The sequence below is a fragment of the Anser brachyrhynchus genome, assembly GCF_964034855.1.
Source record: "Anser brachyrhynchus genome assembly, contig: SCAFFOLD_152, whole genome shotgun sequence".
Taxonomy (NCBI): Eukaryota; Metazoa; Chordata; class Aves; order Anseriformes; family Anatidae; genus Anser; species Anser brachyrhynchus.
Window position 1 is genome coordinate 220,029 of NW_027664018.1, and position 70,268 is coordinate 290,296.

Below are 70,268 nucleotides of genomic sequence, written 5' to 3' on the forward strand. Positions count from 1 at the left end.
GCTCTGCGTTGCCTTTCCTGGCCATGCTTTTTCAGGCCACGCTTTCCTTTGTCTTGCTTCGCTTTGTATTCCTGGCGCCTCTTGGTTTTACTTTCTCTGCTCTGCTTTTCCTACCCCTGCTGTGCTTTGCCTCGCCTCAAACTGCTTTCGTTACTTTGCTCTACCTTTCCTGGCCCTGCTGGGACTTTCCTTGTACAAGTTTGCACTGCTTTGCTTTGCCTTGCACTGCTTTGCCTCCACTGGCCATGTTTTCTTTTGCTTTTTCAGGCCACGCTTTCCTTTGTCTTGCTTCGCTTCGCTTTGTATTCCTGGCACCTCTAGGCTTTACTTTCTCTGCTCTGCTTTGCCTTGCCTCCAACTGCTTTCTTTACTTTGCTCTACGTTTCCTGGCACTGCTGGGACTTTCCTTGTACCAGTTTGCACTGCTTTGCTTTGCCTTGCTCTGCTTTCCTCTTCATTTCTCTGCTCTCCTGTGCTGCGCTAGGCTTCCTTTGCAGACTGTCCCGACGATTTTGCCGATGAGGCTATCGGTATATTTCGGAACGCATAAACCCTCAGACACACAGCTGGGCCTCCCCACAGCCCGGACACTGTCCCCTCGCAACTCGAGGGTGGGGGCAGCAGGCCCGGCCACCCGACATGGTCAGTTCTGTGGCCCCAGCTGTGTGGCCTGCCGCTAGGCGGGCCCCACTGCTATTCGTCTGGGGACGGCGTTGGGTGAGGTTTTCAACGACGGTAAGTAACTACATGATTCCCACAACTACATTGGATGGAAGCCAACAATAAATAAATAAATAAAGAAAGAAAGAAAGATAAAACCAGGTAAAGCAAGACATGGTTCTTGCCCGCTGTCACGGCGGACTATGAGGTGTCAGGGAGGCCGGGGAGCGGGCGAGCAGGGTACAGCCACCGTCCGAGTCTGGCCGCCAGCTCTACCCGGCATGAGGGCCTTGCGGTCTTTGCCCTGCAGACACTGGGAACCGGCAGGAGGGCTGGCCGCCAGCTCCTTACATTTGCTTCGCTTCTCTTTGTTTTGCCTTGCTCTGCTTTGCTTTGCTCTGCTCTGCTCTTCCGGGCACACTTTTGCTTTTCCTTCTCTACTTTCCTCTGCTGTTCCTGCCCCTGCTTTGCTTTGCTTTGCTTTGCCTCAGATTGCTTTGCTTTGCTTTGTTTGCTTTGTCTTTCCTGGCAATGCTTTGCTTTTCCTCGTGCTACTTCACTTAGCTTTGCTTTGCTTTGCCTTGCTCTGCTTTGCCTCCACTGGCCATGTTTTCTTTTGTTTTTCAGGCCACGCTTTCCTTTGTTTTGCTTTGCTTTGTATTCCTGCCACGGCTTTGCTTTACCTTCTCTGCTCTGCTTTGCTTTTCCTACCCCTGCTGTGCTTTGCCTCGCCTCAAACTGCTTTCTTTACTTTGCTCTACGTTTCCTGGCACTGCTGAGACTTTCCTTGTACCAGTTTGCACTGCTTTGCTTTGCCTTGCTCTGGGTTGCCTTTCCGGGCCATGCTTTTTCAGGCCACGCTTTCCTTTGTTTTGCTTCGCTTTGTATTCCTGCCACGGCTTTGCTTTACCTTCTCTGCTCTGCTTTGCTTTTCCTACGCCTGCTGTGCTTTGCCTTGCCTCCTCTAACTGCTTTCTTTCTTTTGCTCTACATTTCCTGGTACTGCTTTGCTTTTCCTTGTGCTACTTTCCTTTGCTTTGCTCTGCCTTGCACTGCTTTGCCTTTCCTGGACACGCTTTACTTTGCTTTTCCTGGCCCTGCTTTGCTTGGTCTTTTTTTTGCATTTTTTTTGTTTGTTTTTTTTTTTAATATAGTTACACATTCATTGCATTGCTTTGTTTTATTTTTGGACCTCTTTGCTTTGGTTTTCCTGGCCGCGCTTTGCTTTGCCTGGCCCTGCTTGTCATTTCTTTTCCTTATGCCGCATTCTTTTCCCTAGCAGGGCTTTGCTTTGCCTTGCTCGGCTTTGCCTCCACTGGCCATGTTTTCTTTTGCTTTTCAGGCCACGCTTTCCTTTGTTTTGCTTGGCTTTGTATTCCTGCCACGGCTTTGCTTTACCTTCTCTGCTCCGCTTTGCTTTTCCTACCCCTGCTCTGCTTTGCCTTGCCTCCAACTGCTTTCTTTACTTTGCTCTACGTTTCCTGGCACTGCTGGGACTTTCCTTGTACAAGTTTGCACTGCTTTGCTTTGCCTTGCTCTGCGTTGCCTTTCCTGGCCATGCGTTTTCAGGCCACGCTTTCCTTTGTCTTGCTTCGCTTCGTATTCCTGGCACCTCTTGGTTTTACTTTCCCTGCTCTGCTCTGCTTTTCCTACCCCTGCTCTGCTTTGCCTTGCCTCAAACTGCTTTCGTTACTTTGCTCTACGTTTCCTGGCCCTGCTGGGACTTTCCTTGTACAAGTTTGCACTGCTTTGCTTTGCCTTGCACTGCTTTGCCTCCACTGGCCATGTTTTCTTTTGCTTTTTCAGGCCACGCTTTCCTTTGTCTTGCTTCACTTCGCTTTGTATTCCTGGCACCTCTAGGTTTTACTTTCTCTGTTCTGCTTTGCCTTGCCTCAAACTGTTTTCTTTACTTTGCTCTACGTTTCCTGGCCCTGCTGGGACTTTCCTTGTACGAGTTTGCACTGCTTTGCTTTGCCTTGCTCTGCGTTGCCTTTCCTGGCCATGCTTTTTCAGGCCACGCTTTCCTTTGTCTTGCTTCGCTTTGTATTCCTGGCGCCTCTTGGTTTTACTTTCTCTGCTCTGCTTTTCCTACCCCTGCTGTGCTTTGCCTCGCCTCCAACTGCTTTCGTTACTTTGCTCTACCTTTCCTGGCCCTGCTGGGACTTTGCTTGTACAAGTTTGCACTGCTTTGCTTTGCCTTGCACTGCTTTGCCTCCACTGGCCATGTTTTCTTTTGCTTTTTCAGGCCACGCTTTCCTTTGTCTTGCTTCGCTTCGCTTTGTATTCCTGGCACCTCTAGGCTTTACTTTCTCTGCTCTGCTTTGCCTTGCCTCCAACTGCTTTCTTTACTTTGCTCTACGTTTCCTGGCACTGCTGGGACTTTCCTTGTACCAGTTTGCACTGCTTTGCTTTGCCTTGCTCTGCTTTCCTCTTCATTTCTCTGCTCTCCTGTGCTGCGCTAGGCTTCCTTTGCAGACCGTCCCGACGATTTTGCCGATGAGGCTATCGGTATATTTCGGAACGCATAAACCCTCAGACACACAGCTGGGCCTCCCCGCAGCCCGGACACTGTCCCCTCGCAACTCGAGGGTGGGGGCAGCAGGCCCGGCCACCCGACATGGTCAGTTCTGTGGCCGCAGCCGTGTGGCCTGCCGCTAGGCGGTCCCCACTGCTATTCGTCTGGGGACGGCGTTGGGTGAGGTTTTCAACGACGGTAAGTAACTACATGATTCCCACAACTACATTGGATGGAAGCCAACTATAAATAAATAAATAAATAAATAAATAAATAGATAAATAAAGATAAAACCAGGTAAAGCAAGACATGGTTCTTCCCCGCTGTCACGGCGGACTATGAGGTGTCAGGGAGGCCGGGGAGCGGGCGAGCAGGGTACAGCCACCGTCCGAGTCTGGCCGCCAGCTCTACCCGGCATGAGGGCCTTGCGGTCTTTGCCCCGCAGACACTGGGAACCGGCAGGAGGGCTGGCCGCCAGCTCCTTACATTTGCTTCGCTTCTCTTTCTTTTTCCTTGCTCTGCTTTGCTTTGCTCTGCTCTGCTCTTCCGGGCACACTTTTGGTTTTCCTTCTCTACTTTCCTCTGCTGTTCCTGCCCCTGCTGTGCTTTGCCTCAGATTGCTTTGCTTTGCTTTGTTTGCTTTGTCTTTCCTGGCAATGCTTTGCTTTTCCTCGTGCTACTTCGCTTTGCTTTGCTTTGCTTTGCCTTACTCTGCTTTGCCTCCACTGGCCATGTTTTCTTTTGCTTTTTCAGGCCATGCTTTCCTTTGTCTTGCTTCGCTTCGCTTTGTATTCCTGGCACCTCTAGGTTTTACTTTCTCTGCTCTGCTTTGCCTTGCCTCCAACTGCTTTCGTTACTTTGCTCTACCTTTCCTGGCCCTGCTGGGACTTTCCTTGTACGAGTTTGCACTGCTTTGCTTTGTCTTGCTCTGCTTTGCCTTTCCTGGCCGTGCTTTTTCCGGCCACGCTTTCCTTTGTTTTGCTTTGCTTTTTATTCCAGGCACCTCTTGGTTTTACTTTCTCTGCTCTGCTCTGTTTTTCCTACCCCTGCTGTGCTTTGCCTTGCCTCCTCTAACTGCTTTCTGTCTTTTGCTCTACATTTCCTGGCCCTGCTTTGCTTTTCCTTGTGCTACTTTCCTTTGCTTTGCTCTGCCTTGCACCGCTTTGCCTTTCCTGGACACGCTTTTCTTTGCTTTTCCTGGCCCTGCTTTGCTTGGTCTTTTTTTTGCATTTTTTTGTTTTGTTTGTTTTTTTGTTTGTTTTATATTAATATAGATACATATTCATTGCATTGCTTTGTTTTATTTTTGGACCTTTTTGCTTTGGTCTTCCTGGCCGCGCTTTGCTTTTCCTGGCCATGCTTTTTCAGGCCATGCTTTCCTTTGTCTTGCTTCGCTTCGCTTTGTATTCCTGGCACCTCTTGGTTTTACTTTCTCTGCTCTGCTTTGCCTCGCCTCAAACTGCTTTCGTTACTTTGCTCTACGTTTCCTGGCCCTGCTGGGACTTTCCTTGTACGAGTTTGCACTGCTTTGCTTTGCCTTGCTCTGCGTTGCCTTTCCGGGCCATGCTTTTTCAGGCCACGCTTTCCTTTGTTTTGCTTTGCTTTGTATTCCTGGCACTGCTTTGCTTTTCCTTCTCTACGTTGCTTTCTTTTCCTACCCCCGCTGTGCTTTGCCTTGCCTCCTCAAACTGCTTTCTTTCTTTTGGTCTACATTTCCTGGCACTGCTTTGCTTTTCCTTGTGCTACTTTCCTTTGCTTTGCTCTGCCTTGCACTGCTTTGCCTTTCCTGGACACGCTTTACTTTGCTTTTCCTGGCCCTGCTTTGCTTGTTGGTTTTTTTTGCCTTTTATTTTATTTTATTTTATTTTATTTTATTTTTTTTACTTTAGATACATATTCATTGCATTGCTTTGTTTTATTTTTGGACCTTTTGGCTTTGGTTTTCCTCGCCGCGCTTTGCTTTTCCTGGCCATGCTTTTTCAGGCCATGCTTTCCTTTGTTTTCCTTTGCTTCGTATACTTGCCACGGCTTTGCTTTACCTTCTCTGCTCTGCTTTGCTTTTCCTACCCCTGCTGTGCTTTGTCTTGCCTCCTCAAACTGCTTTCTTTACTTTGCTCTATGTTTCCTGGCACTGCTGGGACTTTCCTTGTACAAGTTTGCACTGCTTCGCTTTGCCTTGCTCTGCGTTGCCTTTCCTGGCCATGCTTTTTCAGGCCACGCTTTCCTTTGTCTTGCTTCGCTTTGTATTCCTGGCACCTCTTGGTTTTACTTTCTCTGCTCTGCTTGTCCTACCCCTGCTGTGCTTTGCCTTGCCTCAAACTGCTTTCTTTACTTTGCTCTACGTTTCCTGGCCCTGCTGGGACTTTCCTTGTACAAGTTTGAACTGCTTTGCTTTGCCTTGCACTGCTTTGCCTCCACTGGCCATGTTTTCTTTTGCTTTTTCAGACCACGCATTCCTTTGTCTTGCTTCACTTCGCTTTGTATTCCTGGCACCTCTAGGCTTTACTTTCTCTGCTCTGCTTTGCCTTGCCTCCAACTGCTTTCTTTACTTTGCTCTACGTTTCCTGGCACTGCTGGGACTTTCCTTGTACGAGTTTGCACTGCTTTGCTTTGCCTTCCTCTGCGTTGCCTTTCCTGGCCATGCTTTTTCAGGCCATGCTTTCCTTTGTTTTGCTTCGCTTTGTATTCCTGCCACGGCTTTGCTTTACCTTCTCTGCTCTGCTTTGCTTTTCCTACGCCTGCTGTGCTTTGCCTCGCCTCAATTTCTTTCTTTCCTTTGCTCTACCTTTCCTGGCCCTGCTTTGTTTTTCCTTGTGCTACTTTCCTTTGCTTTGCTCTGCCTTGCACTGCTTTGCCTTTCCTGGACACGCTTTACTTTGCTTTTCCTGGCCCTGCTTTGCTTGGTCTTTTTTTTGCGTTTTTTTTTTTTGTTTGTTTGTTTGTTTGTTTTATTTTAATATAGATACATATTCATTGCATTGCTTTGTTTTATTTTTGGACCTTTTTGCTTTGGTCTTCCTGGCCGCGCTTTGCTTTTCCTGGCCATGCTTTTTCAGGCCATGCTTTCCTTTGTCTTGCTTCGCTTCGCTTTGTATTCCTGGCACCTCTTGGTTTTACTTTCTCTGCTCTGCTTTGCCTTGCCTCCAACTGCTTTCGTTACTTTGCTCTACGTTTCCTGGCACTGCTGGGACTTTCCTTGTACGAGTTTGCACTGCTTTGCTTTGCCTTGCTCTGCGTTGCCTTTCCTGGCCATGCTTTTTCAGGCCATGCTTTCCTTTGTTTTGCTTCGCTTTGTATTCCTGCCACGGCTTTGCTTTACCTTCTCTGCTCTGCTTTGCTTTTCCTACCCCTGCTGTGCTTTGCCTCGCCTCAAACTGCTTTCGTTACTTTGCTCTACCTTTCCTGGCACTGCTGGGACTTTCCTTGTTCGAGTTTGCACTGCTTTGCTTTGCCTTGCTCTGCGTTGCCTTTCCTGGCCGTGCTTTTTCAGGCCATGCTTTCCTTTGTTTTCCTTTGCTTCGTATGCCTGGCACCTCTTGGTTTTACTTTCTCTGCTCTGCTTTGCTTTTCCTACCCCTGCTGTGCTTTGCCTCGCCTCAAACTGCTTTCGTTACTTTGCTCTACGTTTCCTGGCACTGCTGGGGCTTTCCTTGTGCCAGTTTGCACTGCTTTCCTTTGCCTTGCTCTGCGTTGCCTTTCCTGGCCATGCTTTTTCAGGCCATGCTTTCCTTTGTTTTCCTTTGCTTCATATTCCTGCCACGGCTTTCCTTTACCTTCTCTGCTCTGCTTTGCTTTTCCTACCCCTGCTGTGCTTTGCCTTGCCTCAAACTGCTTTCGTTACTTTGCTCTACGTTTCCTGGCACTGCTGGGACTTTCCTTGTACCAGTTTACACTGCTTTGCTTTGCCTTGCTCTGCTTTGCCTTTCCTGGCCATGCTTTTTCAGGCCATGCTTTCCTTTGTTTTCCTTTGCTTCGTATTCCTGGCGCCTCTTGGTTTTACCTTCTATGCTCTGCTTTGCTTTTCCTACCCCTGCTGTGTTTTGCCTTGCCTCCTCAAACCGCTTTCGTTACTTTGCTCTACCTTTCCTGGCACTGCTGGGACTTTCCTTGTACAAGTTTGCACTGCTTTGCTTTGCCTTGCTCGGCTTTCCTCTTCATTGCTCTGTTCTCCTGTGCTGCGCTAGGCTTCCTTTGCAGACTCTCCCGACGATTTTGCCGATGAGGCGATCGGTATATTTAGGACCGCATAAACCCTCAGGCACACAGCTGGGCCTCCCCGCAGCCCGGACACTGTCCCCTCGCAACTCGAGGGTGGGGGCAGCAGGCCTGGCCACCCGACATGGTCAGTTCTGTGGCCCCAGCCGTGTGGCCTGCCGCTAGGCGGTCCCCACAGCTACCCTTCCGGGGACGGTGTTGGGTGAGGTTTTCAACGACGATAAGTACAGTGGAAGAAAGGCAACAATAAATCAATCAATCAATCAATAAATAAGTAAATATAAACCAGGTAAAGCAAGACATGGTTCTTGCCCACTGCCACGGCGGACTATGAGGTGTCAAGGAGGCCGGGGAGCGGGCGAGCAGGGTACAGCCACCGTCCGAGTCTGGCCGCCAGCTCTACCCGGCATGAGGGCCCTGCGGTCTTTGCCCCGCAGACACTGGGAACCGGCAGGAGGGCTGGCCGCCAGCTCCTTACATTTGCTTCGCTTCTCTTTCTTTTTCCTTGCTCTGCTTTGCTTTGCTCTGCTCTTCAGGGCACAGTTTTGCTTTTCCTTCTCTGCTTTCCTCTGCTGTTCCTGCCCCTGCTTTGCTTTGCTTTGCCTCAGATTGCTTTGCTTTGCTTTGTTTGCTTTGTCTTTCCTGGCAATGCTTTGCTTTTCCTCGTGCTACTTTGCTTTGCTTTGCTTTGCCTTGCTCTGCTTTGCCTCCACTGGCCATGTGTTCTTTTGCTTTTTCAGGCCACACTTTCTTTTGTCGTGCTTTGCTTTACCTTCCTATTCCTGGCACCTCTTGGTTTTACTGTCTCTGCTCTGCTTTGCCTTGCCTCAAACTGCTTTCTTTACTTTGCTATACGTTTCCTGGCACTGCTGGGACTTTCCTTGTACAAGTTTGCACTGCTTCGCTTTGCACTGCTTCGCTTTGCCTTGCTCTGCGTTGCCTTTCCTGACCATGCTTTTTCAGGCCGTGCTTTCCTTTGGTTTGCTTTGCTTTGTATTCCTGCCATGGCTTTGCTTTACTTTCTCTGCTCTGCTTTTCTTTGCTCTGCCTTGCACTGCTTTGCCTTTCCTGGACATGCTTTACTTTGCTTTTCCTGGCCCTGCTTTCCTTGGGTTTTTTTGTCCTTTTTTTTTTTTTTTTTTTTATAGGTACATATTCATTGCATTGCTTTGTTTTATTTTTGGACCTTTTTTCTTTGCTTTTCTGTCCGCGCTTTGCTTTTTGAATATCCCACGCAGGTGACTGGGTGCTCTGGGGAGATCTTTGGCTGCCTCAGCAAATTGCTTGTGCAGCACGGGGAGGTGCTTTTGCGTACCAAGGATGTGATGGGTGTACCAGAGTGATGCTTGGGGATCCTGGGTATCTACCTCTCCTACCCCAGGGACAAGTTAGGGTACTCCACAGAGGTCTCTGCATGCTTCACAGAGGTGCTTTTTGAACGACCGAGATGCTGAAAGAACTTGCTTGGGAGCTCTGGACGGATGTCAAAATACCTTGGGATGTGCTTGGGTTCCCTGGGGAGATGTTTCAATAATGCTGCAGTGGGGTGCCTGAGTGCTGTGGGGAGATGCGTGGGTTCTCCGGGAAGATGCTTGCGTTCTCGGGGGGTTATGCTTGTGTGCCTCAGGGAAATAGCCGTGTTCCTGGGGAAATGCTTTGCTGCTGCTGGGGAATCGTAGAATCATAGAATAGCCCGAGTTGGAAGGGACCCATAAGGATGATCAAGTCCAACCCCGGCACCGCACAGGTCTACCCAAAATGCTTGGGTCCTTAAAAGGGTCATGTTTGGATGCCCTACAATGATGCTTGGGTGCTCCAGAGAGATGCCTGGCTGAGCCAGGCAGAACCTTGTGAGCTCAGGGTGATGTTGGGATCTCCTGGAAGGTGCTGGAATGCTCTTGGATGATGCCTCACAGGTAGAATGTAGTGATTAGGTGTCCTGGGGAGATGCTTGTCTACTCCAACACAAGGCTTGTGTGCCCTGGGGAAAATCTCGGTGATTTCAAGAGGTGCTTATGTTCCTTGGCGAGAGGTTTGGGTGTCGTGGAGAGTGCTCCAGGAAGATGCTTGTATTCCCAAGGGAGACTGGTTCTTTCCCTAGGGAGGTTCATGTCTTCTCTAGGGAGGTGCCTGAATGCTCCTTGGACATGCTCGTGTACTCTGGGGAGCTGCTTGGGTACTCCTAGTACAATATGGTTGGGTGCTCTGGGGAGATGCTTGGGTGCTCCCAAGATGGGGAATGGTCTGGGGAATGTTTGGCTGCACCTTAGAGCACAAAAATCTATCCCCTAATCACACAAAGCTCTGCCCCAGGCACCCAAGCATCTCCCTGCAGCACAGAAGCACCTCCCTGCAATACCCAAGCACCTCATTGCACCTCACACAGGAACCTTCCCACCACAGTCCTACATCTGACTGGAGAACCCAAGCATCTCCCCAGGGCACCAAAACACCACCTGGGGCACACAAACATCCCACTGGACATGGGAAGCACCTCCCTTGGCACCCAAGAGCTTCTGAGGGCTGCACAAGTACCTACCAGGGTCATTCAAGTATGTCCCCGTGCTCATGCACGCACCCCCCCAGGGGACACAGATACCAAAGAGCAGGAACTAAGCATCTCCCCACAGCACTCCAGCATCTCCCTGGAGCCAAGCATCACACAAAAAGCACCCAACCATCTCCCTGGAGCACCCAAAATCCTCCCTGGAGAAACACAGCTTTACCCTGGATCAAACTAGCCTCTCCCTTGGGCACACAACCACATCTCCTAGGGTACACAAGCATCCCCAAATAGCACTCAAGCATTTCTCTGGAGCCACCAAGAAACAGCCAGGATCACCAATCCATCTTCCTGAGACATCCAAAAAAATCTCTGCATCACCCAGCTGTCTTCTTGGAGAAACCAAGCATCTCCCTGCACACCCAGGGAGTATCTGGACACAGCAGCTAAGAAGCCTGGGGAGCACCCAGATTCTTCTTGCCATAGCCAAGAACTTCCATCGAGCAAGAAAGCAGCTCCTGAGTCCCGCAGGCACCTTCTCAGGCACCCAGGCATCATCTCTGCACTGGGATGAGCACACAAGCATCTCCTCCCCACATTGGTTCCTGGACCATTCAGGCTCGCACTGCACTTCAGCCCCTGCTCCATCGCGCACTCACCTCCCTGTCCTGCCCTGCTCTGCCCTCTGCTGCCTGCTGCCAGGGGCTTCCATCCCGACTGGGGCCTGCCTGCAACCAGGGGCCTTTTATCCTGACTGGGCTGCCATGTCACGGCCCCACTGTGACGCCTGGATGACACAGCCACCGCTGCCCATTGTGACACCTGGGTGACACAGCCACCGCTGCCCTCCTGCCTACTGGGACACCACTCAGTATCTATTTCCTCGGACTCACAGGTTTGTCAGTGACAGTTAAATTTAAGATAATTTATCAGATTCACCCCCAGAAAAAAAATATTTCTGGCAACTTCCGTAAACCTCAACAAGATAACAAATGCCAAATCATTCTTGAAGTTTTAGTCTGAAGTGTTGGTGTTTATATTTCTTTGTGTTTTTCTTGTCAGTGTTTAGCATGCTTTTCCTTTCTTGTTCAAGTTTGAAGTTACACACATATGCTTTCCTCTTTCTCTAGCTTGGAAAGTTCTCTTCTAAAAAGATCTTCTATTTCTAGCTGCTTTCTCTACTCTTCTGTTAAGAATCCTCATGGTTCATGTCTTGTCCTTGTCTCTATGTTTGCTTGGTCAGCTCTGTGTCTCAGCACTTGTGCTTATTACCATAGAATTGTCAAATCCTTTAGGCTGGAAAAGAGCTCTGAGGTCATCAAGTCCAAGCGCTAACCCAGCCCTGCCAAGTCTACCACTAAACCACGTCCCCAAGCACCACATCTACACGTCTTTTGCAGAGCTGCAGGGACGGTGATTCAACTCCTTCCCTGGGCAGCCTCTTCCAAGGACTCACAATCCTTTCAGGGAAGAATTTTTTCCTCATATCCACCCCATGCCTTCCTGGGTGAAACTTGAGGCCAATTCCTCTTCTCCTGTTGCTTGCTGCTTGGGAGAAAGACCAACCCCCACGCTGCTACAACCTCTAAGAGGGAGTTGTGGAGAACAATAAGGTCTTGTGGAGTAATTGCTTAAAGTGACTAGGAAAATTAAACTAACATTCACATTTTAAAGAAACTGTAGAGCATTGAGGAGGCTTTCAGGGTATGCTATAGCAGCATTACCTGAGTGTTCCCTAGGCTTCCACCCTTACATGTTACCGCACTGGGGGAACCTGGTGTGCTGACTGTAAGGAACAGCACGGAGCATGGATTAGCATGGATTATAACCGCTCTTGCAAGTGACCTTCTTTTAAGCACAACAGTTTAAATGATCAGGTTACAGAGAAAACCCTTTCACTGAAAAATAGATTCAATAAGGACTTGTGGCTTACCAGTTTCGTTTCAAAACCCAAGTTGTTGGGTTTGATGGAAAAATGGTTGGTTTGGATGGTAAAAAGGTCGTCGGTTTTGATGGTAGGTTTAGTCTGAGTATTGAAGGCTTCCATCAGTAAGCTCTGCATCTGAAAGACAAAGGGAAGAAATGTCATTCCCTGTTGTGATACTCAACATGGAACTGTCTGGCTCAGTGGTTTTCTTTCTAAAGAGAGAAGTCACAACCCTGCACATGGCTTGATCTGCTCTCTGACTACAGGGCTGAACTGACTGTTGAAGGCAGCTTCCAAAGCCCTCCCATTAAACTGACTGCATTTCAGTTCCGTGCTAAAATTGGTCAACTGTACAGAATATTAGGACAAAGCTACCTGCTTTGATAGCAAATGGTAGACCTTAGGTAAGTTACATTCATTTGAAGGTTTGACTGGACGGCATCCTTGTTTTACTAGTGATCTTGTGGTCAAGCTGACCAAATCCTAGCCACAGAACAGAAGCGTTCAGAAACTGGCTAGAGAGAGCACTTATTAGAGAGAGCAGGAATTTAACTGCTTTAACGCTGCTCTTTCTCTCACGTATCTGGAATTTCCTTAAATCACAAATTATCACTAGCTATCCTTGTTAATTTATTCAAAGTAACATGAGTCCAGGTGAAAAGGCACACTCTAACAAGTCCTCAGTTGTTCCTAGTCTGCTCCTAGCTTACTTGAGAGGTTCAATACAGTTAAAAATAAATAAATAAATAAATAACCTGCTGAAGTAGCCTTTTTTCAGATTAGATTCCACCATTCAGAAAATCCTGCTTAAGAGACGTTTTTTCTTTTCTTTGAAAGACTGACCTTCCCCCACATGAAACTAATTAGTATCTTCAGGCTTGATGAAATACATGAATTTCTCAACTTACCAAAATTGCTTTGCACAGCCCTCCTATCCTGCTTATGTTTCAAGCAGCGTATCTAAGTGGGGTACTGTTGGGGTGCATCTCTTTCACTCATGTAGCCCAGTGATCCCAATGCCCTGGACTTGTGTAATGTGTGCAAGACATTTACTTTCTCCCTATACTTTTGACTGGTTTAGAAAAAGCGAGTTCGCCATCTGCTGGCCAGAGAATTCACCGAAGCCCAAAGAGCATTAGAGCAGACGCATTTTCTTCTGTGCTGTTCCTGATTTATCAGCTAGAAGAGACACTTACAGTTTAGTACAATCAGGATTCTTTTGACATTAGTAGCATAAAAAGTCTATTTTTGCAACACTGGTATTTGAAAGACCTCCGTTCAGTCCCTAATTTTGTTCTTGATAATGGGACAGATTGTATTAATGTTTGCAAGAATGTGTGAACAACCAGCCTCCCCTCCATGTCGTATTTTAAGATTAAAACTTGTGGTCGTCCCTGTCTCAAAATACAGACATGCTTTGCAACAATCGCACTCCCTCTTTAGCTTGAAGGAACTTGTCAGTGCCAGAATCTACTGACTATGGCAATTTACTTCATCATCCAAACCGGGCAGAATTTTTGAAAACCTCTTGCAAGATTTCACTTCTCCAAACATTATGTAGAAGACATTCAGCTGTAAAGCAAGAAGATGAAGTCCTTTGTTTCCTATGCCAGAATGACATTTTCAACACTGAACAGGATTGTCACCAACTGTTAACTGGTTGTTAAGTTGTGGCTAGGTATAAAATGTAGAAAATGTTTAAAAATAAAACTTGCCTATGGATAGTGAACTGTCTTCTTTGGGGATTACTTCAGTTACCTGTAAGAGGAAAACAGATGATTTGGGGGGGTTGTTTGTTTTTAAGAACGGGTGCAGTCTTGCCAGTAATTTAGCTGGTATTTTTCAAAGTGACCTCTTAGAAACTTTACAGCTCTGTTGAATCAACATGTCTCTAACCCTACAATTAAATAATGCTAAAAGATGCAGCAATTTATCTTCCTGCAAGTGCTTATTAAGATATCTGAGTAACTGCGACCGTGGCTTCATCACAGATATATATATATATATATATTTAATACTACACACTTCTGCTCAGAAAGAAAATCACGGAAAATGTAAAATTTCATTTGAGATGTTGAATTTGTTGCAGTGTGAGATCTTCTTCATCACATGATTCTATTCTTAATTAAACCATATTATCTACTGAGAGACCAAGATTACGACAAGAACAGCACAGAGTTCAGCATGAAGCCAATCAGGAGCTCAAGTTTGTACTTATTTTTTTGTAAGGAGATGTACCAAGCTGGCTTTTTTATTGTTTCATCAGCACATTTCTAAGCCTATACGAGCAGGGAAAAAAAAAAAAAAAAAACAACAAGTAGAACAATTGCAGGGCTCCTCAGTTTACAGCATGAGGTCGCTTTTTCCAGGTGAAAAGCGGAGCCATAAGTGGCAGTACACTAAAGCCCTGGCACGTTGAGATCCAAGAGGAGAGCTGTTTGGCCCTCCTTTTCACTCCTGGGAACCACATACCTCAAAACCCACAGACTATGGGATATATCTCAGAGAAATCTTGGGAAAGGAGAGCATGAAGAGCATGTTTGTAAATTTATTTCTCCCTGGGCTTCTTCTGCTTCTCCAAGAAATACTTGTTTGAATATAACTTTGGCAGCAGTACTTATGCTGTTTTGCACCCACCACATTTAAAACTCCTACAAAAAACTGAAAAGTTAGACTGAAAAGCATCTCTTTCCGTTCTACTTTGTAAAGCTGCATGTTTTCCTCATGCAAAACAACAGGGGAATGGAAGCTAGAAAAGGAAATGCTGAATGTAAAACAAAACAGACCAAACCTCAGCCCTCCAGGACAAAAGCCGATAACTAAGTCCTTTCTAACATGCTGATTAGGTTTCAAGAGGATACCGCTTTAAATAAGCGTAATTGTGTGTCCATAGGCAGAAGCTGAATAATGACAGGATGAATATCTAAACTTAATTTTTTGTTACTGTCTTCCTGTAGCACACAGGGACTTGTTACGTTTAGGGAAAATGCTAACCTAATGGAGGGTTTAAACCATAAGCTAGTTTGTTATACCAAAATGACTGAGAGAACAAAGCATAAAGTGTTTTCAGATTTCTAGTACACCTTGATTGCTATCCATTAAACTTAAGACAGGTTAAACAAAGCACAGGAAATAAGAGAACTCCTAGTCCCACAACTGGCAAATTGTGCGCACACTTTCCGTTCCTGAGAAAATAATACACAAACCTGAAAAATGCATTTAACTGAGAAATGAAGACATCCCCGTCCTATTGGAAGACTAAGGTGACAGCTCTTGGGCTCAGTGATTTTCAGATAAGCTCCAGTCTTCAACTTGCAGACACCAGTGACAGCTCCTTTTTTCGGATTGAAAGGGAAAATGTTTCAACAACACATTGAAAACATACTTAAGGGACAAGAAACAAAATCAAGACTGCAGTGAGAAGGAAAACAGAAAAACAATACTGGAAAAAAAAAAAAAAAGAGAAAAGAGAAAAGACCTTGGTCTTTGTATCGACCAACGAGATAAGCCTTACACATTTTTAAGTTTATTTTTGACGATTGATTGATGCGTTACCAGATATTAAGTACTATTCAAGAGCAAATATTAACACTAGTAAGAATAAATCCGATCCACCAGCCCTTATTCAAAATACATCAATTTCTAATTTGGAGATAACGTCTCTCTGACAAGGAAGTAGAAAAGCTGTAAATACCGATATAGTTTCCTCTCCCGATGTTCCATATACATACCGACGCTGTTCCTACACCTACACTCTGAGCATAAATTTATGTTGACATGAGTATCGGGTGTTATTTCTGTTTGCCTTGAGAGACTCTCCTCCTGTCCACTGAAAAGTAAACTCAAGATTCCAGATCAGTTAAAACAGTTGCTAGCCCCCCATTCAGAGTTCTGCAGCAGCAGTGTTCAGATTTTTCAGCAGTCTCTTTACAAAATGACCACTTATAAGTGTACAAAAACACTTATCACCTAGCTTCTCAGTAGGTACACGTTTGGCCTCTCTTAAGCAGAGAGTCAATCACAGCTTAAGATTTTATACAAGATCCCATTTTCAAGTTTGGGATTATTTCAGGAAATCTTTTTGCCTAGAAACAGTACTACTAGTAACACTTTAACTGGTTTGCCAGCACAACCTTTTACCCTGTTAGAAATGATGTTGACTTCTACCTTCATGTAGCATACATAGTGTCCTGTGCGACAGTTGATTCCATGATGCACCAGCACCGCATATAAGGCATAGAGGAGTGGTTCTCCACTTGATTGAGACATGTAGGCTCGGAGGTCCAAATATTCAGGATATTTTACCTCCTAAAGAGAGACCAAGAAGATAGAAAAATTATATCAGAGTACTTCGCAGACTAGCCAGAGAAAAACACTTCCAAAAAACAGAGACTGGAATTATATGAATATATCTCTTGATTCACTAAAAATAAGTCTTCCCATAAGCAACGTTTAATACTAGAAGTTGCAGACAACTGTTTCCTGATGAATTAGCCTTCTCAGAGGAAAGTTTATGCTTCTTGTCAAGCAGGAACTTTACTGATATTAAGAGAAAAATGAAAAAAAGAGAAAATGAAAATAAAAGCAGACCATTTCTCTATATTCTTAAGGTATATTCTTAATATACCTTGTTGATCTTTCCACCTGTGAAATCTGCAAATCTTTTCAGTGATATTGTGAGAACGTTGGAAGAACGGTGTACGGTAAATCTCTTGGATGCAGGAACCATCTTTTTACACCTTAAAAACAAGCAGAGACAAGTGTTTGAAAGCATCTTCTTTTTCGCCCCCAAAACAAACTCCTTTTAATGTCTCACGCATGCTTATGCTATTTGAATGATATTTACTTGCATCATATGTTTGGTTTTTTCTTTTCATAAACCCATGCACTGCATGTCACGTTTGTTAATACAGAGAAGAAGGTAAGTTTTACCAACAACTCAGAGCACAGCGGGAACAGGAATCTCTCATGAAAGCGTATTACCAGGGAGTTATAAAATATAAACAAAAAATATTAAAAATGAGTTATATATAAGACTAATAACAGTTATCAGCAATGGAAAAAGTACTGTACATGTGCAAGGCCTTTCCTTTTAAGCTCACAAAAAGACAGAAAATTCTGGCTTTAAGTGTGACTGAACCGATCACACCTCAAAGAGCACATTAAGGAAAGATCATGCAATTCAGATGTGAGGTGCTATTACAGTTCTTTCTCTTCCTCAGACATCACTTATGAGAATCCTGAATACGCTGCATGTTGCTTTCTAGGATCCGCAGGCCAAGACGAACCTGGGATTAAATTGCTTTAATAACCTATTGGACGCTCTTGATTCGACACCCTAATTTCCTTAGTATCCGACAACAAGAAGTGGATACTGCATTTTTCATTTAGAGGGGTCAGGCATGAATCCTACAGAACTGAGCCGGGCACTCTGTGCTTTTCTGAGGGGATGTTTGACTAACAGCTTGTTTTGCCAAACCATCTTATGCAAATGTTCAATTGTTTCTCACATACGTAGAAACATCTTACATATTGATCAGCACAGAGAGCGCCTGAACTCAATAGGCTTTCCCTGTGCACGGGTTAGGCTTAAGGGAGCTCATTTCAGGCATTAGTCCACATCGACAGGTTTCACAGTTCAAGAGCTGTGCAAGACGCTGTTTAGTGAGCCAGCACAGGCTGCTAACATTCATTACCACGGAGCCAGCTCACATTCCCTGACACTCAATCTAACTTTGTTTCACAGTGAACGCTGGGACCTGCAGGAACCTGCTGCTGCCTTCCACTCCAAATCATTCTCCATAGCTCCTTGCTTCAGCTCACCACTACTACGAAATGAAGCAACAACAACAACAACAACAAAGCTGCGTCTCCTTATTTCTAAATGAAGTTAAAGGATAACTTACGCTCTAAGTCATGTAATATATAAAACTAATATCTAGTATTAAGACATAATTAGTAATGATCTTACTCGCTACATTTATAGCAATTCTCTCCATCCAGCTCTTCAGGTTTCACAAATAGTTCTAGAGCTCTGGTAACAGATGAAACCGCCTAGAGGAGCGAGAAAGAAGAGCGTAAAGTCACTGTAAATTCAAAATTCCAGAGACGCACTAGGAGTTTATAAGAGAACCTGACTAATACATACTTAAGCGATCTACTATGAGCACTGTCAAGAAGGAGGCAGAAAGAGCATGCTCAGCGTTTACCTCACCTGGAAGTCATTCTACTTTGAAACAAATCATTTTCCAGTAACGCAGACAGCATCTATAGTGTGCTTTGTCATCAATACTGGCAACAAATCCAGCAGTCTAACAATTAGATGTATATTGAGGTAGAACAACAAAGAAGTGTGACAGTATTATACTTTGTGCAGCAATAAAATTCTTTCCCCTTAAACCCAATGCAGACGTGGAGACTATTTACAGGGGTTCCACAGAAGGACAAAGTCCAATCCACTTTCTAACCACCACCAAGCTCTTATATTTTAACATTGTACGTGGTTTGGTTTTTTAAGTTAAACAAGTTTAATTTAGAAAGTTATAAATGTACTTACACATCATGAATTATATTTACAAAACCTCCTACCTTTACATCCAAAGTGATATCAAGAAATGCCTCATACGTATCCGAAACTGCTTTGCAATTCAAGCACTTCACTGGAAGCAAAATATAAATGCTTAACAACACGTGAAGGAGACTAACTGTCCACATTCAAGTTGTCGATAGATACTACTTCAGACAAACTACAGACTGCTTTACTACCGACAAAAGACACAGATCAGTTCTAAGGACAGGAATATTTTTAAAAGTACCTCTTGATCTTAGAAATCCTCCAAATATTTGATGAATGGTGGTGGTAGCTTGAGAAGATCTGTCCAATCTGGAAATAAATTATAATCAGACCTCAGAAGATTTAAGGCACACAGTTAACTCTTCAAAGAGTTTTATGAAAACCAAGGATGACCTAGACTTTCAGTTTTGATAGTAAATAAAGGCCTAAAAGGTGCTAGAGAACGTATAAAAGTGAATTTGTTTATGCTTACTTGGTGCTTCCATTCAAGCACACTTCCTGCATAGCATCAACAGTATAGCGCAAGAACTCGTGTGCGTGTTCTTGACTGCCAAAACGGAAATGTTGTCCTATTCCTAAATAAGAAGATGATAGTATTTACCTCATTTAAAAATGAAGTAATTCTCCTGTTTCTAAAATCTCTCTTCTTTATAGTGTTAAAACCATTTATACACATCAAATAATTATTTGAAGATTACAAGATGCTGAAAAAGAAACACATCTGAAGCCACTTACGACTGAGATTATTGATAACACGCGTAGGCTCGATGGCATCAACAGTGCAACGCAGGGCCTGGTTAATGTGAGTCTCCATCGTGCACATCATGCAAAAATCTTGTTCACGACCTGAAGAGTGAAAGAAGAAAGCATCCCAGTCTAGCGAAACAGACATAACTACAAACAAACATATAAGTAACATTTAAACTATAGATACAATATCCACTCTCCTTGTCCCAACAGCCTCCTAACATTTCATTTCACACAACTTTATAGAATAAAAATATCCATTAAGCCTGTATTCAAGTGCATTTTGTGATGAGAAATCTAAAAGACTACTGCAAAGTCACGTTTGTAAAGGCTGACAGGAATGTGAACTCCACAGGTTGCAAAATGTATGAGGAAAGAATATTTGACGTTGATGATACAGCATTAAGAGAATGTGGGTTATTTTCAGCACAGTGCTGTCAGGTGAGCTTCATGATACAGAGCTACGAGTCCTTTGGGAGAAAGGAAAAATTACAGTAATGTATGTAATAGTACTTCTGCCCTCCTTTTTTCAACAGGATTCTTAACTGAAACGATTTCTATATACAGGAAGAAAACAGTTAAATTTCTAGGTATCGATACAAAGATACCAGCCTAAAAAGCATACAGGTTTAGTACAACATTTACTTTATAGTACAACATTTTATTTAGGACAAAATCAGTCTAGATTTTAATTCAGTCCCACAAAAAAATCTAGTCGTGTTCATAACAGCTCATATTGCTTTCTAGGTTTTTTTTTTTTTTTTAATTGGTTCAGCAACAAACAGACCCTTTATTGTAGTGCATTATGGAACCTCGGCTGTGCAGACTAAAGACCTATGATGCCAACATCCTAAATTTTATTGCCTTTCTAGCAGCAGGAAGCCCAAATAGCCCAAATGCCAAATGTTCATTAAATGCATTACTGTCCAATGCACTTCATTATTCCCATGAAGCAAGAAAAGATCCTTTTAAAAAAACAAACAAACAAACAAACAAAAAAAACACATGGTGCATTAAACGCACTCCATATGCTATTCCGAGCCCGCTGCTAATACAATGCTCAAAGCCAGCTTCTACAGGTAAAATCAGGCAAGTAAGTTTGTCTCACAGAATCACTGCTGTTCTTTCACCTTCACAGCTATCCAACAGATTTAAAATACTGATAGAAAGTACTCACATGACTGGCTGTGCTCAAGAGAAAGCATGTAATTGGCAAGTGGGGGGGTGTAGGTCAAACACTGTAGAGTAGCATTAAGAAAACACGTGTTGCCAAGATTGTACAGGCCAACTCCAACACTTTGTGTTTCTTGCCAATCCATACGTATCTTCTCAGGTGGAAAAAGAATCCTTTGTGGTGGAGCAATTCCATCATTAACAACTGCAAGAAAGTTATATTTAAAAAGAGATTTTGTTTGTTTGTTTCTAAGAAAGGTATTAAGTATATATAGGTATAGTAAATATATAAAGTATATATAGGCATAGTAAAAATACTATTCTGCGGGAGCACCTAGAGGAACTAGCTACAATCCAAAACAGAAAAACTTATTGCAGAGACCTTTAATACCGCCATATTCAAATTGGCTGGTCAACACAACGTTTTGGGAAAAAAAAGTTTAGTCAACCATTTTAATTTTTTCCTTATTATATGCTTTTTTCCTTATTATAACTTCAACCACAAACTTAGACTTGAAATTATATGGTAATAAATGCAAGGACAATGTAAAAACAAATAACTAGGAATGACGGTACCCCTACAAATATCAGATCTTTTCCTGAGCAATCTTAGCATTCAAAAACCTGTGAATAATGGAACCTGTGAATAGCAACAATCAAACACTTTTCTTTGCAAAACAGAAAAGATATGGATGAATCTGTGCATTACAAAATGCTCCCCATATTTCTCTGTCGACTGTAAATATATCAAAATTAATTTCTGTAACGTCAGTCACTTCAGTTGCCTTAGGAGAATCGCTTTGGAAGTCTTTATTCACAGTAGTCCCGTTCTCTATCAGTGCAACAAGTAAGAACTGCACTTTCTACTTTTGTTTTGAAGAAAACAGAGGCAGGATAAAGCGCACACTTACTTAGATCTCTTTGGGCAAAAGGCTTAGATTTTTCAGAGGATCTACAATAAATAGCACCTCCACATCCTTGGGCCACAGAGACTTGGCTTGAATCTTCTGCAGGTGGTATCCGGCCCCAGTTTGCGGTGCGTGACATCGGTTTTTTAGTACTCGGTTTCTTGGATTTGCCAGACCGCCTTGAAGATGGCTTTTTAGACTTTGAAGATTTGGGCTTGTTAACTATGGTCATTGTTCTCATCTGCGGCAGAGACAAATGTTCTGGCTGACGTAAGAATACCAAGAAGCATTCCAAGAAGAAAAGAGTAGTAGAAGTCCTGTCACTTAATCTCAAAGAAACGGCCTTTAAGAACTAAATTGCTGGTATGAATGATTTAAAAGGAATCCCCAAACTAAACACACAAAGGAAAAATTTCCATCAAAACTCTATCAGTATTACTTTTAGCTTCTGCAGAACTAGTGGCTGATGCCATTTCTTTCACTTTCGTAGGATTTTAATCCATTACAACTCTGGAGTCTTTTTAATATAAAAATGCAAATGACATTCTCTGAGGGGAATCAGTTATTTATTGCATTTTTGGAGCTTTGCAATTATCTATTAATTATTACCTATTATCTAATAGATAATGGTTGCGATTTATATATAATTGTTGCTCACGCTAGTAATGGAGCACTATTACTTTACTGCCTGCGCTTTTCTGCTTCGTGTGCACAAAGGTACCTGCATTTCGCTGCTACTTTACTTCTGTCTTTCCAGGGCTCACCCTCTACCTCACTGTCTACTGCACCAGTCATGATGGCTTTGTTGTGATTCTATAATGAGCCTAGCTTTTGAATACACTTTTTCTGGGCGTCACTTTGTGATAGCAAGTTAATTTGTGAGGGCTTATCACCTATGACCTGCTTCTCAGTAGGTACACGTTTGGCCTCTGTTAAGCAGAGAGTCAATCACAGCTTAAGATTTTGTCCAAGATGCCATTCACGAAACTGAGTTTAACCTTGACAGAACTGAGTTTAACCTTTAAACCTGAAGCTCCGTTAAAGAATAAAGCAGCACCCAAGCCAGGAAATAGAAGTTAATCGTCACTTTACCCTGAAACGCACGTAAAGCCAGTGAGCTATTCTGTGCTGGCAGGATTGCTGCCGGGATGGCCGACGAGGCGGCGGGCACAGGGGGCCACAGGTCCTGCTCCCCGGGGCCACAGGTCCTGTCACAGGGGGCTGCCGGGGGTCTCCAGGCGCCGGGAACAGCGGCAACAGCGGGGACAGAGGGGACAGCAGCGACAGCAGCCGCCACCTCAGCCGAGGCCGTCTCCACAACTGCCACAACGGCCTCGGAACGCCGCCCAACTCGGAGCTCCAGCGTGATGCCTTTTCAACCTGGCCGCGGTGCTCACGGCTAAAAGCAGAGCGTTTCCTCCGGCGTGTCTTTACTGTCGGTGCCGGACCGGCCCTCACCCCGAGCTCTCCCTGCCGGGAGGGCTTTGCGGTTGGGGTTTCCCTCCCGCCGCCACCGCGGGCAGGCCCCGCGCGCAAGCTGTCCGCGCTGGGGAGCGGCATGTCGCCCGCGGCGAGAGCCAGAGGGCGCGACACGAAAAAGCCCCGACACGAAAAAGCCCCGACATGCGGGCGAGGCGGCGGGGAGACGGCTCTGAGGGAGCGGCCGCTTCGCCCCGCCGTCCTCCTCCCCTCCCGGGCCGCCCCGCCGAGACCCGTGCGCCTCAGGTGCTGCCCTGAGAGGGCGCTCGGGCACTGGGACAGCTGCCCAGGGCAATGGTCATGGCACCGAGCCTGACGGGGGTCCAGAAGTGTTTGAACAATGCTCTCAGACATAGGCTCTGCTTTTGGGGTGGTCCTGTGTGGATCCAGGAGTTGGACTCGCTCATTATTGTGAGCCCTTTCCACCTTGGGATGTTCTCTGATTCTAGGTCAGCAATCCATTATCTGATGAGAGGTGTGGAGTCATTCGAAGGGAAGAGAGACCAAAACACTTCTGGTTTCCAGAAGCGGGTATTTGGTAACCAAACCGATGATTCCTTTTCTTCTAGAGCAAGTAGCAGCAGGGATCCGCTTTACAATAGGCTGGCAACAAGGAAACAAAGAATTGCAAACAAGACGTAGGACTTGAGCAGCAGCTTGTATACATGCATCAACTTATAAATGAGCACACAGCTGAGCGATAATGCAAAAATTGGACAAACTAAGTGAAGACGTTAACTGTAAATTTTATAGGTACACACTTTACTATGACGTAAGAACTGGGCAAGACCTTTCAGGGAAAAGAGTTGTTGGCATGTAATTTGAAGTAAGCTTCAAATCCCAGAGGATGATTTTGTTGGAACTTTATTCAGCTGAAAACGTGGAAGCCTTGTTTCTGCTTGTGTTAGTTACAGCTCCAGTTTACTTTGGTTGGGAGGGAAGGCATTCCAGGCTAACGTGCTGTACCTGTTCCTTCAGCTCATTGTCCATAAACGGAGGAGCAAATGAAATTCTTTGAATCTCCATTAAACGCAGCACTACAAAGTGGAGTAGAGGGCGATCTAGCACTTAATTTTTCTGTAAGCAGAAAACCCAACAGAATCTCCACAACAGTTTTCAAATCTTGTCCTGCAGTAAATGACCAGCTGAGTGAAGCTTGCATTTAGAGTATGTGCTCCTACATTAGATGGAAATAGCTTTTCCTCTTCAGAAGTGCAACTGAGTGGTGAACTGGCAGCTACGTAGGGAACTAGTTGTGCCAAAGGGTTTGTGTTGAACGCACAGAAAAATATGCAGGTCCCAACAGTAAAGGATTGTCTGTAGGCATCACACTGAGTACAGATGTTATCCGCAGGTTCGTGCCCAGTGCACCGCGCCAATTATTCACCCAGAGTTGGAATGCACACCAAGGTCTTTTAATTACATAATTAATTACAGAACTCTGCAGAGTCAGGTACTTGGCTATCTTTCGCAAAGCAAGCACACCTCTGACTCGAATCACCGTCATTCATACACAGGAAATTTGTGAAAACTCTCTCTTTGGCTCCTTTTGATTGGTTATTACAGCTCACCTAACTTATCTCTACTGAGCTTGCGCATTACAGAGGAACACCGGGGGGGAGGGGGTACAGGAGGAGGGGGACACACACCGAATCCCACATTAGCAAGGATTAGCATTTTGACAGGTGTGATTTCTAATGTGTTAACCCTTAATGACCCTTAATGAGCAAAAGGTTACTATAGGTCAGTCTGGAGCTGGTTTTCTCCTTCTTGTTTTTTCCCTTTTATCCCTTCTCTTCCTTGCTTCTCCTTGTGGAGTAATTGCCTTAAATGACTAGGCATTATAAGCACCCCTCCATCCCAAAAGCTACCCGCCTCCAAGGTGCAACCACCCCTCACTGAGCACATCCTCTGAATTTCTCGGAGCCTGTACCTTTAAACGCAAGCGAGGTAATTTCTACCAATCACAACCAAGATACGCATGACTGGAGTCACTCAAGCTCCACCTAAAAGATAGAAAATAATATCAATTGGCTTAAGAGAAAGGGAATGTTGGGGGAGATACTGTCACGAAGGATACCTTCTGACATCAGTCGACAGGCTGAGCCTCTCATCCCCCCCCCCCCCCCGCCCACTGGGATGCTGCGAGGTAAGATCTGAACGCTTGGTTATACCAGGCGTCTCCACGGAAACTTAGAAATCTCTAGCGTCTTTATGCTTTTTAACGTCTTAATACCTAGGCCGTGTACCTGTGCATTTCATGCATGCTAGCTTGCTTTTGCAGACAGTGAATTTATCACTGGCAATCCAAAGGACCTGTGTATCTGTTGCCGTAATAAACTGCACTTAATTGCATTGTTCCTGGCCGTGACAGTTCTCCTTGAACGCGACTAGAGCGAGGGCGTGCTGCGTTGGTGGTGGATCCGTGGCCGTGATAGTTCAGTACCCTGAAGCCGACCGCACCCGTAACGGTCAATCGGCTACACCCCTTAATGCGACACTACTAAAGGAAGAAGATGACAGGGCTTGCACGCATCGCATTAGGCTTTGCATGTGAAAACACCCCCAAATAATTTCACATGCATTTAACGTTTTTAAAGGGAAAAAACCAGGAAGGTGTAGTCCTTCTGTAAGCTACAGCTCTTGATAGTTAAGGCATCAGCATTCATTCCTTTGCTTGACAACAAACTATGAACATACAGAAGAGTTAAATATTTTCATTGCATTCTTAAAGGCGATTTTTCAGACTTGTGCTTCAGTTGTTGGAGTTGAAGAAATCGGTAGACGCCCTTACTTTTACGTTAAGACCAAAATCTTTATCTAAGATTGTGTTATCTAACACAACTATACTCCCACCCCCACATGCTTTTTGGAACTTCTGAAAGATCTTTCTGCAGTCCCACTCTGATGGTCTTTCAGTAACATACAAACTGCCGTGGCAGATTCTGTTACGGTGCTTTTCTATTGACAGTGTGCATAACACTCAAGGTAAAGCCCCTCATTTTGCAGTGGGGACATAAAGTGTTTCTTTGGACGCTGCTGCTTCTGTTAGTACTCATTTTTTCAGAAACTTGTTGAACCTGAGCTGTGCCTACCGCACCAACGAATGCTTTCATGACACAGTATTTTGTCAAAGCAGTTTTGCTTCTTGGAGCTACAGAAGCAGCTCTGGCTACATGATAGGGAACTGTGCTGCACTGGCAAAAACAGACTTACTTACAGACTTAACACCACTTGCTAACTTGATCTATTTCAAATCTCATTTTAACTTTAAAGAGCAATCAGTTTTGCGGTTCCTGTCTTACTAAGTTGCCTTGTTTTGCATGGAAGGTCAGCCTGTGAATGTTTTGCTTTATTGCATGCTTCAAAAAAAGGCTGAGAGGAAGAGACTGGAGGAACCTTTTCTATTCTATAGACTTTCCCCCACGAATGTGGAATTGCAGGCTACTTGGATGAATGTTCGAATGTAAGGGAGCAAGCCTCAGCCAAAGGAGGTAGAATCCTTGCTTAAGAGGAAGTATCAGTGTGGGGACATCTTTGCTTAATGGGAGCCATTTAAACTCTTCATAGAAACTCAATAAGCTCTACATCTTATATTTGGAAAGCAGTATGGTTACGCAGCTGCTAACCTAATGACTTGAGTCTTCTGCTCTGCAACTTCAAATTTTGTTTTCAAGCAGTGCATACATCAGTTTAGGCTTTGGACAAGGAGATTTGTAATGCAAATAGTGATAAACCAGAATCAGTGCTACTGACGAGCGTAATGGTGAAATGCAGCAAATCAAGTGTTCCTGGAGAACTGTGAGATTACAAAACCAATAAGCCATGAAGCACTTTTTTTTTTTTTTTTAATCAATTCTTATATGCTGAAATAACACCTTCAAGAAAATCTGTTTATCCAGCCAGGCGACAGTGTCTACCTGTAAGCACAAAGGAAATGCCTTGAGAGTTCGTTTGCTGTATTTGAAGTTCTTATACCCTGCAGAAATAATTATTTAGAGTAACATGTAACTGAGGAGATCGTAGCAGGAAGTATATTATTTCTAGCATTAAATTGCTGCCCCGTTGCCAGTGCAATCTAGGGAGAGAACTGTATATAATAGTTAAACTCCCCTGGACTGACTTACATTATAAAATATTCTGACAAAGTAAGCTCTAAATCACTTGACATTTTGAAGAGTTTTAAACGGGTACAAAACCGAAGCTTTATAAACCAAGCAGCATTTATAATGCTTCATATATAAAAACAATGCCTATTTTTAAGATTAGTTACATATCTATGTAGATACGCTTGCTGGAAAAGCCAGGTCTGTTGTAGACCAAATGCTGCAGATTAAGACTTGTGGCTTACCAGTTTCATTTCTGTATTTTCTTGGAAAAAGTTTTGAGTTAGAGTTTAAATATAAAATGTAAATACTGTACAGATATATATTGAAATAAGTATTTCTTGGTGTACACAGGTGATATGCATGACAAATACTCTGTATTGATCATTGTTAAAAACGTAATGTTCTGTGTAAATCCACTGCGTATTAATCTTTTCATTTATCATCAAGAGCTGTTACTTAAGCCTGGACATTCTCAAAAACAAAGTGTGAAACTATATACCATTGTGTAGCTCCTCCTTTATCAAGAGTACATGCAAGATAATTGCTCCTTTTTTCCCTTTCCAGAGGATGATTCGATTTTATAGCATGGATTATAACCGCTCTTGCAAGTGACCTTCTTTTAAGCACAACAGTTTAAATGATCAGGTTACAGAGAAAACCCTTTCACTGCAAAATAGATTCAATAAAGACTTGTGGCTTACCAGTTTCATTTCAAAACCCAAGTTGTTGGGTTTGATGGAAAAATGGTTGGTTTGGACGGTAAAAAGGTCGTCGGTTTTGATGGTAGGTTTAGTCTGAGTATTGAAGGCTTCCATCAGTAAGCTCTGCATCTGAAAGACAAAGGGAAGAAATGTCATTCCCTGTTGTGATACTCAACATGGAACTGTCTGGCTCAGTGGTTTTCTTTCTAAAGAGAGAAGTCACAACCCTGCACATGGCTTGATCTGCTCTCTGACTACAGGGCTGAACTGACTGTTGAAGGCAGCTTCCAAAGCCCTCCCATTAAACTGACTGCATTTCAGTTCCGTGCTAAAATTGGTCAACTGTACAGAATATTAGGACAAAGCTACCTGCTTTGATAGCAAATGGTAGACCTTAGGTAAGTTACATTCATTTGAAGGTTTGACTGGACGGCATCCTTGTTTTACTAGTGATCTTGTGGTCAAGCTGACCAAATCCTAGCCACAGAACAGAAGCGTTCAGAAACTGGCTAGAGAGAGCACTTAGGAATGCAGGAATTTAACTGCTTTAACGCTGCTCTTTCTCTCACGTATCTGGAATTTCCTTAAATCACAAATTATCACCAGCTATCCTTGTTAATTTATTCAAAGTAACATGAGTCTAGGTGAAAAGGCACACTCTAACAAGTCCTCAGTTGTTCCTAGTCTGCTCCTAGCTTACTTGAGAGGTTCAATACAGTTAAAAATAAATAAATAAATAAATAACCTGCTGAAGTAGCCTGAAGTAGTGGAAAACTCGGAAAATGTCCCAAGCCCTACACACCCTCCAGTTGTAATCAATGCTGCAGATGATGATGAAGATGATGATGGTGAGCATGGTTTGGTTCTTGGAAGGAATTTGTGCTGTAAATGATTGTGTAAGTCTTTGGTTCTTGGAAGGAATTTGTGCTGTAAATCAATGTATAAATCACAGATGACCTGAGGTCTGACTAGCGATAGGGCAGGCAGTCTGGTCAGGTCACTGGTGGCTTTGTCTGGCAATCAGTGGACAGAACCTGAAATGTTGGAGGAAAGCTTAGAACCCCTCTTGGCTTTAGCTGGTCTGTTGTGTAAAGCTCTATGTGAAACTAGGAAGGAAATTCCTTTTTTTTTGTCTGAAGAGTAATATGTTGTGTAGTAGTTAAAGCTGCAGAGAGAATCTAGAGTCCTAGATGTTTTGTCCTAGGGTAGTCTACTTACGAGTTCATCAGGTCAGTGTAGCTGTATCAAAAAAAAAAAAAAAAAAAAGCTTTTTTATAGGAACCATGGACTGAAGTGTCATTGCATGAGCTACATAATCACGAACAATCTGGCCTATGCATAACTGAATAGATTTTTCCCCTTCAGACCAGCTTTCTGTGGAAGGAGAAGAAACTAAAACTCCCGTCCAGCAACCAGCTGAGGAAGGCCAAAATGGATTACGGATGATTTCCACTCGGAAAGCCAGTGCTACTACTGCTAAACAAGGTATTCCAGCACCTGTAGTAGGATAAATCGGAAGGAGAACTTGACAATTAACTCAAAAGCAATGTGGCGTAGAAACACAACAGAATGTAGGGGTGCTGAATGGACTCGGTTATTTCCATGATCTCATTTCTCCCTGATACCATCATGTGCCCATTGGGTCAGAAAGTTGAACTCCTTTTCTTTCCTTTTGGAGAACAAAACAGGGTCACAGCATGGAGTTTAAATGGCTGCACGTGCAGCCTGGCAACCACTGTTGAAAGCCATATCTAACGATAGAGGGATCTAATATCACGTAAATGGATTAAAATTAAAACTACAGTTTTTACCCTGAAGGGTGAAAGGAGGGGCAAAATGCCATTGATTCTATGGTTGTTTCACTTGTGAGGAGTGTTGACAGGGTTTATTCTAAATACTTCTGAAAGTTCCTGAGCACTAAGAAGCCTGAGGATCTGTGGTCCTCAGTGAGTGCCTCTAAGCCTTAGTCTCATTAACTGTTTTCTGTTTTCAGAGGACGGTCTGAATTTTGGAATAAAAACACTTGAAGAAATCAAATTGCAGAAAATGAAGGAAAAAACTAAGAGACACGGTGGTGAGTTAATATTCCCTACTTTCTTACCCTCTTCACCTTCATCCTGTGTGATGATTTTTCTTTCAAAAAAAAACTCTTCCAGTAATACCGGGTAGCTGGCTATGCTTTGGTGAATCCAACTATTTGCCAAAGAAGTGAAATTTGATTGGCTTCAGAATGGCAGGTGATGGTGGCTGGGAGCTGCCTGAGGGATAGACTTCCATGTTTAGCTGGGGGCATCGAGCAACCTGATTCTCAGCCAGCTGGTATTCTAGATGGGAATTCCAAGGGCAACCAGAGGCAAATTAGTCACCTCTCTTATTTGCATGCTCTGGTCACTGTATGTTTGACAGTAATGAATAATTACAGTTTTTTGTTCTTCGTGATAGTTTTTTCTGTTTGGTAAACTTCCTTATGTTTTGCTTGCTCTGAGCAGAAGGTCCTTCAAGATCTTCTCTTCCTCCCGTCGATTCTATGATTTTTCCTGCTCCGGAAAAGGAAAATGTCCGGACAGTGGTGAGAACTGTGACACTGTCTACAGAGGAAGGTAATAATTCATGCTTTTGTTTTGATTTCATTACTCCTAAACTGGAAGGTTAAGCAAGAAGGAAGGCAATTCACCCCTGTTAGCCTCCTGGTGCTGCCGCCTTCTGTTCAAAACATGCTTTTATGCTGAAAGTCCCTGGTTGTACTGGAAAGCTTTGGTGCTCAGGTTAAGTGCAGTAGCAGGAGAAAGAAAAAAATGTGTCAGTATGCAAATAGGGGGATAACTGAAAAACAGGAGAGTAACGAGAAGAAAGAGCTCTAGAGGACAGTGCTATGTAAGAAGCAATTTCTGAAGCTTTAAAGAGGCTGACAGTGGCACGTGTGGACAGTAGTGCGATAGGAGTCTGTGTATAAATTATATTGTTTAGAGTTGTGCAAATTCCTTTGAAAGGGAAAGAAGTGAAGAAGTACTGGTTCCTCTTGCTCGAGTTCTGAAGCTCTTCTGACAGCCACTATCAGAAATCTGCCTCTAGGTGTGTGTTTATTTTCCGCTTGTGCCTTGTCAAGGTTTTAAGCTGCTTCTGTGAACCATCATATACAATTAGAATAGAGCCACTGCCGGGAGCAGGAATTTGAAATGCAGTCTGAAAAAGTAATCAAGTAAACTAGCATTTCTGTGTAGCAACTCTCTCTGGATAGGGCTGGTCTTCAAAATACAACAAGTGGCTCAGAGGAGGAGGAGAATGTTAGGCTATTGTCCTAAGATGGGTTATTGGGAACGCTCAGGCTTAGTTTTCCTTAGTGCTGTGACAAATTTTGGAGACTTAAACTATTGTTGGACTCTCTTTAAATGCTGATGCTTCTCATTTCTTGATGATGACAGGGAAGGCTGCTAAGCCAAAGGGAGAGATCCATGTGAAAACACTGGAGGAAATCCGTCGTGAGAGAGCTCTTCGAGGAAGTCAAGCCAAAGCCCAGGCTGAATGGCATGGTAAAACCAAAGATCCCAGCGCAGGGGAAAAAATTGAGGGTGAGCCCAAGAAGCAGAGTGTGCTCACTCTTTCCGGGCCCAGCAAAGTGCAGTCGAAGGAGCCAGCAGGTAAAGCCAAGCCAGAAGGAGAAGTGCGTGTTAAAACCTTGGAAGAAATAAAGCGCGAGAAAGCTCTGCGGATGCAGCAGAGTGGAGGAAATGTGCCAGCTCCCCCAGCACAACCTGGACCTGCCCCAGCCGGGCAGAAATCGTTATGGAACACAAAGCTATCAGGTAATAAGATGCTTTAATACCTGCCCCGGTGAGGTGCTTCCCATATTGAGCAAGTTCCGTTTGCTCAGGATCTGCTTTGCTTTTTCCTTCAATGCGGAGGATAAAAGAGTTTAAGGCTACAAAGTTCAAAGGCAAAGAAGGGCCAGAACATGCAACCATGTCTGTTTTCGTTAATTACGTGATGGTATTCTGTATTTCCCACTAGAAAATTAACACATTGAGGGGCTTTTTAGTCTAATTTTGGTATTCTGTTTTTTTCTGCCATCTGTTTATGGTATGAAGTCCTCCCTGTGTTGAGTTCAAGTTCACCTTCCTCTTTGGCATGTGTTGCTTAACTTGACACGTGTATGTGTTTGTAAAGCATGCATCAGCGTCTTAATGTGGGAGGCCAGTTTCTGTCAAAAATGACAGAGGATCAAAGGCCTCGTTGTTAAGATTATATCAACTTTGTAAAATGAGATTGTGTGAGGGAGATAAGGAGGGCTTAAAGGCTGCATGCACTGCACATTGTAACATTTCTCCCTGTCTCACGGGACACGAGGAAATAAACACACAAAGAAAACAAGTACCCAGCTTTCTTTCGTTTCTTCTCCTGCCAGCCAGACGTTAGGTCAGGAATGGGAGACTAGAATATGACTCTACAAATTTGGATTTTGTAGAACAACTTAATAAATTTTGTGGGACATCACTGCAGGGGAGAGGAAGCTGGTACAACAGTTGCATACACTCTCTTGTCTTACTATACCTGCTGCTTTTCCTTTCCTAGAGGGAGCAAGACTTTAAATACAAAAGCTGTCAACATTTGTGAATCTTACTAGACTTCATACAATGTCTTAGAGTATTGCTTGCACTTGGGATCGCTCTGTGTCTGAGTTTCCCTCGTCCTGGATTATGATTTACTGTAGCTATTCACTTTCCTGGTTCCTTTGTATGGATTGTTGGTAGACGGAGTTTACTATGTGGAAGATATTGCTGAGAATCCAGGCAATGGCAGTGTAATTCTGCTGGCCAAATACAGTTAACTGTGTAGACGGGCCGTGGAAATGAGGAAGAGAACGTGGATTTTTCATGAGGCAGAGCAAGACTGTATCAGTTCTCTCTTCCTTTTACTCTAGCCAACTTTAACATGTTTGCGAAGCCTTGGGATGGGAAAGTCGCTTCCCCCAAGAAGAAGGCACTGAAACGTAAGGCACCTGGCAGTTTTCCCTCTGCTGTAGCAGCTGTGAAACCACGGACTGCCTCTGACGCTGACACAATGGGACCTCCAGCCAAAAAAGCAGCTATGGTAAGGACAGGGGCTAATGCAGAAATGGATCCCTTGTAAAATTTATACCCTCCTCTAGGAGAAAAGATGGAAAACTCAAATGTTCTACAGGCCTTCTGTTTCCTTTTAAATCCAGTAGCTGCCTACAGAATTCTTGTAGTACCCTTCCATATTTATTAGATTAATGGCACTATTTACTTAGTCCTCTGTGATTCTGTGATTTCTCTGGTGTGGAGGATTTTGTCCATTAATGCTGTGTTCTTAAAAGACACAAGATCATTAGTAACCTCCAAGTGAATATTAACTTTCTTCAGGAGCACCTTGGTTTTGTATTTTGGCTAAGGCTCCGCAATGCCAGAGGAGAAGCAGCATGGAGGAAAAAGCTAGTAAGGAACCTTTTACCCATGAGTCCTAAATACTGTTTTGCTGCTTTCTAGGCTGTTCCAGCCACGCTGGAGCACGTCCCAGCCACCAGACTTGAAGAAAATCCCCAAAACAGGTGATGACCACAACTTGTTCTTTTTCTCAATCGGTGTATATCCCCAGTGAAACATAAGTTCTGTCACAGGTGGGGAAAAAAGGAGGGTTCTGAGATAATTAAAGCCCAAATCCATCAGAGGAATAAGTTACGTGAAATGACTTTCTAGCAGCTAGCAGGAATGCTTAATTAGACTTACTTTCTTTAAATGCTGCAAGTCGGTACAGCTTTCCAGTGACTTCTTGCTCTGTCTGAATACCTAAATGAGGATGAGGTGAAGTTCTTCTACTTCCTTGTGAGGTGATAAATGATGAGTAGTGTCCTCTGCCTTTTGGTCCTCAAGAATGCCACCCGAACAAACATACAAGGTGACAAGAGTGCAGGGAGAGCAGAGGGAAGTGATGGCTGCAGATCAGCTTCCTGTAGTGGGGAGCAAACTCTGCTGAGTGTGCCGTGGGAAAAATGACTAACTTAGTAAACAGATATTTGCAGATGGAGACTTCTTAACATTTTTACAGGAAAATTAAGCAAGGTGGCAAAGTGCCTCTTGCTACAAAAATTGAACCATCTCTGCTAGACTCCGGGTGCTCTGGCTTCACAGTGAAACCCCCAAACTGAAAAATGTACCTGCTAATATATTGGGCTCTAAATGTAGCCCTGGGTTAATTGAATAACAATCCCTGGGTAAGATTGAAGTGCAGGAGGGGTTGGCTACGGTTTTAAGAGCCGGTTTGCAGAAAAGGGATTTCCCGTTAAGAAATGGCATATACTGATTGTTCTCTTCCTTGCTCTGCCAAGACCTGAAGCACATCTTGGAAGCCAGGCAGAATCCGTGGAGCCAATGGAGTTCTCAAGCTCGACTTCAGCTTCTTCCCAGCTAGAAGAAGCAAGGACACGCCGGCTGAGTTCCACAGGCAACGCGCCCGTATCTGTAGACGAGGATTTAGAGATGCTACTTTGGGAACTCTCAGACGGCATACTGGAAGCCGAGCTCGACTTGGACCCAGGGAAGGATGAGGATGACCTCCTCCTTGAGCTTTCCAAGATGATTGATGATTGAACTGCATAGTCCTATGGTATACTAAAAAAAAAAAAAAAAAAAACAACAAAAAAAAACTCTTCTTCTTGTTGGATACCCTGAGGTGATCCTTTTTCTAACTGAGGCTTTGCAATGAGACTTAAAGCACAGTTGGAACTGGTAGAAATTGGCAGGATCTGCACTCAGTTGTCCTAAGTTTTCCTGCTGGTCAGAGTTAAGGTCTTGTGCATGGTTCCGTAACTATAGGTGGCTACCTTTGATATCAAGAGGACAAAACACTTGTTTCTTTTGGCACAGAAAGATGTCCATCGGCACGCTGTGGTGGCTGTGAATTGACGTAGTGATGGAGCGATGCTCTGAAGGCTTAAACGGAAAGCTTCTTCCTTCCGCCCCCCCCTTGGCACAGCTCGATGTTGGGCACATTGTGAAGCCTGAGTGTTCTGATTTCTCGGACAGTTGATACCCAAATCCCGGAGTTACTATGTCAACTCTTGACTTTTATTTGTGTATGCCATTGTTTTGACTGTAATCTTTTCAGATGATGAAGCTGTAGGGGCGGGAGGGAGCAAAATAATTATTCTAGCGTTGTGGACCAAACATGCTGCCAGGAGTGGTGGTGGTGGGGTCAGCCCACCCGGCCTTACTTTCAATTATCAGGGATGATAAAATGGTGTGAAAAGCAGCAGCTCTGCCATACGGCTACGCTACCCCCACTCCCTTCTCTTGTGCTGTACCAAAGTTCCCCCAAGCTTTGGTTGGTGCTTTTTGCTGGAGACAGTAGGACTCCAGGGTGAGTAGTCGGGACTCTCCTGCAGTAACTGGGTCAATTAAGGGTTGGTTTAAGTGCCTCCTGGTTTTTAAAATTGCTCCCCTGAGCTGCTGGCTCTGCTGCCTGCTACAGCAAATGTTCGGGTGCCATCAGCGTCGCACTTGGGCGTGGGCACTGACCCTGCGGAGGAGAGCTGAGACTCGCGTGTATTGTGTACCCTGCCGCCAGTGATCGTTTTCCCCTAGCAGATCTATTTTGAATCATTTCCCTAAATTTTAGAGGAACTTTAGGCTCTTTGTGCTATGATTTGTGAAGCTGTAGGGGCCCTCAGGCATTTGCTGCTGGCAGAGGAAAACCGCTTGTCGAATTTGTTGTAAATACTTTCTGTTTGGACAACAACGCCTGTGTGTGTGTGTGTGTGTGTGTGTGTGCACGCGTGCGTGCTTTGACGACCCCCTGCGACGCCCCAGCTCCGCGAGGGAAGCTTTGAAGCGGCTCTGGGAAAACCTCTGCGGAAGAAACCGCTGCTAGTGACTTGCGGAAAAGGGACTCCACAATCAGTGAGATTGTAAAGTAGGTATGTTTATTCAGCGCTGGGCAGCACGGGAGGTCGTGGGCATGAAGATTGATGACTCTTCCTCGTCACCGCTAGTTGACCTCTTGTCTTTGCACAGACTCAGTTGCTCCTTGGCTCTTGTCCATCTGCAGGACCAGTTTCTCCCAGTTTCTTAAGACAGGCTCACTCTCTTATCAGGAGACTGACCTTGGTAAGGGGCCCAAGGCTTCTTGCTTTAGTTAATTGGCACAATGCACCATAGTTAGCAAAGACGCTAAGTAGCATCCTAGTTTAACGCTGTCAGCGCTCTATCTCTACTTGATAAGATTCTCCTAACTCCCTCTCTCACTGGAGCCCACGCAGCCCTCCGTCCTGCCGAAGGACTTCACGGGGACTTCTGCCGGCTCCGGGTGCCCGCACACACACAGAAATGGCTTTGAGAGAAAACAATCAGGAGGAGGAGAGCTCAGAGACTGCGGCCGGCTTCGGCCACCTTCCCCTCGCTTTCCCTCTCCGTGTTCAAACTGAGCACTGTTCTGCCGTCAACCTTCGCTGCCTCTGCCCACGGCGCTGGGCTTTCGCGTGTGCCATTGCTCCTCTACATATTTTATCCTTCCTTTTGTAAGGAATGGTCCAGCAATTCGTGTCACTAAGGGATTTGAAGGGTTACCATCGAGGCCCGGGTCTAGGTGATAAGAGAACAAAGGGGTTTTTAGGGAAAAGTGCTGACTACTGCAGGGGATGTTGCTAGAGTTTCTGAAATCCGGCGCAGAGGCTCCCAAACGAGGAGGAAGGGGGAGCTGAAGGACAATTGAAGGACAAAAGCCTGAGAGGAAGACAACCAGCATTCAGCCCGAGCAAGCCCCGAGAGACCACCAGAGACTGGTACGCAGGCGCCCCTGGGAGGGGTTTCGGATTCCGGAAACCAATTCTAATAACCCTGCCTCTTCTCGAAGTAGTAATGAATATGTATTAGCCTGGGAGCATCAAAACCAGCCGCCTTACGTAACAGGCGTGCGTCCTGGGGGAGCAGAGACTCCCGGCGCACCCAGCGCTGCTTGCTTGCCTCTATTCGTTTAATAAATTGTAAACTTTGATTTGTCCTGGTTCCAGTTAGGACAGAGTTAATTTTCCCTCATAGTAGCTGGTAGGGTGCTATGTTTTGGATTAGGATGAGAAGAGCGCTGATAACATGCTGATGTTTTAATTGTTGCAGAGCAGTGTTTACACCAGGCCAAGGACTTTTCGGCTTCTCGCTCTGTCCTGCCAGCGAGAAGGCTGGGGGTGCAGCAGGAGCTGGGAGGGGACAGACCCAGGACAGCTGACCCAAACTGGCCAAAGGGGTATTCCATACCATCTGACGTCATGCTAAACAATATATAGGGGTGGCTGGCCGGGGTGGGGGGGCCAGCTGCTCGGGAATAGGCTGGGCATCGGTCCGCGGGTGGTGAGCAATTCCATTGTGCATCACTTGTTTTCTTACACATTATTATTGTTAATACTATTATCATTATCACTATTATTATTATTATTGTTATTATTATATTCCTGTCTTAATAAACTGTCTTTATCTCAACTCACCGGCTTCACTTTCCTGTTTCTCTCCCCCATCCCAGAGAGGGAGGGGGGAGGGTGAGCGAACGGCTGTGTGGTGTTTAGCTGCCAGCCAGGTTAAACCACAACAGTCCTTTTGGCGCCCAACGTGGGGCACGAAGGGTTGAGATATCGACAAATCTGACCAGAGTGTGTTAAACTAATATTGGTATAAGTATTGGACCTGCTTAATAGTTGCTAGTCACGATGTTGATTGCCTTAATCTCCAGTCTGCTATACCTGTATTCCAAATTGAGTTTTATGGTGCGTTACTTTCTGTATGTGCTCCCTGTTGCACTGTTTATCCTTTCCGGGCCCTGGTTTAAGATTGTTATGGTACTGTGCGGTGTAACAATGGCTTATGAAATGATGAAATATCTGGTCACGACTTTAACCTGGTATTTGTACTCAGCACTGACGTCGACTCTATACTTTGGAAACCATATCTCGGAAACTATTAGCAATTACACCTATTGCCTGTTTTCGTTAGGGAGCCCATCTGTGAAGGGGACAGGGGAAGACATGTTTCCCTACCTGTTCACTCTCCCTTTCTCCTTCACCACCACCCTCTTATCCCCCGAGCTAGTTACGGTGGTTCTCCGAGATGTTGAATATCCTTGGGATACTCAGACCAGCCTGCTCTTGTTGTTATGTCTCCTGAATGCGCTTCAGGTTTTGTTGAGTGTTAAACAACTACTTAGGAATCTCATCCGGAGATCTGTCTTGAGGCGGGATAGTTGCGAGTGGCAGGGAGTGTGGGAGGATATGGGCAGGTTTCTAGAGCAGTGGTCACCTCCAGTGTTTTGGACATTCACCCCTGAACAACTGCAAAATCCTAAAAAGCTGGCAGAATGCTTGAAAAAAAGGTGTCATGACTCTGGCAGTTCCAAAGTGACACAAATCACTGTAGCATGCTGGGGTCTGGCTTGTGCCTATCGAGCTGCAATTGATGCTACTAGCAACCTAGCTCCAGCTCCTGCAGCCGCTCCAGCTCCTGCAGCCGCTCCTGCTCCTGCAGCCATTCCAGTTCCAGCTCCTGCAGCCGCTCCAGCTCCTGCAGCCGCTCCAGCTCCAGCTCCTGCAGCCACTCCAGCTGCAGCTCCTGCAGCCGCTCCAGCTCCTGCAGCCACTCCAGCTGCAGCTCCTGCAGCCACTCCAGTTCCAGCTCCTGCAGCCGCTCCAGCTCCTGCAGCCGCTCCAGCTCCTGCAGCCGCTCCAGCTCCTGCAGCCACTCCAGTTCCAGCTCCTGCAGCCGTTCCAGTTCCAGCTCCTGCAGCCGCTCCAGCTCCTGCAGCCGCTCCAGCTCCAGCTCCTGCAGCCGCTCCAGCCCCTGCAGCCGCTCCAGCTCCAGCTCCCGCAGCCACTCCAGCCCCTGCAGCAGCTCCAGCTCCTGCAGCTGCTCCCACTCCTGTGTCTGGGTCAGAGAAACGAGCTGTAGCAGTGCAAGTTGACCCCGCAGAGGGTATTCCAACCCCTGTGGCAGACCCTGTGTCTGGGTTAGAGAAACGAGCTGTAGCAGTGCAAGTTGCCCCTGTAGACAAGGTGAAGAAATGGTATAGAGGCTCAGGTCGTTTACAACGCAAACAGTCTTCTGCTAAGTCTGGGCATAGTGAAGACGAGGCTGGGCCATCAAAGGTGCAGGAGACTGAAGATGAGGATGGGGATGTCGAAAAATCAACAGTAATTACCCGGACTCTATACCAGCGTGAGCTACGAGATGTGCGAAAAGATTTTGGTCGCTGTATAGGTGAGCAGCTTGTCACCTGGCTGCTCCGGTGCTGGGACACTGGAGCCAATTATGTGGAATTAGAGGGCAAGGAAGCCAGGCGGCTGGGATCCCTTGCTAGGGACGCATGCATTGACAAAGCAATTGGAGATGGAGCACGATCTCGCAGTCTCTGGAGGCGTCTCCTGTCAGCTGTGCAGGAAAGGTATCCCTTCAAGGAAGAACTTGTATGTCTACCAGGCAAATGGACCACCATGGAGAAGGGAATTCAGTACCTGAGGGAATTGGCCGTACGGGAAGTAATTTATAAGGACCTAGACGACGCACAAACATCCGCAGATCCAGATGCAGTCCAGTGTACACCACCTATGTGGCGGAAGTTTGTACGGAGTGCACCATCATCATATGCCAGCTCATTGGCAATAATAGCCTGGAAAGCGGAGGAGAATCCCCCAGTGAATGAAGTGGCTAAATTACTCCGGCAGTACGAAGGAAATCTCTCCTCTTCCCTACAGGCCTGTGTCTCGGCTGTGGAGAAACTCTCTGAAGAGGTCCACCAACTTAAAGAGAATTTATCTTCCCCTCCACCTGCACGAACCAGTGTCCACCAGCTAAAAGAGAATACTTTGGAGAAACTTTCTGAAAAGATCCACCAACTTGAAGAGAGATTATTTTCCTCCCCACCTGTACAAACCAGTGTCTCAGCTATTAGGGGTAAACATTCATCTATGCAAGGAAGACAATATGGTGGGCACACACACCGCGCCACCCTGTGGTTTTACCTACGTGACCATGGAGAGGACATGAGAAAATGGGATGGAAAATCTACTGCGACCCTAGAGGCACGGGTACGTGAATTGCAAAGGAAAACAATTGGGAAAAAGGAATTCTCTGAAAAGTTTGCTGCTCCAACTTCCAGCAGGCAGTCCTTTAGACACAGAAACGAAGATTCTGACCAGGACTAGAGGGGCCCTGCCTCCAGCCAGGGGGAGGAAAGGGACAATCGAGTTTATTGGACTGTGTGGATTCGATGGCCTGGCACGTCAGACGCACAGAAGTATAAGGCTTTGGTAGACACCGGTGCACAATGTACTCTAATGCCATCAAGCTATACAGGGCCAGAGCCCATCTGTATTTATGGTGTGACAGGGGGATCCCAGCAGTTAACTGTATTGGAGGCTGAAGTGAGTCTAACCGGCAATGAGTGGCAAAAGCACCGTATTGTGACTGGCCCAGATGCTCCGTGCATCCTTGGCATAGACTATCTTAGAAGAGGATATTTCAAGGACCCAAAAGGGTTCTGCTGGGCTTTTGGCATAGCTGCCTTGGAGACAGAGGACATTAAACAGTTGTCTACCTTGCCTGGTCTCTCAGAGGACCCTTCTGTTGTGGGGTTGCTGAGGGTTGAAGAACAGCAAGTGCCGATCGCTACCACAGCTGTGCACCGGTGGCAATATCGCACCAACCGAGACTCCCTGAGTCCCATCCATAAGCTAATTCGTCAACTGGAGAGCCAAGGAGTGATCAGCAAGACTCATTCACCTTTTAATAGTCCCATATGGCCAGTGCGAAAGTCTAATGGTGAGTGGAGACTAACAGTGGACTATCGTGGCCTGAACGAAGTCACGCCACCACTGAGTGCTGCAGTGCCGGACATGCTAGAACTCCAGTATGAACTGGAATCAAAGGCAGCCAAGTGGTATGCCACAATTGATATCGCTAATGCATTTTTCTCCATCCCTCTAGCAGCACAGTGCAGGCCACAGTTTGCTTTCACTTGGAGGGGAGTCCAATATACTTGGAATCGGCTGCCCCAGGGGTGGAAACACAGCCCTACCATTTGCCATGGACTGATCCAGTCTGCGCTGGAGCAGGGGGAAGCTCCTGAACACCTGCAGTACATCGATGACATCATTGTGTGGGGTGACACTGCAGAAGAAGTTTTCGAGAAAGGGAAGAAAATAGTCCAAATCCTTCTGAAGGCCGGTTTTGCCATAAAACAGAATAAAGTTAAAGGACCTGCACGAGAGATCCAGTTTTTAGGAATAAAATGGCAAGATGGACGTCGTCAAATCCCAATGGATGTGATCAACAAAATAACAGCTATGTCTCCACCAACTAGCAAAAAAGAAACACAAACTTTCCTAGGTGTCGTGGGGTTTTGGAGAATGCATATTCCAAATTACAGTCTGATTGTAAACCCGCTCTACCAAGTAACCCGTAAGAAGAATGCTTTTGAATGGGGCCCTGAGCAACGACAAGCCTTTGAACAAATTAAGCAGGAAATAGTTCATGCAGTAGCCCTCGGGCCAGTCCGAACAGGACCAGATGTAAAGAATGTGCTCTACGCCGCAGCCGGGGAGAATGGTCCCACCTGGAGCCTCTGGCAGAAAGAACCTGGGGAAACTCGAGGTCGACCCCTGGGGTTTTGGAGTCGGGGATACAGAGGATCTGAAGCCCGCTATACTCCAACTGAAAAGGAGATATTGGCAGCATATGAAGGAGTTCGATCTACTTCGGAAGTGGTCGGTACTGAAGCGCAGCTCCTCCTGGCACCCCGACTGCCGGTACTAGGCTGGATGTTCAAAGGAACGGTCCCCTCTACACATCATGCAACTGATGCTACATGGAGCAAGTGGGTTGCACTGATTACTCAGCGGGCTCGAATAGGAAACCCCAGTCGCCCAGGAATCTTGGAGGTGATTATGGACTGGCCAGAAGGCAAATACTTTGGGATATCATCAGAGGAGGAGGTGGTTCGTGCTGAAGAAGCCCCACTGTACAACAAGCTACCGGAAAATGAGAAGAAATATGCCTTGTTCACTGACGGGTCCTGTCGTATTGTGGGAAAGCATCGGAGATGGAAAGCTGCTGTATGGAGTCCTACACGACGAGTTGCAGAAGCTGCTGAGGGAGAAGGTGAATCGAGTCAGTTTGCAGAAGTGAAAGCCATTTAGCTGGCTTTAGATATTGCTGAACGAGAAAAGTGGCCAGTTCTCTATCTCTATACTGATTCATGGATGGTAGCAAATGCCCTGTGGGGGTGGTTACAGCAATGGAAGCAGAACAACTAGCAGCGCAGGGGCAAGCCCATCTGGGCTGCGGCATTGTGGCAAGATATTGCTGCCCGGGTAGAGAACCTGGTTGTAAAGGTATGCCATGTAGATGCTCATGTGCCCAAGAATCGGGCTACTGAAGAACATCAAAACCACCAGCAGGTGGATCAGGCTGCTAAGATTGAAGTGGCTCAGGTGGACCTGGACTGGCAACATAAAGGTGAATTATTTATAGCCCGATGGGCCCATGACACCTCAGGCCATCAAGGTAGAGATGCAACCTACAGATGGGCTCGTGATCGAGGGGTGGACCTGACCATGGACACTATAGCACAGGTTATTCATGACTGTGAAACATGTGCTGCAATCAAGCAAGCCAAACGGTCAAAACCTCTTTGGTATGGAGGACGATGGCTGAAATATAAATATGGAGAGGCCTGGCAGATTGATTACATCACACTCCCTCAAACCCGCAACGGCAAGCGCCACGTACTTACAATGGTGGAAGCAACCACCGGATGGCTGGAAACATATCCTGTGCCCCATGCCACCGCCCGGAACACTATCCTGGGCCTTGAAAAGCAAGTCTTATGGCGACATGGCACCCCAGAGAGAATTGAGTCAGACAACGGGACTCATTTCCGAAACAACCTTATAGACACTTGGGCCAAAGAACATGGTATTGAGTGGGTGTATCACATCCCCTATCATGCACCACCCTCTGGAAAAGTTGAACGATACAATGGACTGTTGAAGACTACACTGAAAGCAATGGGTGCTGGGACATTCAAAAATTGGGATACACATTTGGCAAAGGCCACCTGGTTAGTCAATACCAGGGGATCTGCCAACCGAGCTGGACCTGCCCAATCAAACCTGTTACGCACTGTAGAAGGGGATAAAGTTCCTGTAGTGCATGTAAGAAACATGCTGGGTAAAACAGTCCGGGCTACTCCTGCCTCAGGAAAAGGCAAACCCATTCGTGGAATTGCTTTTGCTCAGGGACCTGGATGCACTTGGTGGGTAATGCAAAAGAATGGGGAGGTCCGGTGTGTACCTCAAGGGGATTTGATACTGGGTGAGAATAGCCTATGAGTTGAATTGTAGTATGTTAATTATTATATAATAATGTATGTCATCACTACCATGATTGCTATATATCATAGATGAAAATGGTGATTAATTAGAATGTATTGGACAGAGTGTAACCTGAGCATGACATAAATGGTATGGAATAAGGGGTGGATATCTGTCCTGGTTCCAGTTAGGACAGAGTTAAGTAGCTCATAGTAGCTGGTAGGGTGCTATGTTTTGGATTAGGATGAGAAGAGCGCTGATAACATGCTGATGTTTTAATTGTTGCAGAGCAGTGTTTACACCAGGCCAAGGACTTTTCGGCTTCTCGCTCTGTCCTGCCAGCGAGAAGGCTGGGGGTGCAGCAGGAGCTGGGAGGGGACAGACCCAGGACAGCTGACCCAAACTGGCCAAAGGGGTATTCCATACCATCTGACGTCATGCTAAACAATATATAGGGGTGGCTGGCCGGGGTGGGGGGGCCGGCTGCTCGGGAATAGGCTGGGCATCGGTCCGCGGGTGGTGAGCAATTCCATTGTGCATCACTTGTTTTCTTACACATTATTATTGTTAATACTATTATCATTATCACTATTATTATTATTATTGTTATTATTATATTCCTGTCTTAATAAACTGTCTTTATCTCAACTCACCGGCTTCACTTTCCCGTTTCTCTCCCCCATCCCAGAGAGGGAGGGGGGAGGGTGAGCGAATGGCTATGTGGTGTTCAGCTGCCAGCCGGGTTAAACCACAACAGGTTTTTAGGGAAAAGTGCTGACTACTGCAGGGGATGTTGCTAGAGTTTCTGAAATCCGGCGTAGAGGCTCCCAAACGAGGAGGAAGGGGGAGCTGAAGGACAATTGAAGGACAAAAGCCTGAGAGGAAGACAACCAGCATTCAGCCCGAGCAAGCCCCGAGAGACCACCAGAGACTGGTACGCAGGCGCCCCTGGGAGGGGTTTCGGATTCCGGAAACCAATTCTAATAACCCTGCCTCTTCTCGAAGTAGTAATGAATATGTATTAGCCTGGGAGCATCAAAACCAGCCGCCTTACGTAACAGGTGTGCGTCCTGGGGGAGCAGAGACTCCCGGCGCACCCAGCGCTGCTTGCTTGCCTCTATTCATTTAATAAATTGTAAACTTTAATTGTAATCCTATTTGGCACTCAGCCATTTATAACACTTTTTATATTCGTATTTTATTTAAGGCTGTCTTGCCGCCCTCCCCCCCCCAGCCTCGCTGCTCGCCAATAAAGCTGGCGCAGGGACCCCTGCCTGCAACCATAGAGACGCGGTCCTCCCGGCCTGCTAGAGCGGCCCCCCCACGCTCCTCCAGCATCCCAGCGTCCCTTGCGCGCTCCCGCCCGGCCTCAGGGGCTTCCGGAGGCGGCCCAGCAGGGGCGGCAGGAGCAGCGAGGCGGCGGCAGACATGGCGTACCGCGGGCAGGACCAGAAGGTGCAGAAGGTGATGGTGCAGCCCATCGTAGCCTTCCTGCGGCCGGGGAGCGACGGGGGAGCGGGTGGTGGGCGGCCCGGGCCTCAGGGGTCTCGGCCCGGGCCTTGAGGCCTTGTCCCGGGGCCCTGGGGCCTCGTTGCAGGGTTTGAGGCCTTGTCCTGAGGCCTTGTCCCGGGCCTGGAGCTCTTGTCCCCGTGCTGAGCCCTTCACGCAGCGCCCCGGAACCTCATCTTCCGCTACCTGCAGAGCGTGAGTAGCGCGGGGAGAGGACGGGGAGGGGATGGGGATGGGGATTTGGGGGGGGTGGGGGGAGCGGGGAGGGTCCGGGGATCTCCCTCGCTGAGTTTTCGGCTCCCACCCGTTGCTCGGGGCAGGTTTGTGGGGAATGGAGAGCTGTGCGGCGTGCTGGTGGGTACAAGGAGCTGCTGCGCAGCCCGGCGTTTCGCCCTCGTGTTAACGGGAGTGGCATCGTGCAGCCGGGCTTGCAGGAGTGTTCCCTTGTGACTGGAAACGTGTCCTTCAGCAAACGTGTAGTATTCACCCAGTCATATAAGACTCTAAAATGTCAGACTGTTAATTGAAACTGCCCCTGAGAGTTGCTCCTTGGAGTGTTTGGGAGCTCTAGCGGCTATGGTTAGCGGGTATTTCTGAACACACGAGAGAGAACAAAACTGCTCGCGGTGTTTGTGTTCCAATTTACTCTCCTCCTTCGTTCTGCAGAGCTCGAGGATCCAGGTGTGGCTGAGCAAGTGAACGTGCGGATAGAAGGCTGCATCATCGTGAGTGTCAGCACGACCCCACGTTACGTCGTTAGTTTGTTTTCCCTCATTCACAATCCTATTTTTTCTTGTCAAGAAAAACTAGCCCAAGGGAAAAAAGAAATCGTGCTTCTCTAACAATTAGTCTTCATTGTCCAGCCTGGCTCAGCAAAGCTGACGATGGTTCGTGTTGTTGCTGAACTAATTGCCACTGTTGCCGATTTCTAGGGCTTTGACGAGTACGTGAATTTGGCGCTGGATGACGCAGAGGAGATTCACTCCAAGACAAAATCAAGGAAACAGCTGGGTGTGTCGTGTGTCTGTGCAACCTGAGTGACGCGCGGTCTGAAACCTGCCCGGGTGAGCCTTCTAGGTAGCAGCACTGAGAGGTACCAACCGTGTGACGAGCCTTGCTGTTGAAGTTCAGTGAGCAATTCCTGGCTACATCTCTGTCCCTGATGATTTTTGAGCTGCTGATTTTGCTGAATGAAGGAGAATCTGTCCCTGCCTGAGACCAGTTCTGGTCTTTGGAACGTGTAATACCAGGCGGCCTGCACTCTGCATGATGGGCAAAACCCTGCTCAACCACACGAAACACTTTCTGAAAACACGAGATTATTCTCAGGTTCTGGGCTCTCTCTAATCCCCTCTTTCCCTTCTCTGTGCTGCAGGCCGGATCGTGTTAAAAGGGGACAGCATCACTCTTCTACAGAGCGTTTCTAAGTAGAATTTGCCATCCTTAGAACAAAGGTGGCTGCCGTGCTGCGGAGTGACTGAGTGCCAGGGGAACGCGGCCCGCTGGTAGATAGGAAGTTATTTGTAACTGGGGTTGCATGCTGAGGTCAAAAGTCCTTCCTTTGTGGGAGCGAGTTGTTTGTAGCTTGAAACAATACGTGATGTATTTCACAAATAGCCATTTTTCACATTAACTGTAAATGTAAACCACAAATCTGCTTGTTTTCAGTCTCTTCCTTCTGTGAATGGAGAAGGAGGAGAAATATAGAAGCGTGGGCTTTTCTTTTTGCTGTGGATCTGATAAGTTTCGATAACGCTATGTGCTTTCTTGACCATTACATCTGCATTACGTGGCCAGGGTGGACTCGTTCAGGGCACGGAAGCCCCACACAGTCCTTGAGCTAGCAGGGTGCTAAGGAGGGTGTTGGAGATTTTGCATGCAATTGCAGCCCTTTGTTGCTGCAGTGACAGGTTCCTCAGATTCTTTCTAAACAGGGTTTAACTTGTTGAGAATCTTTTTGGGAGTGCTTATTGTGGATCAGTCAGTAAAAGTATCTTAGTGGGCCCGTGAGGGATTCAGGGCTGTGGTGCAGTAACCCAGTGTTTACAAGTGTTACTGCTACGCATGCTTGTCCAATAACGTCTCCAGATCAGAGAGTGAGAGCGGGCAACTGGTTCAGATTAAATCTGTCACTTCTTGCTGCTTTGGACAGAGCCTGTAGATTAAACCCTTGTGCTGTTCATTAAGCTGGGGTATCAGATGTGTCGGTTGGGTTTTTATCGTTTGATTTATTTTTTTTATCCGTTTGGAGATCTGTCTTTTCTATTTAAGTTTCCCCAAGAGAGCTGAGTTGCTTGATGCATCGACCAAAGAGAAGTTCCCCGGCTGACTTGGGACAGCCAGTCCCCTCGTTTTTCTGATCACAAAAAAAAAAAAAAAAGAAAAAGAAAAAAATCGAAGAAGAAAAATTTTGACTGTAACTGTAACTCAGAAACTAAGATTACCTAAATGGAGAGAAATGAATTTTGATGCACAGGCTGTGCTAGAAATCTGTTAATCAGCATTCAGTTTTTCAAAACTTCAATTTGTGTATCATCATCATGAAAATTAATAAATTCAAGGTGGGAGATCCTTTCCTGAAAGGGAAGGACAGAAATACGAGTCTTGCTGTGGGGCCTACCCAGCGCAGTTCTGCCATTCCGAGAAGTAATACGTCAGGAGTGTCACAGCAGACGTTCCCAGGAAGAAACCTTTGAGGGGCAGCACGACACACTTGATTGGCTAAAGCAGCTTCAGCTGGACAGCCTGCTGCCGGGATGGGTAATTCTAAGTTGTGTTCAAGTTGCTGAGTTCCTTTCAGCATGTAGTAAAGATGTAACGTGCCAATGTCGTTCGGGAACAGGAGGCATTACGTGTCACCAGCAGTGGGCACGTAGGGAACAAAGCAGTATCTTATGAGGTCCTCCACATCTGCCTTTCATTTTGTCCTTGGTTTGCCAGCTGGAGCTTTCAGGAGGTGAGGAAGGAGGCTGTCCCAGTGAATAGTTCAGGTGTTGCAGGGTATTTGTGATGCAGTGCTTGTAAAATTTACCTGCCCGCATCTCCTGTTACAGGCAGCCCCCCGCGGGCCCTGTGAGACGGGGAGCTGCTGCCCGGGGTTAGGCCCAAGGTGCCCTGTCAGGCCCAGGGCCGCCCTTCCCCTCGCCCTGCCCTTCCCTCCCGCTCCTCAGCCCTTGCTCAGGCCTTTTGGGCCGTCTGGCCGTCCGTCTGGCCGTCTGTCCATCCATCCGGCCGTCTGGCCGTCCATCTGGCCCTGTGTCCCTCCATCCCACCTCCCTGCCCTGTCCCTGCCGTCTCCCTGGGGAAGCAAAGAGTCCCTGGGCTGTCTTCAGGGGGGAGGTTCTGCTCAGGAAATTAAAGCTTCCCCCTTAACCCGCCTTGCGAGTTATTTTGAGTTCCAACCTTCTGCCTTCCTTTCGTAGCAGTGCCTCTGAGGGGTGCGCTGTAAGGTAGCCGTCATCTGGCGCGCTGCTCCTGCGTTTCCCAAAGGAACTGCCTTCGGGATCTGACTAACTCTGGATGCACGCGGTTGTCACCTTAATTTCTCCGTTAGTTTGCTGAAAACAACCCGCTTGGGTTGTTCAAACCCGCTTGGGTTTGTTCAAACTTGGATCGAGGAGGTCTCTGTTTCCTTATGCTGATGTTCACGATGAAAGTGCAGAAGGGATGCTTACTGTTGCCCGGGTCAGTCCTGTTGCCAGGATGGGAATGTTTAGCCTACCGGCCCTCTGGTGCTGTTAGGCTGCACTCGGAGTGTGAGCTCTGGGCCTTATTTGGAAAAGACTGCGTTATTTGAGTGTACAAACCCGAGATATTCTGCGGATAGGTGATTCTCAAACCACGTCAGAACCACCGCTGTGGCGTGTGCTGGAGTCGGACGTGCGTTTGACTGATCAGGCGGAGCAGGTGAATTGAATTTGTTGCTGGATGGCGAGGTGTTCTGGGGGAAGAGCTAGTCTAAGGAAAACTTCCTCTTACTGCCCCTTCCCATCTCAAATGGCCACTGTCTGGGGAAATTGCTTCTTTATGACATTAACTACAACGTTACAGTGAGGATGAGGAATCATCATTACTCCCATAGTTATTTGCTGCCAGGCCGCAGCGTAGATTTCAGAGATTTAAAAAAAAAAAAAGGAAAAAGAAAGGAAGTATGTATTCTTTCACATACTCTCTTTTCCCTGAGAGTAAATGTTGTAGCTTCAGCAGTACCCTTCCTCTGGAAACGATTCCCAGTGCCTGCTCAGACACTGGGGAGGAAAATGACAGAGAGAACAATGGAGGAGAGCCACCCGATACAAAGAAAGGAAAAAAGGGGTTATGGATGAAGGGAAAGCAACTACATAAAAAATTGGTGCTATCTAAAAATTGGTTAAGGGTTTGGGACCTGCAGGTGCTGCCTACACGTGCGTGTGTTGCAGTCGTGCCTGTTGCCACTGCGCAAAATGGAGAGAGCTTCTTTGTTGAATGCAGCATGTTAAAGCATGCGCCATTGCCTGGAAGAAAAGCACAGCCTTCCCTCGTGTGGGACTTCTTCCCCATTGATCTGTGGTTTACCTGAAGGTTTACCATAACCTGCATAAGTTTCAAAAGCAAGCAAACAACCAACCAAAAAACAACACCAACATTAAAGAGTGGCAAGGCAGATGCTCATCTGGGGACTCTGACTCATCGGTGACATCACCAAGCAAAGCACTGTGAGCGCTTCGGGTCGGGGCTGCTGCGGCGAACCTCGCAGCCGGGAGGGAGAGCGGGTACGGTTCGCCTCTGGCGGGTCTGTGTCAGCCCTCTGCCCTGGTGGCTTCGTTAGCAGTGAGAGTTTGACTGCTGTGTTCCCAGCTTTCGCTTCTGCACCGACCGTGTGGCAGAGCCCGCAAGCTGCTTCCTCAGCTGGAAGAGGAAGAGGAGTGACCTCAACTGTGCCGAGGTAAAGCAGAACTGTTGAAAAGATTTGTCAAAGATGCGGGTTGTACCAGCGCAGCCGCTGCAGCTGCAGCAGGTCCTGGAGCATTGGAGAAGATAGAGAGGGGTTTCTTCGTGAAAAGAACGCTGTGAAAGTGTTTTCACGCGGGAAATTAGGAGAAGCGCCTCTGTTGTTTGGATATCCTCTATTGACCTGGCACACGGGCATTACAGCATACCTGGCACACTCTTTGTATTGTTTGTAAAAAAAAAAAAAAAAAGTGTTTTAGGGCAGGCCAAAAACCTGCCTTGGCACTTCCACATCGCAGCAGTGCTTGCAGGCCGTGCATCCTGGATGCCAGGCCAGGATCTAAATCCGATGGTGCTGTTGGTAACGTGAAGTTCAGGAAGCACTTCTGGGTTTTTCTGCTCTTCCATGTGAATTTTTGCCCTGTGAAGGTGGTGTACTGAGCTCTTTTCTTACCAACAAATAGGTTTAAAAGCAGTTACAGCAAGGATGAGCTGTGCTAGCAGGGGGCTGTTCTGTGCTTCGACCATGGGAAGATGAATGGTTTACCTATGCACCGTTAAATATAGTTTGACACCTAGCACACAACACTTGCAGCCTGTGGGGTGCTTTAACAAGCAGGTAAATCAGCGGAGACTGTTTTGCAGCCAGGCTGATGCTGGGTGATTAAAAAGCAGGGTCAGAACAAGGAGTTTATGCTGTTCTTTCTTGCTTGTCATCCGACTGTCTGCTTACACTGTTCTAAAAAAAAAAAAAAACCACCAAAACGGGGTAAGCATCTTTAATACCTTTATTATAAATGGAAGGCACAAAACAGGCCAGCAACAGAGACTGTCCAAGAGAAAGACTTTGTGCTTTATAAACAAACAAGAAATTACCCTTAGGTAGGTGTGATAATCCTTCCCTAATGCATTTTTTGGAGTGCAAAAATATTTTGTTCCCTTCTTGCTCTTCTCTCCAGGACAAAGGCAGAATAGCCAACTGGAAAGTTAGACCAGGGAGGTCAGTTTGTTCCATACTGAGAAAGACAAGCCTGTAAAACAAACTAGACAGGTTTTCTTTGGACTAGTTATCTTCCTTCAGCAAAGGCAAAGTTTATGACACTTGTTGGCATGTATTTCCAGACCCCCAGCTACCGTGACTGTAGTGCATCTGTAATTCTTTTGTACAAAAAGAGTTCAAAATCTCGTAACGCAAAAACTTTACTAGCACCCTGGAGAAAAAAGAAATCTAAAACTCTTGCCAACTTCTATTACAGACCTGCTGAGTGCACCAGAGTTACTCATTTTTATTCAGGCTTTCAGGGGCTAGTTCAGTTGGTTTCTGTTCAGCACTTCGATCGCCATATTGGCAGATGTCAGTTAAAAAAAAAAAAAAAGCTTTGGAGATCTTTTTTAAAATGAGACTGCTTTTTATGGCATTTAGGGCTGTGAGGTATCCTTGGTTTTTGCTTTCTTCCCATTCCTTAGACCAGATCCATTCATACCCTGAACAGCGTTCTGGGTCTGTTCAGGAAAATGGAAGGCAACAAGCAAAATGATGAGCTCCTTGGGCATTCAAAAGAGCTCAATCTGGAAAAGATTTCAAGTCCAACTTCCATGCTAAGGAGCACCAGTAATTTTTAGAAGTAGATGCAGAGGAATCTGCATGGCACTAAGTGTGTTTCTGAAGGTGCTAAAGGTCGGAAGTGACGATTCCTCTCAATACTAAAGAAGAGAAGGAAACCTTGCACTTAACTACTGTTTTTATTCCCTTCGTCAAGCAGTCAAAACCAACAACTAATACGAGAACCCAACTTTTCCCCTCTTTACTTTAGATTTGGGAAAATTCCCTGCCAAAATAATACTTCCTGGAAAATTCACTAGTGTTTGTGTGAGTAAAAGGTTCCAACCTTTTATTATTAATTTGTAAGAACTATTTCATCCGCTTTTGTCCAGAAGAGTCAGAAATAATTTGCACAGAAATGTGCAGCATTTTAATGAAAGGATTCAGAATCACTCTAATTTGAACTTTATCTGGTCTGGTTGCAGGTTTTATGACATTTAGTGTCTTAAAAAAAAAATCAAAATATCTGACTTCACATCAGAAAAAAAAACCTGCTTGTGGCTAAATAAAATCTGTTGCAGCTCTGGTCATTGAAAAATCATTGGCTGTTAAATTGGACCTAAGTCATCTTTTCTAACCTTTCATGATCTTGCAGCAATGGATGATGATGGATATATGGATTAGGGAACAGCACGTGATGGCAAACCTGTGGTATTTGCTACAGCGCAGAAAGAAAACAAATTGCTTCCAAAAAATCAAACTAATTCAAAATTCTTGGTATCATGCAGCCATGCCACTGGCAAAGTGAGCATTGCCCTGCCTCTCAAAGCTTGCTGTATCCTTGATCTGCTGTCTTCCTGCTGTTAATTGATTGCAACTCTACGTGTCTGATCAGGGCTACGAGTTGTTCTCCATATGGATACCATACAACATATACTGTGCACGCTTGTGTGTATAGATATGTTTATCCTGTATGCATGTACATATGTATGCATATTTGTGTGCTGGCCCCCAGATCACTCATGGTATAAAGCATTGGCCTCGAAGGCATACTCATCAAAATATTTGGTAGATCCTCCATTTTTTTCTAGTTCCCTCAAAATGAGAGAGTTTTTACGCGCTCTCTGTGTCAAAAAGGCAAAACTTCTGATTTCCACTGTCGCTCTCGCTAACTTTCTATCACTCACTCCTCGTGTGTGTGTCTAAACACATATGTGTGTATGCGTATGCACATTTGTGTATTTGTATGCACTGGTGTGTTTTTTGCTGTACAGGTAATAAAGACGGGGAAAGGTTTTAGTGTTTTCTTAATAGGTGAAGAAATCTTGAAGACCAGAGATTGGAACATACTGAATTTTGAATAAAAAAAAAAAAAAAAAGTCAAATTGTCTGGCTGTGGAAGATGGATCCTCATTTTTGCAGCCACTTTGAATCACGAGTTCATCTCTAAAGGCACTGGGTTTTTTTGTTTTTGTTTTGTTTTGTGGGGGTTTTTTTTTGGTTTTTATTTTTTGAAGAGCTAACTAACCCTGGCTGTCTCCAGTCTGAGAGAGTGTTCAGATGGACTTGCTTCCTCCATTAGTTATAAGCTGTTTAAAAGCACATCCTATGTTTGAATTGTGGATGAGAGGCTCCCTTGGCAAAGTGAGGAGGCAAATTCTTCCTACCCCTTTATCATTAATTCACGGATTCAGTGTTGGTTCGGCCTCCAGGAGAAGTTAACTGGAAGTCTTTGAAGATCGATAACTTTGCTGAGGTTGTCCAGGTAGGTGAACTCGAAGACCCACAGTGACTGGAACGTGCTATTTAATGCGTCATACTGCGTTCTGTAGAAGTTACTCGTAGCCATAGTTGATCATTGCCTTGCATGTATGATCAGGTGGTTTTTGAAGAAGTGACTCCATTTTCAGGCTTCCAGGTGTGCTCCAAGGCATATTATTGAGGACGTGGAAGAGAACACTTGCTGACAAAGCTCCTGGCAGCTTTACAGAACTTTAGTTTAATATTGTGTTAGTTCCCGTAACAGCTGATTTCAAGGCATTGCTCTCCTCAAGAGACTAATTTGATGAACAGAAGAAAGCTGGAAAAATGCTTGTTACTCATTATTTTTCACTTGTTGGTACTTTGTTTAGGGTTACTTTTAAAAAGAAGATTTCACTGATCACAAGCCAGTGGAAGACTTTCAGCCCAAGCAAGGGTGAAGACAGCTCTCTCCAAGAGCAGAGGAAGTCCCTGTGGAGAGAACCCGAGCTTGTTATCAGAACTTGTCGGCATGTCTAAACAAGGAGACGATTGCTACTTCTATTTCTATTCTACCTGTACCAAGGTATGGCTGGGTTTCTTTTGCTTTGCTTTGCTTTGTTTTTTTGTTGGTTTTTTTTTTTTTCATTTTTTTCAGGAAGGGGTAGAGTAGGAGGAGGAGGCACACTGGTCTTTGGTTAACGTGATAACCAGATAGATTCTGAATTCAATCGTAGCAACCTGAGGCAGTAGCATGGACGTTTTTGAGGCTGTACTATATTTTCCTTGTTGGTTTCCTTTTGGTTACAGGGAGACAACTGTTCCTTCCGCCACTGCGAAGCTGCTCTGGGGAACGAGACAGTCTGCACGCTGTGGCAGGAGGGTCGTTGTTTCAGGAATGTCTGCCGATTCAGACACATGGAAATTGACGTGAGTGCCTAAAGATGTGTTCTCAAAATAAATCAACAAAAGCATTTTTCAGTGCTGTAGGTGTGCTGATTGTGCTTTTGCAGGATAGAGTCATTTGCTTTGGAATTACACTGGTTTCTGTTAGCAGGGGAGGGGGTGGGAGGAAGGAGAGGGAAATAAAATCAATGCCTTAGGTATGTCTTAGCAAGATTTTCTTTTAATTAGACGCCGACAGTATTGTCTCAACAGATGCAGAATAACCGCTAACTAGACTGCTAAAACCTGCTGGAGCAGGGGGGTAATAAACAGGCTGTACTAGCCTCCTGAGAGCAGGCTTGATAATGATCTATCAGGTCTCTTGTGTCCCGGAGTCCTTCAGATAATGCTGTTCTAGCTGCCTGGGCTAGGAAGCAGTGGGGAAAGTTAAAGGTGCAGAAGAACGAAGTCTCCAAGAAGTAGTTCTGGATAGAGTTAACGTAGGCAATTTAAGATGTTCTTTTTCCCTCTGAATAATCCTAGTATAATCCTAGGTGTATTAGTTTAACCCACCCTAAACTGATGTCTGAGAGTGCCTGTCTTCTCAAACTGAATGATGACAGGGCTAAACGTGCATAGTGGTTACAGCTTCTGCAAACTTTGTGAATATGCCCGGAAATACTATACTTCCGTGATAAACTGACCTTTGGAATGATGTTTCAGCACTGTATTGTGACAGCCCTATCGCTGTCGTGACCTGGAACTGTGCATCTCTTTGCAAACCTTAGGTGCATGTTATCACGAGCTTGTCTTTCTTTCTGTCTTCAGAAAAAGCGCGGTGAGATTCCCTGCTACTGGGAGAAGCAGCCAGTAGGCTGTCAGAAAGCCAACTGTGCTTTTCATCACGCAAAGGGACGTTACATCGATGGAGTCTTCTTACCACCAAGCAAGAGTGAGTTTAGGTCCTTTTTCTTTAAGTATTGAAGAATTAATTTTGCATATTACTTAGTGGGTGCCAATAGTGTAGGAGACATCAGGTAACCGTCCATTTGTGAGTGCAGGAAAAGGTCTGCAGTCCTAGGTGGTCAGCTAAACCGAGTGTACTGCTGCTGTACTGCTGGTATTTGTTTTCTGCTTTCATGCTCAGCTTCTCTCTGCTTTGTGTGATATTTGCCTTGCAGTTTGCTTTCTGTTGTTTCGTCCTCTGCTGGGTGGTAGGGAGATGTGTTGTTGTTTGAAGGCAAGTCATTGTTCACGGTGTAAACAGTGGCGGGATGGGCAAAAGGAGATGCTGAATTCATTGTCTGTGCAGGTTATCTGCCTTAGCTACCATCTTCGTGCATTGTGGTCAAAGTTTTAAACTGCCATATTACTGATGATCCTCCTCTTCCTCTAGCTACACTGCCAAGTCCGCCTGAGTCCGCGGACGATGATTTGAAAGTGGCTCAGATGTCACTGCAGCAAAACAAACTTTCTGTCCAGTCCCATCCCTCTCCATAGCTAAGGCGGGTGATGAAAGTGGAAAACTCGGAAAATGTCCCAAGCCCTACACACCCTCCAGTTGTAATCAATGCTGCAGATGATGATGAAGATGATGATGGTGAGCATGGTTTGGTTCTTGGAAGGAATTTGTGCTGTAAATGATTGTGTAAGTCTTTGGTTCTTGGAAGGAATTTGTGCTGTAAATCAATATATAAATCACAGATGACCTGAGGTCTGACTAGCGATAGGGCAGGCAGTCTGGTCAGGTCACTGGTGGCTTTGTCTGGCAGTCAGTGGACAGAACCTGAAATGTTGGAGGAAAGCTTAGAACCCCTCTTGGCTTTAGTTGGTCTGTTGTGTAAAGCTCTATGTGAAACTAGGAAGGAAATTCCTTTTTTTTTGTCTGAAGAGTAATATGTTGTGTAGTAGTTAAAGCTGCAGAGAGAATCTAGAGTCCTAGATGTTTTGTCCTAGGGTAGTCTACTTACGAGTTCATCAGGTCAGTGTAGCTGTATTAAAAAAAAAAAAAAAAAAAAAGCTTTTTTATAGGAACCATGGACTGAAGTGTCATTGCATGAGCTACATAATCACGAACAATCTGGCCTATGCATAACTGAATAGATTTTTCCCCTTCAGACCAGCTTTCTGCGGAAGGAGAAGAAACTAAAACTCCCGTCCAGCAACCAGCTGAGGAAGGCCAAAATGGATTACGGATGATTTCCACTCGGGAAGCCAGTGCTACTACTGCTAAACAAGGTATTCCAGCACCTGTAGTAGGATAAATCGGAAGGAGAACTTGACAATTAACTCAAAAGCAATGTGGCGTAAAAACACAACAGAATGTAGGGGTGCTGAATGGACTCGGTTATTTCCATGATCTCATTTCTCCCTGATACCATCATGTGCCCATTGGGTCAGAAAGTTGAACTCCTTTTCTTTCCTTTTGGAGAACAAAACAGGGTCACAGCATGGAGTTTAAATGGCTGCACGTGCAGCCTGGCAACCACTGTTGAAAGCCATATCTAACGATAGAGGGATCTAATATCACGTAAATGGATTAAAATTAAAACTACAGTTTTTACCCTGAAGGGTGAAAGGAGGGGCAAAATGCCATTGATTCTATGGTTGTTTCACTTGTGAGGAGTGTTGACAGGGTTTATTCTAAATACTTCTGAAAGTTCCTGAGCACTAAGAAGCCTGAGGATCTGTGGTCCTCAGTGAGTGCCTCTAAGCCTTAGTCTCATTAACTGTTTTCTGTTTTCAGAGGACGGTCTGAATTTTGGAATAAAAACACTTGAAGAAATCAAATTGCAGAAAATGAAGGAAAAAACTAAGAGACACGGTGGTGAGTTAATATTCCCTACTTTCTTACCCTCTTCACCTTCATCCTGTGTGATGATTTTTCTTTCAAAAAAAAATTCTTCCAGTAATACCGGGTAGCTGGCTATGCTTTGGTGAATCCAACTATTTGCCAAAGAAGTGAAATTTGATTGGCTTCAGAATGGCAGGTGATGGTGGCTGGGAGCTGCCTGAGGGATAGACTTCCATGTTTAGCTGGGGGCATCGAGCAACCTGATTCTCAGCCAGCTGGTATTCTAGATGGGAATTCCAAGGGCAACCAGAGGCAAATTAGTCACCTCTCTTATTTGCATGCTCTGGTCACTGTATGTTTGACAGTAATGAATAATTACAGTTTTTTGTTCTTCGTGATAGTTTTTTCTGTTTGGTAAACTTCCTTATGTTTTGCTTGCTCTGAGCAGAAGGTCCTTCAAGATCTTCTCTTCCTCCCGTCGATTCTATGATTTTTCCTGCTCCGGAAAAGGAAAATGTCCGGACAGTGGTGAGAACTGTGACACTGTCTACAGAGGAAGGTAATAATTCATGCTTTTGTTTTGATTTCATTACTCCTAAACTGGAAGGTTAAGCAAGAAGGAAGGCAATTCACCCCTGTTAGCCTCCTGGTGCTGCCGCCTTCTGTTCAAAACATGCTTTTATGCTGAAAGTCCCTGGTTGTACTGGAAAGCTTTGGTGCTCAGGTTAAGTGCAGTAGCAGGAGAAAGAAAAAAATGTGTCAGTATGCAAATAGGGGGATAACTGAAAAACAGGAGAGTAACGAGAAGAAAGAGCTCTAGAGGACAGTGCTATGTAAGAAGCAATTTCTGAAGCTTTAAAGAGGCTGACAGTGGCACGTGTGGACAGTAGTGCGATAGGAGTCTGTGTATAAATTATATTGTTTAGAGTTGTGCAAATTCCTTTGAAAGGGAAAGAAGTGAAGAAGTACTTTTACTCATAGACATTCACCTTAGAAAGGAATATTTCTCAGCATTTGTACCTAATAATATTCTGCTTGCTTATGCAGCTCTGTTCTGCACAAAGTATAGCTGTCAAGCAGACTCAGATTCATTCTCGACTACATTCAGCTGGAATTTGAGGCAAACACTGAGACTATGGATACTTTTTCTAAGTTAATTACAGTTGTAATATGAGTTTGTGTGGTTTAGCTGTCAAAACAGTGTCTTGCTGGGTTTTTTTGGACATGGGCTAACAGTATACTATTTCTATTGGCTACTGGTCTCTACGAAATAGAAAAATTTTACTTTTGTTTTAGGGGAGGAACCTGTGGTTCGACTAGATCTTGCTGAGAAACAAGGAAAACGGAAAGCCTCCGTGGGTAAGAACTTTTTATGAGCTGTTATTTAGGTGCCGCCTTCTCTATATGACTGCATCGAAGAGTATTTTTGACGTATGAGAGGAAAATGCGTTGCAGTGGAGATCTGTGTTGACTGCAGAAATGGCAGAAAAACCATTTAGCAGCTGAAAGGCAATTTTATGAAAATATGCTTGAAAAATAGAAGCTTGTGGTTGACTGTTCTCAAATCTTCCTGCAAAGAAATGTTCTTAAAATATTCCTTGTTTTCTCTGTCTGAAGCTGATGTAAGCGCCCTTCCCGTGAAGCGCAGCCTTGCTGAAAGGCTGCGGAAGAAGGTGGAGGTTCTGGGAAATGCTGACAAAGCACCAAAGAGAGGTACAGCTACTAAACAGGCATCTGGATGTGATTCACGGGTTTTGTATTTAGGCTTTCTGTTTGTCCTTTTCCTGCGATGTTTCTTTTTGCATGTTGGCTGAGGTCTTAATCACCGGGATTCAAAGTTACCTTTCCTGCCTTGTTTTCAAATGTGAACACAAAGTTGACGTTTATGCAGCCTCCCTAATTTGGTCTTTTTCTGTTTTGCAGTTCAAGTTCCCAAGTCTGTGAAGGAGAGACTAGGATTACCTTCTCAACGGACTAGTACTGCGAAAGGTAACAACTGGCTATTAAATATACTTTCTCCTTCTTCCTTTCCGTGAACTTAGACCGTTTTCATACAGCCCTAAAAAGGAATTCAAATGAAAACAAAGAACTGGTTCCTCTTGCTCAAGTGCTGAAGCTCTTCTGACAGCCACTATCAGAAATCTGCCTCTAGGTGTGTGTTTATTTTCCGCTTGTGCCTTGTCAAGGTTTTAAGCTGCTTCTGTGAACCATCATATACAATTAGAATAGAGCCACTGCCGGGAGCAGGAATTTGAAATGCCGTCTGAAAAAGTAATCAAGTAAACTAGCATTTCTGTGTAGCAACTCTCTCTGGATAGGGCTGGTCTTCAAAATACAACAAGTGGCTCAGAGGAGGAGGAGAATGTTAGGCTATTGTCCTAAGATGCGTTATTGGGAACGCTCAGGCTTAGTTTTCCTTAGTGCTGTGACAAATTTTGGAGACTTAAACTATTGTTGGACTCTCTTTAAATGTTGGTGCTTCTCATTTCTTGATGATGACAGGGAAGGCTGCTAAGCCAAAGGGAGAGATCCATGTGAAAACACTGGAGGAAATCCGTCGTGAGAGAGCTCTTCGAGAAAGTCAAGCCAAAGCCCAGGCTGAATGGCATGGTAAAACCAAAGATCCCAGCGCAGGGGCAAAAATTGAGGGTGAGCCCAAGAAGCAGAGTGTGCTCACTCTTTCCGGGCCCAGCAAAGTGCAGTCGAAGGAGCCAGCAGGTAAAGCCAAGCCAGAAGGAGAAGTGCGTGTTAAAACCTTGGAAGAAATAAAGCGCGAGAAAGCTCTGCGGATGCAGCAGAGTGGAGGAAATGTGCCAGCTCCCCCAGCACAACCTGGACCTGCCCCAGCCGGGCAGAAATCGTTATGGAACACAAAGCTATCAGGTAATAAGATGCTTTAATACCTGCCCCGGTGAGGTGCTTCCCATATTGAGCAAGTTCCATTTGCTCAGGATCTGCTTTGCTTTTTCCTTCAATGCGGAGGATAAAAGAGTTTAAGGCTACAAAGTTCAAAGGCAAAGAAGGGCCAGAACGTGCAACCATGTCTGTTTTCGTTAATTACGTGATGGTATTCTGTATTTCCCACTAGAAAATTAACACATTGAGGGGCTTTTTAGTCTAATTTTGGTATTCTGTTTTTTTCTGCCATCTGTTTATGGTATGAAGTCCTCCCTGTGTTGAGTTCAAGTTCACCTTCCTCTTTGGCATGTGTTGCTTAGCTTGACACATGTATGTGTTTGTAAAGCATGCATCAGCGTCTTAATGTGGGAGGGCCAGTTTCTGTCAAAAATGACAGAGGATCAAAGGCCTCGTTGTTAAGATTATATCAAGATTATATAAAATGAGATTGTGTGAGGGAGATAAGGAGGGCTTAAAGGCTGCATGCACTGCACATTGTAGCCTTTCTCTCTGTCTCACGGGACACGAGGAAATAAACACACAAAGAAAACAAGTACCCAGCTTTCTTTCGTTTCTTCTCCTGCCAGCCAGACATTAGGTCAGGAATGGGAGACTAGAATATGACTCTACAAATTTGGATTTTGTAGAACAACTTAATAAATTTTGTGGGACATCACTGCAGGGGAGAGGAAGCTGGTACAACAGTTGCATACACTCTCTTGTCTTACTATACCTGCTGCTTTTCCTTTCCTAGAGGGAGCAAGACTTTAAATACAAAAGCTGTCAACATTTGTGAATCTTACTAGACTTCATACAACGTCTTAGAGTATTGCTTGCACTTGGGATCGCTCTGTGTCTGAGTTTCCCTCGTCCTGGATTATGATTTACTGTAGCTATTCACTTTCCTGGTTCCTTTGTATGGATTGTTGGTAGACGGAGTTTACTATGTGGAAGATATTGCTGAGAATCCAGGCAATGGCAGTGTAATTCTGCTGGCCAAATACAGTTAACTGTGTAGACGGGCCGTGGAAATGAGGAAGAGAACGTGGATTTTTCATGAGGCAGAGCAAGACTGTATCAGTTCTCTCTTCCTTTTACTCTAGCCAACTTTAACATGTTTGCGAAGCCTTGGGATGGGAAAGTCGCTTCCCCCAAGAAGAAGGCACTGAAACGTAAGGCACCTGGCAGTTTTCCCTCTGCTGTAGCAGCTGTGAAACCACGGACTGCCTCTGACGCTGACACAATGGGACCTCCAGCCAAAAAAGCAGCTATGGTAAGGACAGGGGCTAATGCAGAAATGGATCCCTTGTAAAATTTATACCCTCCTCTAGGAGAAAAGATGGAAAACTCAAATGTTCTACAGGCCTTCTGTTTCCTTTTAAATCCAGTAGCTGCCTACAGAATTCTTGTAGTACCCTTCCATATTTATTAGATTAATGGCACTATTTACTTAGTCCTCTGTGATTCTGTGATTTCTCTGGTGTGGAGGATTTTGTCCATTAATGCTGTGTTCTTAAAAGACACAAGATCATTAGTAACCTCCAAGTGAATATTAACTTTCTTCAGGAGCACCTTGGTTTTGTATTTTGGCTAAGGCTCCGCAATGCCAGAGGAGAAGCAGCATGGAGGAAAAAGCTAGTAAGGAACCTTTTACCCATGAGTCCTAAATACTGTTTTGCTGCTTTCTAGGCTGTTCCAGCCACGCTGGAGCACGTCCCAGCCACCAGACTTGAAGAAAATCCCCAAAACAGGTGATGACCACAACTTGTTCTTTTTCTCAATCGGTGTATATCCCCAGTGAAACATAAGTTCTGTCATAGGTGGGGAAAAAAGGAGGGTTCTGAGATAATTAAAGCCCAAATCCATCAGAGGAATAAGTCACGTGAAATGACTTTCTAGCAGCTAGCAGGAATGCTTAATTAGACTTACTTTCTTTAAATGCTGCAAGTCGGTACAGCTTTCCAGTGACTTCTTGCTCTGTCTGAATACCTAAATGAGGATGAGGTGAAGTTCTTCTACTTCCTTGTGAGGTGATAAATGATGAGTAGTGTCCTCTGCCTTTTGGTCCTCAAGAATGCCACCCGAACAAACATACAAGGTGACAAGAGTGCAGGGAGAGCAGAGGGAAGTGATGGCTGCAGATCAGCTTCCTGTAGTGGGGAGCAAACTCTGCTGAGTGTGCCGTGGGAAAAATGACTAACTTAGTAAACAGATATTTGCAGATGGAGACTTCTTAACATTTTTACAGGAAAATTAAGCAAGGTGGCAAAGTGCCTCTTGCTACAAAAATTGAACCATCTCTGCTAGACTCCGGGTGCTCTGGCTTCACAGAGAAACCCCCAAACTGAAAAATGTACCTGCTAATATATTGGGCTCTAAATGTAGCCCTGGGTTAATTGAATAACAATCCCTGGGTAAGATTGAAGTGCAGGAGGGGTTGGCTACGGTTTTAAGAGCCGGTTTGCAGAAAAGGGATTTCCCGTTAAGAAATGGCATATACTGATTGTTCTCTTCCTTGCTCTGCCAAGACCTGAAGCACATCTTGGAAGCCAGGCAGAATCCGTGGAGCCAATGGAGTTCTCAAGCTCGACTTCAGCTTCTTCCCAGCTAGAAGAAGCAAGGACACGCCGGCTGAGTTCCACAGGCAACGCGCCCGTATCTGTAGACGAGGATTTAGAGATGCTACTTTGGGAACTCTCAGACGGCATACTGGAAGCCGAGCTCGACTTGGACCCAGGGAAGGATGAGGATGACCTCCTCCTTGAGCTTTCCAAGATGATTGATGATTGAACTGCATAGTCCTATGGTATATTAAAAAAAAAAAAAAAAAAACCAACAACAAAAAAAACCTCTTCTTCTTGTTGGATACTCCGAGGTGATCCTTTTTCTAACTGAGGCTTTGCAATGAGACTTAAAGCACAGTTGGATCTGGTAGAAATTGGCAGGATCTGCACTCAGTTGTCCTAAGTTTTCCTGCTGGTCAGAGTTAAGGTCTTGTGCATGGTTCCGTAAGTAGAGGTGGCTACCTTTGATATCAAGAGGACAAAGCACTTGTTTCTTTTGGCACAGAAAGATGTCCATCGGCACGCTGTGGTGGCTGTGAATTGACGTAGTGATGGAGCGATGCTCTGAAGGCTTAAACGGAAAGCTTCTTTCTTCCGCCCCCCCTTGGCACAGCTCGATGTTGGGCACATTGTGAAGCCTGAGTGTTCTGATTTCTCAGACAGTTGATACCCAAATCCCGGAGTTACTATGTCAACTCTTGACTTTTATTTGTGTATGCCATTGTTTTGACTGTAATCTTTTCAGATGATGAAGCTGTAAGGGCGGGAGGGAGCAAAATAATTATTCTAGCGTTGTGGACCAAACATGCTGCCAGGAGTGGTGGTGGTGGGGTCAGCCCACCTGGCCTTACTTTCAATTATCAGGGATGATAAAATGGTGTGAAAAGCAGCAGCTCTGCGATACGGCTACGCTACCCCCACTCCCTTCTCTTGTGCTGTACCAAAGTTCCCCCAAGCTTTGGTTGGTGCTTTTTGCTGGAGACAGTAGGACTCCAGGGCGAGTAGTCGGGACTCTCCTGCAGTAACTGGGTCAATTAAGGGTTGGTTTAAGTGCCTCCTGGTTTTTAAAATTGCTCCCCTGAGCTGCTGGCTCTGCTGCCTGCTACAGCAAATGTTCGGGTGCCATCAGCGTCGCACTTGGGCGTGGGCACTGACCCTGCGGAGGAGAGCTGAGACTCGCGTGTATTGTGTACCCTGCCGCCAGTGATCGTTTTCCCCTAGCAGATCTATTTTGAATCATTTCCCTAAATTTTAGAGGAACTTTAGGCTCTTTGTGCTATGATTTGTGAAGCTGTAGGGGCCCTCAGGCATTTGCTGCTGGCAGAGGAAAACCGCTTGTCGAATTTGTTGTAAATACTTTCTGTTTGGACAACAACGCCTGTGTGTGTGTGTGTGTGTGTGTGTGCACGCGTGCGTGCTTTGACGACCCCCTGCGACGCCCCAGCTCCGCGAGGGAAGCTTTGAAGCGGCTCTGGGAAAACCTCTGCGGAAGAAACCGCTGCTAGTGACTTGCGGAAAAGGGACTCCACAATCAGTGAGATTGTAAAGTAGGTATGTTTATTCAGCGCTGGGCAGCACGGGAGGTCGTGGGCATGAAGATTGATGACTCTTCCTCGTCACCGCTAGTTGACCTCTTGTCTTTGCACAGACTCAGTTGCTCCTTGGCTCTTGTCCATCTGCAGGACCAGTTTCTCCCAGTTTCTTAAGACAGGCTCACTCTCTTATCAGGAGACTGACCTTGGTAAGGGGCCCAAGGCTTCTTGCTTTAGTTAATTGGCACAATGCACCATAGTTAGCAAAGACACTAAGTAGCATCCTAGTTTAACGCTGTCAGCGCTCTATCTCTACTTGATAAGACTCTCCTAACTCCCTCTCTCACTGGAGCCCACGCAGCCCTCCGTCCTGCCGAAGGACTTCACGGGGACTTCTGCCGGCTCCGGGTGCCCGCACACACACAGAAATGGCTTTGAGAGAAAACAATCAGGAGGAGGAGAGCTCAGAGACTGCGGCCGGCTTCGGCCACCTTCCCCTCGCTTTCCCTCTCCGTGTTCAAACCGAGCACTGTTCTGCCGTCAACCTTCGCTGCCTCTGCCCGCGGCGCTGGGCTTTCGCGTGTGCCATTGCTCCTCTACATATTTTATCCTTCCTTTTGTAAGGAATGGTCCAGCAATTCGTGTCACTAAGGGATTTGAAGGGTTACCATCGAGGCCCGGGTCTAGGTGATAAGAGAACAAAGGGGTTTTTAGGGAAAAGTGCTGACTACTGCAGGGGATGTTGCTAGAGTTTCTGAAATCCGGCGCAGAGGCTCCCAAACGAGGAGGAAGGGGGAGCTGAAGGACAATTGAAGGACAAAAGCCTGAGAGGAAGACAACCAGCATTCAGCCCGAGCAAGCCCCGAGAGACCACCAGAGACTGGTACGCAGGCGCCCCTGGGAGGGGTTTCGGATTCCGGAAACCAATTCTAATAACCCTGCCTCTTCTCGAAGTAGTAATGAATATGTATTAGCCTGGGAGCATCAAAACCAGCCGCCTTACGTAACAGGCGTGCGTCCTGGGGGAGCAGAGACTCCCGGCGCACCCAGCGCTGCTTGCTTGCCTCTATTCGTTTAATAAATTGTAAACTTTGATTGTAATCCTATTTGGATTTATAACAGCCATTTATAACACTTTTTATATTTGTATTTTATTTAAGGCTGTCTTGCCCCCCTCCCCCCCCAGCCTCGCTGCTCGCCAATAAAGCTGGCGCAGGGGCTAAGGGATTTGAAGGGCCTGCTTGTACACCTAAGGGATTTGAGGGCCTGCTTGTACACCTTTGGGGACTGCCTCTTTTGGGGGGGGGGGGGGGGGGGGCGGTGTTAGGAGCTGCTTGTATACTTTTTTAGGCATTCCTCTGAGAGGGGGTTGGGAGCTTCGTGTATACTGGGGGGGGAGGGCCTCCCTCGAGGTGGAAGCGGGGGGGGTTGGAGCGTTTCTACACTGTAGGGGCCTGCCTGTACACTTTTGGGGCCTGCCTTGGAGGGGTTGGGAACTGCTTGTACACCTTTGGGGCCTGCGTCTGCGCGGGGCGGGGGGGGTTGGGGGGTTGGAGCTGGTTTTAACCTTTCGGGCTTGCATCTGGAGGGGGTTGGGGCCTGCCTTTGGGGGGGTGGTTGTGAGCTGCTTGTATACTGTAGGGGCCTGCTTGTACACCTTTGGGGCCTGCGTCTGGGGGAGGGTGGGAGCTGCTTGTACACTGTTAGGGCCTGCCTTGGGGGAGGGGTTGGGGCATGTGCCTTGGGGGCATGGGGTTGGGAGCTGCTTCTACGCTGTAGGGGTCTGGGTCTTGGGGGGTTGGGGCTGTTTGTACACCTTTGGGGCGTGCCTCTGGGGAGGATGGGGAGTTGCTTGTACACCTTTGGGGCCTGTGTCTGGGGGGGGGGTTGGGGCCTGTGCCGGGGGGGGTTGGGAGCTGCTTGTACGCTCTAGGGTCCTCTGGCAGGCTTTGGGGCCTCCCTTTGAGGGGGGGCAGTTGGGAGCTGGTTGTACACCTTTGGGGCCTGAGTCTGGGGTGTGGGGGCTGGGGCTGAGGCCTGGGGCCTGGGGCATGCATCTGGGTGGTGGTGGTGGGGGGTCCAGTTCATGGGGTGGGTGGGTTGGGAGCTGCTTGTGGACAGTTGGGGTCTGCATCCGGGTGTGGCTGGGGCCTGCTTGTAGACTTCTGCAGCCTGTGTCTGGTGTTTGGGGGCTTTTCTGTAGTGTTTGGGGATCGCATTTTGGCTTTGGGATGTGTCTAGAGCTTCTGGGGCCTAGCTGTAGTGCTTGGGGCCTGCGTCTGGGGCTTTTCTGTAGCATTTTGGTAGCGTGTTTGTGATTTGGGGTCTGTATCCAGGGTTTTGCCTTTTTTGTAGTTTTCAGCTTTGTGTCTGTTTCTTTGTTGGTTGCCTGGGGTTTGGGGTTTGGATCATTAGTCAGTGTCATTAGCGTCGGGGGGTTGATATGAAGGGTTAGGGTTGTGGTTAGAGTTGTTAGGGTTAAAGAGAATAAGGATTTTAGGGTAAGGGGATCAAGGTTGTGGGAATAAAAATGTTTTTGCACAGAGTTACATCGTTTAGAGGGAAGGAAGGTGGTATTGATATATGCTTGCAGTGATAAGAAAGCTTAACAGACAACCTTGTAAAATGCAGACAACCAGAATCCTTAGAGCAATTGGGTGGAAATCACGGTGTAAGAAACATTACCACCTCAAAGAGGAAAACAGTCAAGAAAAAAATAAAATTGACTAGTAACAGGCCAGCAGCTGTGTATTTTCTGTGAAGCACTGGATAGATTGTGAACATGGATTACCCAGTCAATGGGGAAACTGGGGAGGGTCCTGGTCACCGAGAGGAAAAAAAAAATTATATAAACTGTGTTATGGAACTAGTAGGTGGCTTGTGGGACGCCTGCCATTGCAATCGTGAATAAAAATGCTACCTCACTGAGATACTTGCCTGAGCCTATGGTATTGGTTACAGAGTGTTTCTAATAAGGTGTTAGGGTTTTAAGGTTTCAGGGCTAAGGCACTAGGGTTGGGTTTCAGGGTTAGGGTTTCCAGGGTTTAGGGTTAGGATTTTAAGGTTGTTAGGGTTGGAGTTATAAGGGTTAGGGTTTGGGGGTTAGTGTGTTAAGGTTTTAAAGTATTTTGTGGTTTTAGTGTTGATAGGGTTTTTAGGGTTAGGGTCTTAGGGTTTTAGTTATGGTCAGGTATTTAGGGTTAGGGTTTTAAGGTCTTATTTTTTTTTTTTTAAGGTTAGGGTCTCCAGCGTTAGGGCTTTGAGAATCTTTACGTTTTGGGTTAGGGTTTAGAGGGTCTTAATTTTTAGGGTTAGGGCTTTTAGGCGTAGGTCTAGTGTGGTAAATTTTATCGGGTTAGGACTGTAAGGGTTTTTAGGGTTAGGGTTTCTAGGGTTTTTTGGGGTAGGGGTTAGGGTTAGATCCGTGGGAGCCGTAGTGTTAGGGGTCAGGGTTCTTAGGGGTAAGGCCCAATATTAGGGTGGAAGGCCAAACTAAGGGGGGAGCCCCCCCCAAAATTGAAGGGTCGAAGCCCCAATTTAGGGCAAGAAACATCAAAATTGTGGGGTCCCCCAAAATTGGGCGGAAGAGCTCTTAATATTGGGGGAAACCCAAAAAAGGAGAGTGGGGGACTCTAAAATTGGGGGGACCCCCCCAAATTGGTTGTGTCCCCCCCCAAATTGGTTGTGTCCCCCCCAAAATTGGTTGTGTCCCCCCCAATTAGGGGAGGAACCCCCAAAATTTGGTGGGCGAACCCCCAAATTGGGGGGAAGAAGACTTAAATGGAAGTGTGAAATTCCAGAATTGGATGTGGACCCCCCAGAACAGTCTTCAGGGGTTTAGTGTGGTAAATTTTATCGGGTTAGGGCTGTAAGGGTTTTTAGGGTTAGGGTTTCTAGGGTTTGTTGGGGTAGGGGTTAGGGTTAGATCCGTGGTTGCCATAGCGTTAGGGGTCAAGGTTCTTAGGGGTTAGGCCTAATATTAGGGCGGAAGGCCAAAATAAGAGGGGAGGAGCCCACCCAAAATTGAAGGGTTGAAGCCCAAAGTTAGGGGAAGGAACGTCAAAATTGTGGGGTCCCCCAAAATTGAGCGGAAGAGCTCTTAATATTGGGGGAAACCCAAAAAAGGAGGGTGGGGGACTCTAAAATTGGTTGTGTCCCCCCCAAAATTGGTTGTGTCCCCCCCAAAATTGGTTGTGTCCCCCCCAATTAGGGGAGGAACCCCCAAAATTGGGTGGGCGAACCCCCATATTGGGGGGGAAGAACACTTAAATGGAAGTGTGAAATTCCAGAATTGAATGTGGACCCCCCAGAACAGTCTTCAGGGGTTTAGTGTGGTAAATTTTATCGGGTTAGGGCTGCAAGGGTTTTTAGGGTTAGGGTTTCTAGGGTTTGTTGGGGTAGGGGTTAGGGTTAGATCCGTGGTTGCCATAGGCTTAGGGGTCAAGGTTCTTAGGGGTTAGGCCTAATATTAGGGCGGAAGGCCAAAATAAGAGGGGGGGAGCCCCCCCCCAAAACCGAAGGGTTGAAGCCCAAAGTTAGGGGAAGGAACGGCCAAATTGTGGGGTCCCCCAAAATTGGGCGGAAGAACTCTTTAATATTAGGGGGGAACCCAAAAAAGGAGGGTGGGGGACTCTACAATTGGGGGGGACCCCCAAAATTGGTCGGGTCCCCCCAAATTAGGGGAGGAACCCCCAAAATTGGGTGGGTGAACCCCCAAATTGGGGGGAAGAAGACTTAAATGGAAGTGTGAAATTCCAGAATTGAATGTGGACCCCCCCCAGACCTGGGGAGGAATCCCCAAACTTGGGGGGGACCCCCAAAATTGGGGTTAAAGCCCCAGATCCCGGGGAGCTAAGCCCCAAATTAAGGGAAGGAACCTCAAACATGTGGTGAGAACCCCAACATTGGGGGAAAGAACCTTAATATTAGGGTGGCAGGCCAAGAAAGGATGGTGGGGGCCTCCAAAATTGTGGGGGGCTTGGAATTGGGGGGAATCCCCAAAATGGAGGGGGAACCCCAAAAGTGGGGGGGGGGGGGGCGAAGCACCAAATTAGGGGAAGGAACCCCAAAATTGCGGGGAAGAACTCTGAAATGGAGAGCTGAAAACCCGAAATTGAGGGGAAACCCCCCAAAACGGCAGGAAAACCCTCCATAAACACGAAACCGGTAATGTAACAGAGCAAAAAATGGCGTCCTACGGCAAGGTGCGAGGCTCAATTTTCTGGGGAGTGCTGGGAAATGTAGTTCTTGGCCACTGGGTTTCCGGGAGTCCATATTGTTTTCCCAGAGCATGCCGGGAGATGTAGTTCTCGGACACTGGGCTTCCGGGAGGCCATGTTGGTTTCCCATCTTTGCTAGACTCCGGGTGCTCTGGCTTCACAGAGAAACCCCCAAACTGAAAAATGTACCTGCTAATATATTGGGCTCTAAATGTAGCCCTGGGTTAATTGAATAACAATCCCTGGGTAAGATTGAAGTGCAGGAGGGGTTGGCTACGGTTTTAAGAGCCGGTTTGCAGAAAAGGGATTTCCTGTTAAGAAATGGCATATACTGATTGTTCTCTTCCTTGCTCTGCCAAGACCTGAAGCACATCTTGGAAGCCAGGCAGAATCCGTGGAGCCAATGGAGTTCTCAAGCTCGACTTCAGCTTCTTCCCAGCTAGAAGAAGCAAGGACACGCCGGCTGAGTTCCACAGGCAACGCGCCCGTATCTGTAGACGAGGATTTAGAGATGCTACTTTGGGAACTCTCAGACGGCATACTGGAAGCCGAGCTCGACTTGGACCCAGGGAAGGATGAGGATGACCTCCTCCTTGAGCTTTCCAAGATGATTGATGATTGAACTGCATAGTCCTATGGTATATTAAAAAAAAAAAAAAAAAAAAAAAAAAAAAAAAAAAAGAGAAAACAACTCTTCTTCTTGTTGGATACCCTGAGGTGATCCTTTTTCTAACTGAGGCTTTGCAATGAGACTTAAAGCACAGTTGGAACTGGTAGAAATTGGCAGGATCTGCACTCAGTTGTCCTCAGTTTTCCTGCTGGTCAGAGTTAAGGTCTTGTGCATGGTTCCGTAAGTAGAGGTGGCTACCTTTGATATCAAGAGGACAAAGCACTTGTTTCTTTTGGCACAGAAAGATGTCCATCGGCACGCTGTGGTGGCTGTGAATTGACGTAGTGATGGAGCGATGCTCTGAAGGCTTAAACGGAAAGCTTCTTCCTTCCGCCCCCCCTTGGCACAGCTCGATGTTGGGCACATTGTGAAGCCTGGGTGTTCTGATTTCTCGGACAGTTGATACCCAAATCCCGGAGTTACTATGTCAACTCTTGACTTTTATTTGTGTATGCCATTGTTTTGACTGTAATCTTTTCAGATGATGAAGCTGTAAGGGCGGGAGGGAGCAAAATAATTATTCTAGCGTTGTGGACCAAACATGCTGCCAGGAGTGGTGGTGGTGGGGTCAGCCCACCCGGCCTTACTTTCAATTATCAGGGATGATAAAATGGTGTGAAAAGCAGCAGCTCTGCGATACGGCTACGCTACCCCCACTCCCTTCTCTTGTGCTGTACCAAAGTTCCCCCAAGCTTTGGTTGGTGCTTTTTGCTGGAGACAGTAGGACTCCAGGGCGAGTAGTCGGGACTCTCCTGCAGTAACTGGGTCAATTAAGGGTTGGTTTAAGTGCCTCCTGGTTTTTAAAATTGCTCCCCTGAGCTGCTGGCTCTGCTGCCTGCTACAGCAAATGTTCGGGTGCCATCAGCGTCGCACTTGGGCGTGGGCACTGACCCTGCGGAGGAGAGCTGAGACTCGCGTGTATTGTGTACCCTGCCGCCAGTGATCGTTTTCCCCTAGCAGATCTATTTTGAATCATTTCCCTAAATTTTAGAGGAACTTTAGGCTCTTTGTGCTATGATTTGTGAAGCTGTAGGGGCCCTCAGGCATTTGCTGCTGGCAGAGGAAAACCGCTTGTCGAATTTGTTGTAAATACTTTCTGTTTGGACAACAACG

General features: G+C 46.0%; 2 protein-coding genes and 2 long non-coding RNA genes across 4 annotated transcripts; 3 read left to right on the forward strand and 1 right to left on the reverse strand.

Moving 5' to 3' along the window:
- Positions 1–14,761: 14,761 nt before the first annotated feature.
- Positions 14,762–18,912, reverse strand: LOC308186476 (ubiquitin carboxyl-terminal hydrolase 42-like). The gene is made up of 7 exons (XM_080608600.1): positions 18,867–18,912; positions 18,636–18,703; positions 18,409–18,479; positions 17,792–17,874; positions 16,448–16,559; positions 15,988–16,128; positions 14,762–15,154 (listed from the first exon to the last, which is right to left on the reverse strand). The coding sequence occupies exons 1-7, from the start codon at positions 18,896–18,898 to the stop codon at positions 15,128–15,130; spliced, it is 534 nt and encodes a 177-aa protein (XP_080464726.1). The 5' UTR covers positions 18,899–18,912; the 3' UTR covers positions 14,762–15,127.
- A 23,344-nt stretch (positions 18,913–42,256) lies between these two features.
- LOC308186478 lies at positions 42,257–46,824 on the forward strand. Its single transcript, XR_013944074.1, has 2 exons — positions 42,257–44,576; positions 45,048–46,824. It is a non-coding gene; the product is annotated as an uncharacterized lncRNA (long non-coding RNA).
- Positions 46,825–49,114: 2,290 nt separating this feature from the next.
- On the forward strand, positions 49,115–54,978 carry LOC308186477 (zinc finger CCCH domain-containing protein 11A-like; the record flags this gene model as incomplete). The annotated part of the gene is made up of 4 exons (XM_080608601.1): positions 49,115–53,179; positions 53,404–53,523; positions 54,307–54,430; positions 54,875–54,978. The coding sequence occupies exons 1-4, from the start codon at positions 53,126–53,128 to the stop codon at positions 54,976–54,978; spliced, it is 402 nt and encodes a 133-aa protein (XP_080464727.1). The 5' UTR covers positions 49,115–53,125.
- Positions 54,979–67,002: 12,024 nt separating this feature from the next.
- LOC308186480 lies at positions 67,003–69,176 on the forward strand. The gene is made up of 2 exons (XR_013944076.1): positions 67,003–68,731; positions 68,846–69,176. It is a non-coding gene; the product is annotated as an uncharacterized lncRNA (long non-coding RNA).
- Positions 69,177–70,268: the final 1,092 nt, after the last annotated feature.

Coding starts and splice junctions, on each gene's coding strand:
- LOC308186476 (XM_080608600.1), bottom strand. CDS start 18,898: ATGCAGGAAGTGTGCTTGAATGGAAGCACCAA. Junction 18,480..18,635: donor AGGATTTCTAAGATCAAGAG/GTACTTTTAAAA, acceptor TTTTGCTTCCAG/TGAAGTGCTTGAATTGCAAA. Junction 16,560..17,791: donor AATTGCTATAAATGTAGCGA/GTAAGATCATTA, acceptor CTTGTTTTTAAG/GTGTAAAAAGATGGTTCCTG.